Below are 60,948 nucleotides of genomic sequence, written 5' to 3'. Positions count from 1 at the left end.
TAAAAGTGCCCCAGTGACAGCTTTCACAACTTTTATCTGTAAGTGTACCTCTCATATGAAACGTGATGCAGGGCACATCATGGCACATCACAAACACAATTGCACATTAGGTCTTCCATATCAAGGACTTTAAAAACCAGACACCTTTACACAGTCATTATCTGATGCCACACTCGGACACTTCGAACCATGCGCATGAATGGGCGCACACATACACGCACACACACACAGACACACTCCCTTTTCCGAGTGTTATCACTGACGTGGTAAACCTTGGACAGGGGAATCCTAAATGATCTGCTGGGGGGATATAAATGTGTCTGACCGAACAGAGGATGGACTGAGCCACTCTGAACAACAGCAGAATTTGAGACAGATCACCTGGACATGTGTGTTTCACTGAGTGGTCTCCTTCAAGAAAAGTGCTTCTGTTCAGGCTGTAGTTTTTTCAGTTGAGGTCTGAAAGTAACAACCTAGAGAGGGAACACGGTTCAGACCATAGAGAAGTCACATATTGAACGCAAAGCACGCGTGGCAGAAGGTGTTCAGAAGTGTTTGGACAGCATTTGAGAAGCCATCACAGGCAACAAGACTATACCTCAGGTGGGTGTTTTATCTGTGAAAATGCCTTTAGAACATATTAAAAATGATGAAATATTCAATTAATTAGTTCAAATACAAAATATAATCTTAATATTGAACATTTAGATTTTAATTAATTAAATTATAATTTTTTCACTTTTATACCAGTAGTGTATAATTTATACATATAAAGCAAAATACATATTTAAAACAGTGAGGATTACAAGTGCAGTTAAATGCAATGTATAATATTTACATCACATAAATATAAATTTTAAACTAAGCATGAAAATAGTCTAGCAATTCAAATTATATTTATAATTATTACTAAATTATATCATACAGATCTCATTATTGATTATGTCAACAGACTTAAAAATATATCCTAAAATAACCTGTTGTGCAACAGCAACAGCATCATCATCATTCCATTCTTTCTAGGAAAATAACAAACGCTTCTCATTTTTCCAACCAAACAGTTTTACTGTTCTTTAAAAGCTTGTATAAGCTTCATTTGATTTTTGTATATATTGCGAAAAACTAAGATGAGCCACAATGTGAGTCGTATTCTGTTCATTGTCAGCGCTGAAGCTAGTGTGGAAAGAAGCCAGTGTGGAAATTATTTGGCACAGAACAGAAATCAATCCAAAAACATGTGAGTTAAATCAATTGAGGAAACTCTGATTATTGTGATGCTACAAAAGAACAAGTACCTACAAAAAACTAAAACTATTATAATTATATATAATATTATATATATGTACTGTATATATATGTATATGTATGTGTGTATATATATATATATATATATATTATATTGTAAACAACGCAACATTTAAAATAGAATTTTGAAATTATTGAATTATTGAAATACTTTACAGAGGTCTTAATGAATATTTATCTTTCGTATCATATCTTGGTCTTTTTTCCACGCCAATAAAGCAATTTCATAATAGTAATTAGTAGTATCACTTTATCTTTAAAGAACCTGAATGGAATATCGCTGACAGTTATGAAAATGGCTTTAGCATTACTATTACATTTGTACAGTAGAGAAGATGCCACAAACAATTACCATCTATTCAGTCCATAAAACTGAAAATGAATCAATAAAACAGAACCATAACTGATATCTATATTTCACAGGCAATGGCACCAAGAACAAAGCAAGAGGATGAACCTGAGGGGAAGCCAACAGAAACACTTGATGGTAGGTACAGTGAATATTTGAGTATAAATTGTATTTGTATAAATTGTGTATCAAAATCAAACCTGTTTTAGTGAAGTTTCCCTTCACGTCTTCTCTCAGTGGCCCCTGCTGTTTCCACAGCGGCTCTAATTGAGGATGATCCCTGGGACATGCCTGAATTGCAGGACACAGGAATTAAATGGGCAGGTATGCTGAATGATTGTTTGTAAGGCTGGCGGACTTTACCAAAACTATCTTTACTAAATACATATTTTGTTTTTAACCCTAAAAAGCCTACTGTATCATATTTGATACACAACATTTTAAGCCTATGATCAATTCTTTCTTTCTTTTTTTAAGGCTTTACAAGGTTAAATAAATAATTAACTATTACTTAATCATTTTCTCTCTTTCTGTCTGTTAATTGATTAGATCTGGACACTAAAGGGAAGATCTTGAGAGTTGTAACCACAGCAGCAAAGCTGATTCTGCTGCTTGGTTTGCTCTACATGTTTGTTTGCTCACTGGACCTCCTCAGCTCAGCTTTCCAGCTTGTTGGAGGTATACTTTGAAATAAACACTTCAATAAAACACTAAAGTACAGTTTTCAGTGACTGAAAGAATGCATTAGCTTCTTAGTGCATTTAAAGGATAGTCCACTCAAAGTCCACTCATCATTTACTCAGCCTCATGTCGTTACAGACCGTTACATGACTTCCACTGTATGGACAATATATATATAAAGTCATGCCCTTTTTGCTTTTAATTGAACGATTTTTAAAAGTGCAATCTCATTGTAATTCGTTATGCATAACAAATACTTTTTTTTTTTTCAGGTAAAGCAGCAGGGGACATTTTCCAGGAGAATACAGTGCTATCAAACCCTTTGGCAGGCCTGGTAATCGGGATGCTGGTAACGCTCCTAGTCCAGAGCTCCAGTACTTCCTCATCTATTGTGGTCAGCATGGTCTCCTCTGGATGTGAGTATCAAATCAAACTAACGCCGATTATCAGTTTTATGACCAGATATCAGACCTAGCGATGATTAGGAAAGTAAACATGAATTAATCAATGCATCAATCTAAAACTAAAAAGAGTGTTTTGGTCACATTATTTTATAAGGTCCAATTCTATCTATTAACAAACAATTAACTACGACTTTTGCCGCTTATTAATAGTTAGAAAGGTAGTTGTTACATTTAGGTATTGGGATTAGGGATGTAGAATATGGTTATGTAGAATATGTGCTTTGGAAGTACTAATAAACAGCCAATATGTTTATAATGGGCATGCTAAAAAAGCAACTAGTTAATAATGAGAATTGTTCCTTATGCTAAATTGTTATCAGTAGCCTATTTCATATCTGACTTCTGATTGTCAGTTTAAAAATCTAGCCCATTCACCACAGTGAAAATGGTCCTTTCTGTTACATTTGTGTCTGGAACCAATTTTGTAGCAAAATATTTGAATAGAACTGATTCAAACTGATTTGAATCAGGAATGCAGACTTGATGTCATTATTTGGTACAAAATCATAGTCAAATTAAATCGAATCATTGTCAGAGCAAATCTTGATGTAGTAAATTCCACCTTTAATAAATTTGAACTCCTCAACAGTGCTGGAGGTCGCAACTGCTGTTCCTATTATTATGGGGACTAACATCGGCACGTCAGTCACTAATACTGTTGTAGCCATGACACAAGTTGGTGACAGGAACAAGTTCCGCAGGTACAGTAAGGCTTCAATATTAACTTAATAATGTATCATGACTGAACAGAACATTACATGAACCAGGAACAGATTTTATGTTTCAGAGAGAAATTTACTTAAAGGGACACTTCATCCAATAAATGACCATTCTGTCATAATTTAGAGATTACACGAGTTATGAAGAGTTTTGAAGATATTAATGATATTTAATTGAGATATGACTCTTTTCTATGTCCAGGGCATTTGCGGGAGCCACCGTGCATGATTTCTTTAACTGGCTCTCTGTCCTGGTGCTTTTGCCACTGGAAATCGCCACAGGTTACCTGGTGAAGCTCACAGAGCTCATAATCAAATCATTTAATATCCAGAGTGGAGAAAATGCACCAGCCCTTCTGAATGTTATCACTGACCCCCTCACCCACTCTATCATTGAGGTATGTATGTGTGTGTGTGTGTGTGTGTGTGTCGGTAGGTGTGAGTTCTATCGGTATGTTGAAAGAAGCTAACATTAATAACAGGACAGAACGAGTGAATTGCTCCACGCAAACATTTATATTGCCCTCCTGTACAGTACAAAGTTACAAGGGTTGCAGATCACAAAGAGCGAGATAGATTAGTAATCTTAAACTATGTTAGAAGTATAAATATGAATAATTAATACTTTAAATGTTTTGTTTTTTTAAAGCTGGATGAATCTGTGATAAGCGGCATTGCAACTGGAGACCCTGAAGCCAAGAACAAATCTCTCATCAAGGTCTGGTGTCAGACAGCCTCAAACACGGTAAATGATTTCAGATGGAAGATGGAAAAATGCCATAATACTTTTGCACACATATGACAAACTACTGTGATTTTCTGATATTTCTGACAACTGACAATATGTATTTTTTTTCTTCTAGACTGTCCAGAATGTGACAGCATCAAACTGCAGCGACTTCCCTTGTTGGGAACTGAAAAATGTTACAGAAGTTTTTAACATCAAAAAATGTGAGTTTAAAACTACACCTATATGATATTGATAATCCAGTAATCATTATGCTAACACAGACTAAACAAGTAGACACTGTCACTTATCTGTGGTCTCTCTATTCTAGGCAGTCACATCTTTGTGAGCACAAATCTTTCTGACCTGGCGGTGGGTCTGATTCTACTGGCTTGTTCTCTGCTCATCCTGTGCACTTGCCTCATTTTAATCGTGAAACTGCTCAACTCGATGCTCAAGGGCCAGGTTGCTGTTGCCATCAACAAGATAATGAACACTGGTCAGCATCCTTGAGATATTTTACAACCAGAGTGCAGATTTAGAAGTTAACCTTTGGTAAAATAAGCAAAATGAGTAAAGCTGGTATTTAAATTTTACTACACTATATTTTGTGTTGGCTGGTATACATATAGTTTTATATATATATACATATATAAAACAGAAACAAATATATAAATATATCTTTGTTTGTTTGTTTTTTGTATGCACAGATTTTCCATTTCCATTTGCATGGCTGACTGGATACATTGCAATTTTGGTTGGCGCAGGAATGACTTTTATTGTCCAGAGCAGTTCTGTCTTTACCTCGGCTATAACTCCACTTGTTGGTCAGTACAACCATCTATGTTTTTGTCTTTTATTGTCAAAGTTTGTCATTATTTTCTCACCTTAATATTTTATACAAACCTATATGACTTGATTTCTTCTGTGGAACACAAAAACAGAATAGTTGGTAACACTTTATTTTAAGGCATCCTTGTTACAAGTTACATGTACTTACTGTTATAATAACAACAAATTATGCATAATTACATGCAAGTAACCCTAACCCTAACCATGTAGTAAGTACATGTAGTTAATTAATATTACACAGTACTTAAATGTATAATTACACTGGAAGGACACCTTAAAATAAAGTGAATCCGAAATGTTGAATTGGAGTCATATATATATATATTATATTATATTTTGTATTTATATAACTGCCTTTTTTCCTAAGAACATTTGGATGTATTTAACTATTCAACAATGCTCCTACAAACTAACAAAGCTAGTGTTCTTTTGTGTGTTCTTTTTGGTCTCAGGCATTGGTGTTATAAAACTTGAGAGGGCATATCCTCTTTCCCTGGGATCCAATATTGGAACAACTACTACTGCAATATTAGCCGCCATGGCTAGTCCAGGAGAAACGCTTGGAAATTCATTACAGGTTAGCATGACATGCAAATGTGTTCACAATCAAACTCACACACCCAGTCCATAACCTAATGGTGTAACTCTTCTCTCCATTAGATTGCCTTGGTTCATCTCTTCTTCAACCTCTCTGGGATTGTGCTGTGGTACCCAATCCCTTTCACACGTCTCCCCATCCGACTGGCAAAGGCTCTTGGTCAAATAACAGCTCAATACCGTTGGTTTTCAGGCTTTTACATCATCTTCTGCTTCTTCGTTTTCCCTCTACTGGTCTTTGGCCTGTCTTTGGCTGGTTGGCAGGTCCTTGTGGGAGTTCTTGTTCCCATAGTGGCCGTTCTGATCTTCGTTATCATTGTTAACATTCTACAGAAGCACAAACCTCAGTGGCTTCCTTCTGCTCTTCGTTCTTGGGACTTTCTTCCTCTATGGGCCCACTCCCTTGAACCATGGGATAGAGTAGTTACCATAATGGCCGCTCGCTGCTGCTGTTGCTGCAAGTGCTGCAAAGTTACGGAAGAAGACGAAGAGACAGGAACACATGAAAATAAAGATCAAGAAATTGAAATGTATGACAATCCGACAATGACTGAGACCAAGGAGGCCAAGAAAACATCAGGCAGTTGTGAAATCCTCAAGGCAACCTCTTTATAGAGACAAACAGAGCATTATAGGTTATTACTGTACATATCCAACTTTAGAGCAAGAATAAAGAGGAAACCAATATTTAATTTAAACATATATTTTGCTTCTTATATTGACATTTTTATACAAAGATGCTATTTTGTACAGGATATTGTCAATGTTATTGTTAAATACACAATCTTGTGTTACATATTATGAGATTTTCTGATAATCTTTTTATTTATATCAACATGAAAAGCATACATTTATTTTGAATACCTCTATGTGGAATTAAATGCAAGCGAACACACAAAGTCTAATATAAAATATGTTTTAAATCAGATTTCAGTTCATTATCCTCTGTTTTACTGTTTTCCTTTTATTTATGTAAACTTTATTTAACATGCTGTAAATATTGCGATGATTTTACAATATTAAACAGTAATTTCTTGCAGTAAATCAATGTATTCAGAATTTGAACAGCACTGTTTCATTGAGAAATTAAGATAGACTTTGAAGTCTGATAATAATGTTGTAGAAATGTTTTACTCTTGTATAAACAAGGAGGAATTAATATTGTTAATGTTGACACAGATAATCATTGTTATTCTGCAGGAAAATCGCTACATCTCTGTCATATCCTGCTTGGTATGAAATAGATAGACGCTATTTACACCAAGTGCAAATAGCATATTTTTTTAGTGACAGATGCTATTTACACTGTGCAAATAGCGATGGATTCTATTTACACTATGTTAAAATAGCAAGATTTCCTGCTATTTATACTACTTATTGCAAATAGTGACAATTATCTGCACCTCAGTACTGTAGTACATTATAAAACAGTACGCAATAATAACGTACTGAGTGTAAATTATAATTTTAATTCAAATTTATTAAATGGATGCCACCTTATTGGGACAATAAAGCCCTTCCTACACCTACCCTAACCCTACCCGATACTTTATTTTCAACTTTTTGATTTTTCCCTTAATTTTTATTGAAAATAAATGCCTTTCTGATGCGATATGAGATTTGAAAAGGGAGAAAAAAATGTTTGGCAAAAGTTGGGCTCGAACTCGGGTCGATCGCGTCAAAAAGCATACGCCTTACCATCTACGCCACTGAAACTGATGTTGAACTAACTTCTTTTTTTATTCTTGACTAACCCAATCACACGTTAGTGGGCGGAGTTAGTGTAAATAGCCTTTGCCAACAAGATGGGCTATTTGCACTTAGTGTAAATAGACACTTCATTACTTTTCCCCCATTTATTGACTGACAGTGCGCTGTGTGAGCATGCTGTTACTATAGATCTAAATGTGAATGTGCATGAATTCATCCCACTCGCAAAAAACAGATTTAGTATTCATCAAAATGAATTAAAACAGTGAAATGCAAACTCAGAATGTGACGCAAACTGCAATAATTAAATATGTTAAACAACACAAATGTATCTAATCCCATTTTATTAACCAATGTCTTTGCTGCTGACCTTTGATGATCCAGTTCAACCATACTAATAAGCAAAAATTACTTTAGATAAACTAACAATTGTACTTCATTGTTTTTTTATTGCCGAAGAGTGTTAAACCTTCTTATCCTGAGTTTTACTTTACAGACGTGAATTTACTTTTCCTTCACAAGATACAGGGCTTTTACATTTGTATTAATGTAATTTCTTGTATTAAAAACAATCAAGCCCTGCTCATATTTAAAAAGTAACGCAAAAGTAACGTAACGCACTACTTTCCATAAAAAGTAGCTAAGTAACGTAATTAGTTACTTTTTTAGGGAGTAACGCAATATTGTAATGTATTACTTTTAAAAGTGCCTTTCCCCAACACTGTATATTACACAATGTAATTATGATGAATTGACTAATGTAAAAATTACTGCGAAAGTATGACCCCTAGAAGCCATGGATCTACAACAAACTACACAAGGTTTTACAGTATACACAACATGGATATTTTCTCCTGCTCCTGTTGACTTTGAAGCCACAGTATATGTAATTGTCCTTTAATTGTGATCATATAGAAATACTACAGTACAATGACTGTGAAAGAACTGGTAGCCAGCAAAATACTGCAAATTCATACTAAAACTTACAAAAATATTCTTTAAACAAATAAAACTTTTAAATAGAAATCAGATTTTTGTTGCCATTTGTATTTTATGTGAATGCTATCATTAATGTAGTCCAAAACTAAACTCTATTCATCCCTCCTAGGATTTCAATTCGGATTGCTTTATGAAATTTAGTTCTTATCTTGTATAGATTACAAAAGGATGAATATGTGAAAGATTATGAATCAAATGAATTATGAATGAGAAACAGTCTTTCCTGAACACGTCTTTTTATCACAATAAAAAGTTATATATACACTTCAGACTTTTCTTCTCAGAATTGTGTGCTAAAAAGTCAGTTACTTTTGTTTTGTGGAGGAAGTAACCATAACTACTCTTAGTTAGTCAAAAACAAGGCTGATTCACAAACAAATTGGAGCCTTATGAATGCCTTTTATGAATCATTCAAAAAGACTTAAGTTCTCTGAATGAGCTCTGTCAGAGCATTTACTGATTCAAAGTTAACACAGTGAACTGCAAATCATCATTTTTTTTTAATTTCGTAAGTCACAGCATCCTTGTCACCCCTCTTTTACTGATTTGTGCAATGTACCATTCCCCTCAATTATCTCTCTTCCTCTATTATAGTTAATGATTCTTCTGCTTAGGGCATGATTATCGGTCACATTCCACATGTTCTTGCATGTTATCAGAAAAACTCATGATGTATTAGAAACTTTATGGCCAGTGGGTAGGTTTGAGGCAATTAACTCAAGCTTTGTCTCTATGTCTCTGTCTGTTTCATGCTCTATCAACCTGTTTATGACATGCCATTATTTTAAGGTCCTTCTTCAGAAAGGGATGAAATGGCAGAGGGTGAAGGAGGTTGTTAAAGTTATCAATTAATTGATAATAACTTGATTGAAGCAGACCCAGAGCAGGGTGAAGATGAGGGGGAACAGCTTTGCCCTTTTTGGCCATATCTTTATGGTTGAACATGTTATCCTGTGGTGTCTATCAGCAATATTTATTGAGATTACCAAGTACTAAATGAACCCTGCTGTGTCATTTGTGCTTTCCTGAATAATAAAAGATCACAAATGATTAAATATTAGTATAAATATAAGCTCTTGGAACTAGCTCAGCTCTTTGGCTGTTGTGCAACAATTTTAAAATCTTGCTTTAATGATTTGGTGCACTTTAGTATAGGGACCAATTCTCACTATTAATAAGTTGCTTATTAACATGCACATTACTATTGGCTGTTTATTAGTTATAAAGCACACATTAATGTCAAATGAACTGTGTTGAAAATGAAAGAAACAAGATTTAACCACCGAGTTGCCCTGTTTATCAAATTTCAGAGAGACATCAAACTGAACCCCAAGATTCTTAACTATCGATTTACAGAAGGAAGCCAAGTTATTAATTAGTGACATACAAGATTTCCATCTCAGCAATTCTTGTTGCTGCGGGTTGAACGCTGATGAGATCAAAATAAAAAGAGAGCTTTTACACAACCTGAGAGTTAAATGCCTACAATGCCGTTGAAGAGAGAGTTCACTGTCTAAAATGATGTTAAGTAAATAAAAATGGAGTAACTAAAATGTTCTCAAAGACTTCATGATCTCATGACCTTATTGCTGTTGATTTAATTGAGGGCAAAACACATAATCGTTACGTAAGTAGCATATTATCCTACTGTACTCTTCTTACAGGTCAACCTGGCATCAAGTGCCTTGTTCAACGGGATGATAATCACGACTTGCTCCTTGTGTAGATCAAATAGCAACCTTCATCATCTGATGAAGATGATGATCATGGATCATTTTAATAATAATAATAATAATAAAATAAATAAATAAATAAAATTCCTTCCAGGCAGATGTATCTCACCAAAAGCTGTGGGGACAAGGACCCTCATGAGGGTCAGCCAGCATAGGGCATCCCTAGCCCCCTTTCGAAGGAAAAAAATGTTTTAAATTGTTCTAATCTTAATTCAAGTGATGAGTACTGTATCTTATATCAGCCATACACTTAACCTTATGTTTTAGCTGCAAAGTGATTTTCAAAGATTATTGGAGAACGCTTTACAAGGAACACTATTAATTCAGTCTTTTTACTTAAAAACGTAACGTTTAATTCGATGTGTTGCTTACCGTTTCTTTGTAATTATTTGTGGATATCTAGCCATTTTGGAGCGAAATTTCGAAATAAATAGTATACCCCCCCTTCAGACAGTGTAATACAGCAGCATTTTCGCAGTGACATAATACTGCCATCTGGTGATGTGAATGCAGATTAGTTGTTATCGCAGATCTATGGCATGAATTAGACCACATATAATGTGCAGGTTTATCATTTCAAAATGACTGGAATGCATGCAATTGAAAGAGGTGAACACTTAAACTATTATACTCTTAACTTTTACAGACTTTTAATAACAACATCCTTTTTAACTGTTTATTATTTCCTGGTGTAGGTACCCTAGTTCCCGGGTTTCCCTCCTTCTAGAAATCTTTTTCTCACGGCCCGCGCTGAAAAGGTGCGGTCTCTCTTCCCATCGTGAGAACTTTCACACGCGTTTGGCTGGCAGCCGTCAGCACCGTACTCTCGCGATAATAAGGGACCCGCTCTCATCCGCTCCCATGATAAGCAACCGTGAATTCTCGCGTGACTTCAGAACTTTCCCACGCCTGTGTATTATTTCTCACACGGCCCCTCCCCCTCGTCTGTTGAAGCGGAGTGGGGGAAATCTCGCGATTGTTGGCGTTATTAGAGAGAGTTGGTGAAGATGGCGCCTGTTGTGACAGGGTAAGCAGCGAAATTATCAACCGACGGGGCATGGAAAAGTCACAGCTAAAATAAGTTTTGTCTGTTTAGTGAAGATAATTTGTTTTGGTTTATGTCTTTACACCCACGGCCGCGTGTCTCTGCGCTGCTGACCCGTTTCGGTGCACTTTTGGGTGGTTTTCAACGATGGGCTCTTTTATTCAGTTAGCCGCTTAGCTTTTAGTTAGCTGAGAGATTTTCAGCAGTTTTCCATAAACACTGTATACTGTGGAGAACAAATCTTTAACTGTAAGCACAGTACGGTTGTATTAACGCAGTGTTTTGAATCTTTAACATACTTTAATCTTTAAAAATACTTGTATAATATTTGAGCCAACTTGAGAGTTGGTGTACGAGAGAGAGAGAGAGAGAGAGAGAGAGGGGGCAGGTTAGCAGATGCTAGCCAGCCAAGTTAACGTTAGCTGGTCTAGTGGGTTCATAACAGAAACTGGGAGCTTTCTAGAGAACTCAAAACGGTCTCTTTGTTTCATGTCAGACTTCTCAGTTAAACTACTTTTAACTTAAAAATTGTGTTTTTGTAACGTCCCGTCATATTTATGTAAAATGCTCATATCTATTTCAAAGGCTTATTTTTACTTTGTACTCAAAACCCAGTGATCTGTCTAAATAGACAGATAGGGGCATCTCATGCAAGCTTGAACTTCTTTATCCTGCTCAAAAGTGCAGTGTTTCATGGTAGGCAGATAACTAGGCTGTGACAGTTTTGTTTTTATTATTTTGGAGTGTGGATCAAAGTGATGTTTGAATTTGGTCTTGACTTTGACTTATTTTGTTTTGTAGGAAATTTGGGGAGCTCCCTCAGCCAAAGCGTTTAACAAGGTAAATTCACTGTAAAGTTCATGTGTAATATTTGTTAAACATATATTAGGAAACAACAGCTTAAATAAACTTTGTATTTTGTGGTTTTGCAGGGAGGCAATGCGCAACTACTTGAAGGAGAGAGGAGATCAGACAGTACTCATACTGCATGCAAAAGTCGCACAGAAATCGTACGGCAATGAAAAAAGGTGAGTGATGAATTTTAGCTGTAAACACATGTATGATTAACTGTTTATGTGTATTGTATACAGTAAAGTTAATCAACACGAAATCACAAGTGAGCCTTTTAAGGTTATTATAGATTTTAGGTCTTATAGTGGATGCTTAGTCAGTAAGGAAAAATATTTAGTCCTAGTCTTTGCACATTGTCACAATCACTGTTTACACTTGTTTTTAACATCTGTCTTGAGTAATCAAGCATAAATGTTCAGCTGAGATGCATTGTTTACACCTGTGATTGGATTTCATCTGAAAGTTTCGACCTCTGAATTCATCCATATATGTTAGTTATTTATGTCCTTGCTGTTTTCCCGAAATGCATCGGGATGCATTTATTACATGCATTTCTGATTACTGCAAAATGTGGATCTTTCACATTTAAGTGACCCCAACAGAGATGTTAATGGTTTCATAAATATGACTCTTAGCGCATCAGTCAAGTCTCGCACTGCTATTTTGCTTGTGGAATATCCTGTTTTACTTGTATATTTGACACATTTTGGAAGTAAAATGGATTGTTTCATGTCCACTATGAATCAAGCTTTGGTAATGTCCAGTTGAGCACACTTAGTGTAAATGAAGGTAGGGAGAGCTATATAAAATCAGATTCCTTATACAAGCATCCAAGTGAATTTTTTTTTAATCAATTCAAATACTCTTTGACTCTGTTAGATTCTTCTGTCCTCCACCATGTGTGTATCTGATGGGTTGTGGCTGGAAGAAAAAGGAGCAGATGGAGAGAGAGGGCTGCTCGGAGCAGGAGTCTCAGCCTTGTGCCTTTATCGGCATTGGAAACAGTGAACAAGAAATGCAGCAGCTCAACTTGGAGGGCAAGGTGCTTTATGGATTTTATTTTGGCGAAGCATGTATTGTAACTGCCTTTCTAAAATAACTTCAAGAAGATCAGTGTTCTGGTATCACAACTTTTGTGCTTTGCTTCTGCAGAATTTTTGCACAGCAAAAACATTATACATTTCTGACTCGGACAAACGGAAGCACTTCATGCTGTCAGTGAAAATGTTCTACGGGAATAGCGCAGATATCGGTGTCTTCCTCAGCAAACGAATCAAGGTCATCTCCAAACCTTCCAAAAAGAAACAGTCGCTGAAGAATGCAGACCGTGAGTCAAAAGAATTTCTTGTTTGGGTCACTAAATGAGTATTAATTTGTCCAGAATGTTCACGCAGCTCATTTTAAATGTCTCTTATATAGTGTGCATAGCTTCTGGGACGAAGGTGGCTCTTTTTAACCGCTTACGGTCCCAGACTGTCAGTACGCGGTACCTTCATGTGGAAGGGGGAAACTTCCATGCTAGTTCACAACAGTGGGGAGCCTTCTATATTCATCTATGTGAGTTATTCACCACAAATATACTATATTAAAAGTAGTACCACACAGAGTTAATTACATCTATTGAAAGAATTGTGTAGAAATTACGTATCAGTGTTTTCATTTTTAAAATCTGCTGTTTTTCCTGTTAACTATGAATTGGTAATAATGTGTAATTCTGAATACCAGTGGATGATGATGAGTCAGAGGGTGAAGAGTTTACAGTCAGGGATGGTTACATCCATTACGGTCAGACGGTGAAGCTGGTGTGTTCTGTGACAGGCATGGCTCTACCCCGATTGGTAAGCTATTATCCACTTGATTGTAGATGATTAAAAGGGTTGGGCTAAGAAAATGTGTCCTGTTCAATCGAGGAGTGACATATAGTTTGTTTTTGTGTTTGTGTGTAGGTAATTCGTAAAGTGGACAAGCAGACAGCACTAATGGACGCCGATGATCCTGTGTCCCAACTACATAAATGTTCCTTCTACCTTAAAGATACAGAGAGGATGTACCTCTGCCTGTCACAAGAGAGGATAATTCAGTTCCAGGTCAGTCCACTGGAACTTCTAGAAATGTGCTTTTGCTGCATAGATTTGAAATAATGCCCTATAATTGATGAAAACATGATATATCTGTTAGAATTGCAATTCCTGTTCTCTAAATTAATCTGTGAATTCTCAGCATCTTAATGATTTTAAGGCTCTGTAGCCTTTTAAATGTTAAGTAATCGAAATATTTTCCTTCTCAGGCCACACCCTGTCCCAAAGAAACGAACAAAGAAATGATCAACGATGGGGCGTCATGGACAATCATCAGCACAGATAAAGCAGAGTACACTTTCTATGAGGGGATGGGCCCTGTACCCTCACCTGTCACACCTGTGCCTGTTGTTGAAAGTTTACAGGTAATGCATGACTAAATATTACATAAAACTGTTTTATAATAAAAGAGCATGGACAATCCGTCATAGTATTTGTAAGAAGGTAACCTTGAACCCTCTATGTTGTAGCTGAATGGAGGAGGAGATATTGCCATGCTGGAACTCACAGGACAGAACTTCACACCTAACCTAAGAGTCTGGTTTGGAGATGTAGAGGCAGACACAATGTACAGGTACAACCACCACACCAATTACAGTGCTGTACAGTTCAGCAAATAGAACAGCACCTGGCAGTAGTGAATCATGCACAATTTAATATAAGAGTCCTGGTGCATGTTGGGCTTGTTCATTAATAAAATTGGGGTGTTAATGAAAAGTTGTGCATTATTTTTCTTTTTAGTAAATCATTCATATTTCAAAATAAGCATCCTTGTACATGTTAGTGCATTATGCATAAATGTTTTTTTTTAAGGTTATTATTGGTATTTTGGTTGCACAATAAACTGCATCTGGCATTTAATTCAAACTCTTGTAGGTTGTCTTCATGCCCTATCACATGAAGGAAAGACTAAGAACATTATTTAACACATATATTGTATAGATTTTACTAGCATCTACACAATGTTTATTGGCTTTCTTTAAGCTTCATTGTACATTGCAACTGATACACATATACACACATCTATATTTCTATATCTAAATCTACATATCAATATCTATTTATCTAAAATAAAAAAATGAAACCTGTCAAGTCCATTAAATTTACAATTACCTTGTTTCTCTGATAAAGTCTTTATTGAATGTATACTGCAGCCTTTTTTAAATTAATTCAAAGAATCTAAAGGTGTTGTCAAAAGTACCGACTTTGGTACCAGTCGGTACTGTAATTTTAAAAACGTCCATTTCCCGCTAACATTTGAGTGCTGTTGAGCGGATTCTTAAACGGCACTGATTGGCCATAGTGTTCACGCGCTCAGCAGAAGTCGGTACTTTTTACACTACTTTGCAGATACCCTGTGATATATTAATCTCTATGTGAGCATAATTGTTACAAATGTATTGAGAATATTCATTACATGATTGTCAGCAATTCATAGTTACACGTTCTGTTTCTGGCAGGTGTGGTGAAAGTGTGCTCTGTGTGGTTCCCGACATCTCTGCGTTCCGTGAGGGATGGCGTTGGGTTCGGCAGCCAGTGCAGGTTCCTGTGACTTTGGTCCGTAATGATGGCATCATCTACTCCACAGCTTTGACTTTTACCTACACGCCGGAGCCGGGACCACGTCCTCACTGCAGCGCCGCAGGAGCCATACTGCGGGCCAACAGCAACTCCTCCACCTCACCATCTTCATCCTCCTCATCCTCCAGCCTACTGCTGCAGTCAGCCATCGACAGCCAGGCAGGATACGCAGCAACAGGGAGCGTGTCTTCATCTTCCTCTTCCTCGGCTATGTCTGTCTCCTAACCTGGGAATGTCAGTGTGTGTTTGCGTGTGTGAGTAAGTGAGCCTTTGTGCATAGACTCTCCTGCATAGATTCATGGGATACGGATCACAAAAACGGATAATGGTGCCACAGAGAGAGAAGAAAAGAGAGACAAGACTTCACACAAAGACTGGACAGAGCAAATGAAGATGTCTCTTTTCTACTCTCTCTCTGTCTCTCTTTGTTGCGATTCTTTTTCAGTCTGTTTCCTCACGTCAGGGGAAGTGGCAAAAGAAGTGTGCCGTGGATCAAGATGCCACAGGATCAATGCATTACCCTTACATTAAAAACAACAACAAAAAACACTTTTTCAAAACAAAGCCTTTTCTAAGTAAGTGCAAGCTGGAAGTGGCTTTGAGTGATGTTGTTTTCTACTAAAGGGCTTAATGCACTGTTTCGCAAGGCTTGGAAGAAAAGTTATCATAGTAATATAGTTTTTACGGACCAAGGAATATTATTATTATTTTTATTGATATATAATTTTATAAGCTTTAGCTAAGGTACATTTTTCACCTTTTTCAGTTTTATAACATATAGTAAACTTTTGTTACCAAATAGTTTTGTATATTTCTTGTGAGCGTTTGGGCTCAGAAAGAAAAGGTTCATGCATTTTAAAAGCCTGAACTTATAGCTGCCTTTACTCGTCTTGGCAAATGCCTTAAGTCATCTGGAGTTTCACCAGACCCTTTCTGTTTTGTAATATTTTATGTCATGTATATTGGTCTTTTTCCCATTCTTTTTTTTCTTTCTTTTTCCACTAAACCGAGATGTAATATTGATGCCATTTTTGTGTATTTGGGAGAAGGCGGCTCTTCTACTTTATTTTATTATTTTATTTTTTTTCCTCATATGAAGTCTTTAAAACAAAAGCTTTAACTGACTTTATGCGTTGGCTTCACATAAGCGTAGCCATTGATCTGGGCCTTTTTCATTGGCTATAGATGTTCAAGCTGCCAACATAATGGTAACCTATAAAAATCCCACACCAAATGGCTAACATTTTAGTTGAACATAAACGCACAAAATGCTGTGGTAGGGAAGGACAGCACAGGTCTCGTTTGCATATCATTCACGCTTTCAGTATCACGATTGCTGTTAGTATCAGACTAAAATCAGCATGTAGAAAAACTGCTGCTTTGTTGTCTTGTGGTTAAACCATATAGAGAAGGAATTGTGGGAATTCTGTAAGTACAGTCATGTTACAAGTAGCTTGAATGAATGAAAGTTTGGATTCTCTCTGTGTTTCTAGATAGGGATGTCCAAAATGACATCATCTTTTCAGAATCAACCAATTTAGGGCCAAATTTACAAACTCTCTTTTGGTGTTAAAAAAACTACTGTCACGATTTACTAAAGAGACAGTGAAAAATTGATAAAAAGGCATGGACACTGTTATTTTATGCATTTGTAAGCATTTCCCTTTAAGACACAAAATGAATGGGAAGAGAGTATTTTAGGTTTGTGGTAGTCGGTTAACCATTATTTAACACCCATAAAAGCACGTCTTAACCTGTTTTGCGCTTGATAGTTTTCTTGTGGTAGATCGCGTTGGTCATTGGAAATGATGTGGCTGTGTTTGTATATGTTAATTTGCACATTGTCAGTAGATCACCCACAAAATTTTCCACTCCTGTCAGCGCTTTTATGATATTGTGGTCTCATGCAAATTTAACATAGTAAATCTGGCCCTTAACGGGTTGCCTGACCAGGTTGTCGATTAATCAGTTTTCTAGTTAGCTCACAGTTTTTAACTAAACATGGCATCACTTGTACTGGGATACTCAAATAGATGTATGAATGTGTATGGTTGTACTAAAAAATCTAGATAATCTAGTCAACCTCACTAACTGACTAGCTTGTTTTTGGACCCATCCCTGCTTGTAGTCAACTAGCTTATCTCTGTCAAGCTGAATGGAAAGAACCAGAAAAAGCACTTGTTATCGCACATGCTGCGTGAAGATGTTTGGTTTGTGGATTACAGGAAATGGAATCTTATCCTGCCTTTCATATATTTTGACTTATGAAACTGCAGAAGTGGCACGGCCTTCGTGAGCATCACTGCTACATAAAAATGTGCCCTTTTAAATTGATGTCTTTTTTTTTTTTTTTTATCAAATGTTTAGTACCAAATGTTCACTTCTGTAATAGCTGTAGTCTAAAGCAAACTAAAAATGAGGCCTTAAACCACTACTGCTTAATAACAGGATCTGTTGGTGAAATATTACACTACAAATGATGTCCTCTTGTGAAAAGGGCATGATTATTTGTTTGTACCTTTTTTTCAGTATAATTCACAAAGCAAAATGTCATCTCATTTCTGCTCTTTTTGTGCATCTTAGTTTCTTTTGTACTTTTCCTGCCCCACACAACTCTGTGTGCATCGTCTGATCAGAGAGACACTTGTGAAATATCACGCTCTGGAATTCGCTTTTAATCAGTATGGACTGCATTTTGTTACTGTTTGGGATTTATATAGAAACGGCAGAAGTAGCTCCTCAGTGGTTTTGGTTCTTTTAATTTATCCATTTCTACCATGGCTAATATTGATATGAGTCTAAATGTTGTATTGTTTATTTTATATAACAATATTGTATTCCATTTAATGGTTATGTTAATATTTCTAAATATTTCTTCCATGATTGAGGGAAAGTTACTATGAAACTTGTTTTGTATATCATTATTTTTAAGTAGCCAGGCCATGTTTGGTCTGCATTAGAAACTGTTGCTTTGGAAGAAATAAAAGCCAAAACCCAGTAATTCTTGCAAAGCCATGAACTAGTATCTACTGTGAGCAATTCCTCAATCAGGGAAGAATATTAAAGCATACCTTGTGCAAGTGCCGAAATGGAAACTGACAAATCTAAAGGTCAAATTGTGAAGGTCACGCCTAACTTTTCCACTTTTGTTTTCAGTGTTATCTAGATGTCTTCCAGTGTGTTCGAATCAGATTACCAGCCTTTGCCAAATGGCTACCAGCTGTTCTGGTTTTGAGTGCATGCTCTCTAGCAGATTTGAACTGTATTGGTGCTGTCTAACTCCTAAAGGGCCAGTGTATCTGTTGCTTTTGGAATGGATCACTAAACACTGTAATAGATTCAAAAAGTTTCAGGTTGTTCATTTGTTTTTGCCTTTACGGTGCTACATTGCATAATACACACACCCATCAAGGACGTGCGGTATGGAGATTGCAGTACTGCCCGATGACTACCGTGCGTGTAAAGGGATAATTCTGTCATCATTTGCTCACCCTCGTGTCATTCCAAAACTGCATGACTTTTGTTTTTCTATGGAACACAACGGAATATATTTTAAGGAATGTTTTGGCTGTTTTTGCCAGTACAGTGAAAGTCAGTGGACTAAATAAATTAATTTAAATTGTATACATATAAAGTACACACACACAAAAATGTGGAAAAATTAGCATGTTAATGTTTTTGAAAGAAGTCTCATGCTCACCAAGCCTGCATTTTTTCTCAAATTAAATTGAATTTTAAATACAATAAAAATAGTAATCTTGTGAAATGTTACAAAATAACTTTTCTATATTTGCATCATTTCTGTGTGCAGCCATTACAGTAGTCTTCAGTGTCACATGATCCTTCAGAAATCATTCTGTTATTCTGATTTTTGTGGAAACCATGATTATTTTATTTTTTTCAGGATTCTTTGATGAGTAGAATGTTTAAAAGCATTTAATATAAATTGAAATATTTTGAAATATTGCAAATGTGTATTCTGTGACTTATATATATTTGATACATATTAAAAAGACTTCAGAAGGATCTGAAAACTGCAGTAATGGCTGCTAAAAATTCAGTTTTGCTTTAATTACAATACGTTTTAAAATATAACTTTTAAATTGCAAAAAAATGTCATATTACTATTTCTACTGTATTTTAGATAAATGCAACCTTGGTGAACATAAAAGACTACATTAAAAACATTTTCGATCTAGTTTTCTAGTTTACAAATAGTAAGTCAATCAGATGCTAAAAATAACAGTTACTTGTTGCTACATGCATACATTTTTTATATGATTCATAGTATAAGTGTTTCCAAGAGAACTGTTGGGGAATCCCCAGTTTAGTCATGCAGCACTGCAGAGTAGTGCAGGAAACATTACAGTAGTAGCAGTATGGTGATATACCATTCCGAACATACCCACTGGTTACCACGCTGACTGGTTGCGATACAAATTGAGTCTTCACAGTAGGGAAGTGGATTGACTTACATTGTGGTGTGCCAACAACAAATTGCACCTCAACACCACTAAGGCTCTTGAAAAGATAATTAATTTGAACAAGCAAATCTGTTCTCACTCTAATGGTTATGAGGGATTCTGTAGTTATGGTAAAATCCCATAAATTATTTTCCAAACATCTCCAACACTAACCAGAGGGAAAGAAACATCAAACAGGCAGCTTAAATCACACACACAACCAAGTCCATGTTCAACAAATCAACAAGAACACTGTGCTAAATGATATATCACGAGAAACAGAATGCATTTTTTGCCATTATAGATTGATGACCTCTATATGCTGGCCACCAGGGGCAGAAATGAGATGGTGTTTCTCATATTCACTTTGAAGTGAGTTTGCCCTGAATTACAATGACAGACACCTGTCACTTGTACATGCTCCAAGGGCCAAACGTTTCCCCCACTGCTCGGCATCCACTCGCTAAAGCCCCAGTTTTATTTTTGGACCATATGAGGTTGTTGAGGTGTAACTTGAAACTTTCTTTCTGTTGCTGTTTCTGAGTCTTCAACCATGTTAATCCGATAGGGCTCTAAATTTAATCCTAAAGCCAGGATTGTGTGTGTGTGTTTGTGCATTGAGTGTGTGTGTGTGTGTGTGTGTGTGTGTGTGTGTGTGTGTGTGTGTGTGTTTGTGCATTGAGTGTGTGTGTGTGTGTGTGTGTGAGAGAGAGAGTGGCACTTTACTGTGAAAGCCCTCAAAATTTAAGTTCTTGATTAACACATTAATAAAGATTGCCTAATTTAGTCTAACTGGCATTTCATAATTCTAGAGTTGGATGTAGATATGCTCCTAAAATAAAAAAATATATATTTTTTTGAATAATTTATATATATTATATATATATATATATAATATATTAAGCAGGCTACATTTAAGTAATTTTGTATGAATTGCATTTTTAATAGTTTTGAACAATATCCGTCGTTATTGAATATTTTATTACATGATTACTATTAATGTGTTAATACTGACGTTTCTTGGAGCGTCCAATCACATAAACTAATTAATATTCATATCCCAATTTAACGTCTACCTCTCAGCAAATCAGTTTACTTGGCATGCGCTACGTAATCTAATTAATATGCATGAGTCAAACGCAGTTTAAGGATTAGTGAAGTCGCTGTTGGCGTTAGAAGAGCAGACGCACGCGAAATGCGAGCACACAAAGTTTGGTGACATTTAATAACTAGAACACTTATTATCCAAACGTTCCTAAAGAGAAGTAGCTTCTTCTTAAGTAACTTCGTTCACAAGGAACCCTGCTTTCAGAAGGACTATTCTTTGTCATCGTATTTTTGTTTTGGAAAAGTGGAACACGTTCTTTCATGTTTATTATTCTGTTTACTATGTTTTTCCATTGCTTTGGGATATAACAAGGAAGCCGTTTTTGAAAAACTGCCTTTTTAAATGCTGTGCTCTATAGCCTACTTTGGCGGCTGCAAACAAACATTTCGAACAGTTTGTCGTTTTTTTGTTTGTGATTTATGTTTTTGTGAAATGCTTACACTGTTGCTTTTCTAACCGGTGCGCCAAAGCTTTTCTTGGAGCTGGGGCTGTTTATAGCATCACTATCACGTAACGTTGCATTTGGATGCACGTGTTTTTTAAATCACAGACAGTAAGCGGCACTTGAACCCTGCGATGCATAAGTTCTGCCTCACCATACTGCTCGTGCTGCGCGGACTCATCATCTGCGTCTGTTCCAGCGATGAACCGCAGCACCCTGGACTCTATAAGACCTCAACAGGCACATATGCACCACCAAACATATTCGCTAAACCTAAGAATGCTTACTGCGCATTTTGAAGATCCATGACATTTGTAGTGAAATGGTAACGTGTTGACATTGCAAATATTGGATTACTTAACTCTTCTGTCCATTTTTGATCACAGATCCATGCCTGCAGGTGAGCCCTCCATGTATGACAGAGGCTGACCGCTTCAGCCTGGAGGCTCTTCAGCACATCCACAGAGAGATGGATGATGATCAGGATGGAGGCATTGAGGTGGAGGAGAGTGTTGAGGTAATTAGCATTCACAGATGTTCACAAGAACACAAACACAAGTCCGAAGTTTCCTCACACCTTCATGTGAAACCTGCAGGGTTTCCACACGTCCTGGCCAATGAAGTTTTGTGAAATTTGTAGTCAATCTAGATGAGAAAAGATCAGTTGAAACAGCTGATTAAATATTATATCAACCTATCATAACTATATATTTTTTTAAGAATATTTTTTGAAAGTCTTTAAACAAGAGCTGCACATTTAAACTGTAAAATGGCTTAGTACAATTATCACAAAGGCTGCAATTTTAACTAAACTAAATGCAGGTGCATCTCAAAAAATTAGAATATTGTGAAAAAGTTCCTTTTTTCTTCAGGTGTTCAACTGGGATTAGGACTTGGCTTTCTGCAGACCAGTCAAGTTCTTCCACACTGACTGAATCAATCATGTCTTTTTGAACTGTGCCTTATACACAGAGGCACTGTCATGTTAGAATAGAAAAGGGTCCTGTCCAAACTGCTGCTATAAAATTAGAAGCACACAATTCCCTACAATATCATTATATGCTTTAACATTAACATTCGTACTCAAAGAAATTACTAAAGTAGTCAAACATGTTCATGAGAAGGGGGTGACCCAATACTTTTGGCAATATAGTGTATAAACAGTTCTTTCTGGTCATCAAATCTGATATGAGTGTGATATTAAGAGTCCAACAGAACTCCAACAGCCAATATTCCAATATAACCATGTGCTTAATTATCCTTTCGTCTTATTTTACATTTTGTTGCTGCTAATTGAACAAGTGGTGGGGTAACACAAATGCATTAGTCTGAGGATGTGAAACTTCTAAACTCACACTCAGACTAACAAGTTCAGCTTTACCATTGGTATGTTTGTGTGATGTTTGTGTAAGAGCTGAAGTGTTATGCCAGAGCACCCTTGAGTTTCTCTTCTGAGCCTGTTGGTCAATTTAGAAACACATGTTTCCACCCAGCACCTAAGACAAACTGTTCAGGCTTGGCACTGGGAGAACATAGCAGAGAGGGATGAGTTTCTAAGTAGTGTCCTGAAGTACGTCTAAGTCTCTGGTATTGGGTTACTTGTCCTCGTTGCTATAGATATGGCTTAGGTGGATCGAAGCAGCGAAGAAGCCTGGAATCATGTGGTGCATCTGATTACAGCAGAGACAGATACCAAAATACATTCACAGACACTCCAGCTCTTTTGATCTTGAATGTTTACTCAGCTGTTGTTTTAAGTATGTCACTGCATTTGTAGGATTTGTGTATGTTCATTTAAATAAATTACTCTTGCATTCATATCTCTTCTTTGATTCTTACTGTAGTTCATCATTGAAGATATGCAGCAGCAACAACAGGCAAACAAACACAGTAAACTCCATCACGAGGACCAGCATATCACTTTGGAGGAGCTTTGGAAGGGCTGGAAATCTTCTGAGGGTAAGATGGTCTCCATGATCGAGTCTTGCCATGTTTTAAATAGTAAAATAGTCACTTTCTTCCTCACTTTTGGCTTTTTCACTGCTTTCTTTCACTCTTAGTTCATAACTGGACTCAGGAGGATGTCTTGAGGTGGTTAAGAGAGTTTGTTGAGTTGCCTCAGTATGAAAAGGGCTTCAAAGAGCTGCGTGTCAATGGGAACACCTTGCCTAGGTGAGGCAAATCAAGACTGAACCAAATGAAAATTCAGCCTAGAATGTTTGGATATATATTGAAACATACACTATAGATGTTTCAACAGCATCTAAATTTTCAGCTTTAGAAAAGTAAAAAGTTTTACAAATCCTAATATACTATTTATAAATATAAATCACATATAAATAATTTTTAGCATTTTAATCCTGCCTCTATCCTAAATCAAACCAATTCACAATAGTTAAAAACTTTATAGGCACATCAATTTACAATGCTAATCACTTTAGTTACAATAAACTATTATATAGGCTAGATATTTTTAGCAGCATGATAAATCACAGAAAACAGAATGAAAGCGTTATAGTGCAAAATTAAATAAGTGCCTTAAATAAATGTGATATTACCTTCCAGAAAAAAAAAAAAAAAAGATGATTTAAAATAACTCTTTTCTATTTTAATATATATAGTATCTCACAGAAGTGAGTACACCCCTCACATTTTTGTAAATATTTTATTATATCTTTTCATGTGACAACACTGAAGAAATGACACTTTTCTACAATGTAAAGTAGTGAGTGTACAGCTTGTATAACAGTGTAAATTTTCTGTCCCCTCAAAATAAGTCAACACACAGCCATTAATGTCTAAACCGCTGGCCACAAAAGTGCGTACACCCCTAAGTGAAAATGTCCAAATTGGGCCCAAAGTGTCAATATTTTGTGTGGCCACCATTATTTTCCAGCACTGCCTTAACCCTCTTGGGCATGGAGTTCACCAGAGCTTCACAGGTTGCCACTGGAGTCCTCTTCCACTCCTCCAAGACGACATCACGGAGCTGGTGGATGTTAGAGACCTTGCACTCCTCCACCTTCCGTTTGAGGATGCCCCTCAGATGCTCAATAGGGTTTAGGTCTGGAGACATGCTTGGCCAGTCCATCACCTTTACCCTCAGCTTCTTTAGCAAGGCAGTGGTCGTCTTGGAGGTGTGTTTGGGGTCGTTATCATGCCGAGGGAATCATGCTCTGCTTCAGTATGTCACAGTACATGTTGGTATTCATGGTTCCCTCAATGAACTGTAGCTCTCCAGTGCCAGCAGCACTCATGCAGCCCCAGACCATGACACTCCCACCACCATGCTTGACTGTAGGCAAGACACACTTGTCTTTGTACTCCTCATCTGGTTGCCACCACACACACTTGACACCATATGAACCAAAAAAGTTTATCTTGGTCTCATCAGACCACAGGACATGGTTCCAGTAATCCATGTCCTTAGTCTGTATGTCTTCAGCAAACTGTTTGCAGGCTTTCTTGAGCATCATCTTTAGAAGAGGCTTCCTTCTGGGACGACAGCCATGCAGACCAATTTGATGCAGTATGCAGCGTATGGTCTGAGCACTGACAGGCTGACCCCCCACCCCTTCAACCTCTGCAGCAATGCTGGCAGCACATATGTCTATTTCCCAAACACAACCTCTGGATATGATGCTGAGCACGTGCACTCAACTTCTTTGGTCGACCATGGCGAGACCTGTTCTGAGTGGAACTTGTCCTGTTAAACCGTTGTATGGTCTTGGCCACCGTGCTGCAGCTCAGTTTCAGATTCTTGGCAGAATCTTCTTATAGAGTATGCCATCTTTATGTAGAGCAACAATTCTTTTTTTCAGATCCTCAGAGAGTTCTTTGCCATGAGGTGCCATGTTGAACTTCCAGTGACCAGTATGAGAGAGTGAGAGCGATAACACCAAATTTTACACACCTGCTCCCCATTCACACCTGAGACCTTGTAACACTAACGAGTCACATGACACCGGGGAGAGAAAATGGGTAATTGGGCCCAATTTGGACATTTTCATTCAGGGGTGTACTCACTTTTGTGGCCAGCGTTTTAGATATTAATGGCTGTGTGTTGAGTTATTGTGAGGGGACAGCAAATTATACAAATTATACAAGCTGTACACTCATTACTTTACATTGTAGCAAAGTGTCTTTTCTTCAGTGTTGTCACATGAAAAGATATAATAAAATATTTACAAAAATGTGAGGGGTGTACTCACTTCTGAGATACTGTAAATATATATATATATATATATATATATATATATATATATATATATATATATATATATATATATACTGTATATATATATATACTGTATATATTAAAATATAATTTATTCCTGTGATCCAAAAGCTTACTGTTCAGCGGCCATTACTCCAGTCTCCAGTGTCCCATGAGACTCAGAAATCTGAAAGTTGAAAACTGTCGTGCTGCTACATATTTTTGTGGAAACTGATAACATTTTTTTCAGGATTCTTTGATGAATAGGAAGTTCAAAAGAACAGTATTTATTTAAAATATAGAGCTTTTGTAACATTATAAATGTCTTTCCTTTGATCAATTTAATGCATAACTGCTGAATATAAGAAGTCATTTCTTTAAAATGAATTTTGCTAACATTTGAATGGAAATGTATTTACTTAGGTTTCTTCCTTTGTATTTATAGGATTGCTTCCAATGAACCATCATTTATGAGCACATATCTGAAGATCCAGGACCAGCAACACAAACAAAAATTCAAGCTCAAAGCCCTGGATGTAGTGCTGTTTGGCCCACCTACACGTATGTATACACCACATATATTGACATAGAATGCAATTATTTTGAAATAACCATGTTTCAAACTGTTATACATTCAAGATATGAACATTTCAGTGCCTGATCAACATTAGTTCTTGTTAAAATTAATTATTAAGTCAAATTGCTACACTAAAGAAGCCCCGTTAGCAGTGATTCAATTCCTTGATTGAATTGTATGCTTTAATTTAAAATCAGATCATTAATTGACTGAAGCCACAGTATAATGAAGTCTGATCAAACAGTTGTGGCTTTTTAAATGTCATTCTTAAATATAGCTCTGACTGATGTGTATCATTTAAGCACATGTGAAATCAAATATCCATGCATGCCTTTTGAGAACACAGCAGAATGACTTGCTGAAGGTGTAAAATATATTCAGCAGATATCCAGTCAGCATGCAAAATAAACAGATAGTCATCACGTAATGTTTCATTGGCAGTCTGACTAATATCCCCATGTGCTTGGCTCCAGGACCCCCACATAACTGGATGAAAGACCTGGTTCTGATAGTGTCAGTAGTAATGGGGATTGGTGGATGCTGGTTTGCACAGGTACAGAATAAAGCATCTAAGGTACATATTTCAAAGATGATGAAGGACCTGGAAAGCTTGCAAAGAGCTGAACAAAGCCTCAGAGACTTACAGGAGCAGTGAGTACATCTAGATTTCTGAACATTCACATTTATCAGGAATTTAAACAATTCACCAAAATAAATAAACTTGTTTGATTTGCGCTTGATTCAACAAGTCTCAGTTCATAAGTTTGCATAATTCAGTAATCCAGTAGTAGTTTTACTGGTGGTCTTATAAAAAAAAATATTACCAACCCCAAACTTTTGATCAGTAGTGTTAGCCTATTAGCTTTATTAGTCTATTAGCACTAATATAGACAAATATGGTCCTAAAATAATATCGTCTCTAAACCAAAAAAAAAAAAGATTATATATTTAAAATATAATTAGCTTTTAAACTAGTTCATTTAAATCATTAGGAATCAATTCACTAAAATGAGACTTTCCAACACGTCATACATGAGAGAGTGACATTGAAGAGGATTTTTTTCAGGATCTTACAGCATAAATGCTGCATTTTGAATTTTTAAAAGGTTGGAAAAGGCCCATGAAGAGAAGCGCACAGTGGCTGTAGAGAAGAAGAATCTAGAGGAAAAGATGAGGGATGAGATTCAGGGTGCTCAGGAAGAGGCCAACCGCCTGCACAGACTCCGAGATGGAGCAGTGAGTGAACTCACCCGTCTTTGGTATGCAGAGGAAGAGCTCGAACAGGTAAGGATCTGCATTTCTCAGTGTTATACATTTCCTAACAAGATCCACTACATCCCATGGTTCTCTGGACTCCTTGTACAGGTGCGTGATGCATTGAAGAGGGCCGAGAAAGACATGCATTGCCTTTGGTCAGTTCCTGAATCTTTGCAGCTGTGGCTACAGCTCACCCATGAGGTAGAGGTCCAGTACTACAACGTCAAGAAGCAAAGTGCAGAACAACAACTAGTCATGGCTAAAGATGAGGTATTTTAGAGATGAATGAGTCACAAATGTATTATCATGCATATAATCAAATACACAGTAATTCATATTTTCGGGTTTCAATTGTTTTGCCTTTTGAATTAAAGGAATTGTTCACCCAAAGATGAAAATTTGCTGAACATACTCACCCCACAGGCCATCCAAGATGTAGATAAGTTTGTTTCTTCATCGGAACTCATTCAGAGAAATGTAGCATTACATCACTTGCTCACCAGTGGATCCTTTGCAGTGAATGGGTGCCATCAGAATGAGAGCTCAAACAGATGATAAAAGAATCACAGTAATCCACATGACCCAAGTACATCAATTAACAAATCCATCATTAACACATTTTTAACTTAAAACCTTTGCTTCCTGCTCCTGGAGGCATGCCGTGGGTGGAGCTAAAGAGCACTTGCATGGCAATTGCTAACAAAACAGAAATTTGATGCAGCTTTACTTACCGCCTGCAGTTCCGAATCATGACCAGGATCTTTTATTGCTGGGAACGTTCTATCTTTCAGTATCAAATGATGTGGAAATCCAGTGTCGAACTGGGCCTTGTTTATAAAACACACTTATTTGGAGACATTCTTCTCGAGCAAGTGCTGTGCAGCAGTGCCAAATGAAGCATGCTGATGGGCATGCTCTTGCTCTTGCTCTGGTTGACGTGTCCACCCTGCATGACATAGCAGAGGGCCATGATTGGAGAGAAAAAACCCAAAAAAACTTCTGAATAAACTTGTACAATCATGAAGAGCCACGATCGAGAACCCATTCCACCCAAAAATCCATAATATGGACACTTTAATGATGGAATTGTTTCTTTCAAACACGTAGCTTTTTGCTTCGCAAGACGTTGTTAATTGACAGAATTGGGGTGATTATGTTTTTATCAGCTGTTTGAACTCTCATTCTGATGGCACCCATTCACTGCAGAGGATTCATTGGTGAGCAAGTGATATAATGCTAAACTTCTCCAAATCTGTTAAGATGAAAAAACAAACTCATCTACATATTGGATGACCTGAGGTTGATTAAATTTTTCAGTTTTGTTTGAATGTTTAGAATTGTATTATTCAATCACTTTGTATTTTTGCATAGGCTGAGAAGATCAAGAAAAAAAGGAGTTCTGTGTTTGGTACGCTGCATGTTGCACATAGCTCCTCATTGGATCAAGTGGATCAGAGAATTCTGGAGGCCAAGTAATTTGTTTATTCTTATTTTTAACTTAAGACACTCTGAAGAAATAATGCAAGGAAATATCTTTCACATTGTTTTTCAATATGGGTCCCAAACATTTTTGGGGCTAGTGTATCTATGCTATTTGTCAAATTTAAGGAAATATTTGAATCATGAGTACACTTAGTATGGGCTTACAATGACCTGCATACTGTATGTATTTTATTAAAGGAATGCACTGGCAGAGGTGACTGCTTGTCTAAGGGAGCGTTTGCACCGCTGGCAGCAGATTGAGAGCTTGTGTGGTTTTCCTGTGATGAAAAACATGGGACTACCCAGTCTCACCGCTACACTCTACCCAGACCCCAACTGGATGCTAATGTCCCGGTCTGCAATGCAGTCCTATCAAGTGCCTGTTTCGGTGGAGGACATGGAGGAAGAAATACCCCAGATTATACCACAGATTCCTGGTTGGTACTTGGGCTTTTTCTTTCTTAGTTGAATGTGTTTTCTTTCTTCTGTTTTTATATACATTAAACAAAGTGAGATTAATATGTCAGCCGATCGGATTTCAATTTAATATTAATCAGGACATTTTATGCACGGTATCGAAAAAATAGCTAATAACACATTACAGCACTTAGTTCACCCAAAAATGAAAATTCTGTCATTAATTACTCACCCTCATGTTTCAAACTCATAAAACCTTCATTAATCTTTCGGAACACAAATTAAGATATTTTTGATGAAATCCGAGAGCTTTCTGATTCCACGTCATGGTACTCTTGTGAATGGTTGCGGAGACTGGAATGGAAGAAATTGTTGAATAAAGTTGTTATTTATGTTTTCTTTGCGCACAAAAAGTATTCTCATAGCTTCATAAAATTAAGGTTGAACCACTGATGTCACATGGACTATTTTAACGATGTTCTTACTACCTTTCTGGGCCTTGAACGTGGTAGTTTCCTTGCTGTCTGTGAAGGGTCAGAAAGCTCTCAGATTTAATCAAAAATATCTTAATTTGTTTTCCGAAGATGAACCAAGGTCTTATGGGTTTGGAATGACATGAGAGTGAGTAATTAATGACAGAAATTACATTTTTGGGTGAATTATCCCTTTTAGTAATTTCAGTGTTAAATTACTCAATGTTTGATTATTGAAACAGGCATTAATTATTCATATATTTTACTTTTCAGTCACAGTTGCACCTCTAAAATGTTCTCCACGGTCTCTGGTTCGCTCTCGCCGATCGGGGCATATTGTGCCATCACCTGTCATCGTATCACCTGACCCAGACCTCTTGATTCCCATACGAACTCCACTACGCAGATATGGAGATGAAGAAGAAGAGCATATCAAATGTTCCCCTCTAGTGAAACAGTATGTCAGCCAGGCATTTTGTTCTTTGATTTTGCATTTCATAGAAAAGAGCAGCTCAGAGATTCTTAAAAATACTTTACTATAAAGTTCAATTCATTAATATTACTTAAAGGATTAGTTCACTTTTAAAAAAACTTTTGCTGATAATTTACTCACCCCCATGTCATCCAAGATGTCCATGTCTTTCTTTCTTCAGTCGAAAAGAAATTAAGGTTTTTGATGAAAACATTTCTCCATATAATGGACTTCAGTGGGACCCAAATGGTTCAAGATCCAAATGACAGTTTCAGTGCAGCTTCAAAGGGCTTTAAACGATACCAGACGATGAATAAGGGTCTTATCTAGCGAAACGATCGGTCATTTCAAAAATAAAAAAAAAAGTTTAAGTTTTATAAGCACAAATGCTCGCCTTGCTCTGTTCTGTGATGCGCGTTCGTGATGTCACGTAATACGCAATTACGTTGAAAAGGTCACGGTTGACGTGAAATCCAAAATTTTCTTTTAGCCTTTTTAATATTAAAACACCCAGGATACGCACACGAAATGGGCATTTTAAACGATAAACTGAAACAAAGACATTTGAATATGTGTATATGGTCCTCCTTTCGCACATTTGTAAACACTGACTCGGTACTTCCGCCTACATCAAGCGTGACCTTTTCAATGTAATTGCGTATTACGTGACGTCACGAACGCGCATCACAGAACAGAGCAAGGCGAGCATTTGTGCTTATAAAACTTAAACTTTTTTATTTATTTTTGAAATGACCGATCGTTTCGCTAGATAAGACCCTTATTCATCGTCTGGTATCGTTTAAAGCCCTTTGAAGCTGCACTGAAACTGTCATTTGGACCTTGAACCGTTTGGGTCCCACTGAAGTCCATTATATGGAGAAATGTTTTCATCAAAAACCTTAATTTCTTTTCGACTGAAGAAAGAAAGACATGGACATCTTGGATGACATGGGGGTGAGTAAATTATCAGCAAAAGTTTTTTTAAAAGTGAACTAATCCTTTAATGCATTAGGTATCATGAACTAATCATAACCAACTATTTTTTTTTACAGTATTTATTAACCCAGGTTAATTTTTTTTATGAATATAATTTTTTGGGAGAACATTTGCTGAGTGTCCGTTTCTCTTACAGGGAGTCTATGGAAACATCTTCAGATACAGATTCTATCGGGTCCTCCATCAGCAGAATGTACAGCACCCTAGATGTCCCATCTCGGAGAAAATATATTTTCTCTGATAAAATGCCCCGAAAGATCTCCCTGGATGAACAAGACGACAGTCCCTCACGAAAAATCTCGGAGGAGGAGATGGAAGAGTCTTTGTTAGTGAATAACACCTCAAGGAAAGCTTCACGAGACGAACTGGACATTAATACTCCATCAAGAAAGACATCTAGAGATGAACTAGAGGCCTCTGTGGACCCTCCTAAACAACTGAGTAGAGGAGAAACTGAGGCCAGTGTTGACTCAAGGAAATTACCCAGGGATCTACCTTTCGATTCCACAATGAGATACTACTCTACAGAAAAGATGTCTCCAGCAGCGATCAGCATGGATGGTCAGAGACAACGATCACTCAGAGACAGAAAAGATCATATGGACAGCATTTCTAGAGTGATACCAAAGGCAGAACTTGATATAGAGTCCACAAGTGGAACTAGATATTCAGATGCCTTGAACACTTCCATTAAACACAAAGAAAACTGGGATTTTCCATCCAATATCCAACGAGGGAAAGTGTTTAGGGAAAACGCCTTTGATGCCACCTTTGATAGTTCAGTGGAAAGCTCTAAAAGATTTATGTTAGGCAAAACAGATTCATCCAAAGACATCCCTTCACGAATGATGGCACAAGATGAATTTGATGTGCCCATGGATTTGGAAAGACTCAAAATAAGAGATATTTCCATGGATATTGCTTCAAGGAACATATTAAAAGATGAGTTTGAGAGAAGCAAGTCCTTTAAAGAGAACAGGGATATCCGCATGGAAATTCCCTCAAAAAAAATCTCTCGAGATGAACAAGAAGTCGCAATGGAGACACAACGAATACAACGCACGATAGACAGCTCTGTGGAAACTCCCATTGTTAAAATACAGAGAGAGATGGTGGGTATATCCGTGGAGGCTCCAAGGCGCAAGATATCGCAGGAGGAGTTTCTGGTTGCAAACTCAGGACAGTTTGGCCCACCTGACCTCACCGTTAGTTCCATGATGCTCTGGAAACCAGCCTCCGGCTCGCTCAGCACACTAGTGTATGACGGCATTCTAGAAAAGTCCTACGAGAACCCTCTCATGCCTAGTCCTGGGAATCTCAGTCATGCGGCTTCAGTGTCTTCCTCTTCCCAAAGCCTTCTTGGAAATGAAGGTCAATCAGTCAATTTGTCTTCTTCTGAATCTGGCAGTAAAAGCAAGGCGGTAAAAACCAAGCTCAAGAATATATTCAAAAAGAAAAAGTAAAAGTAAAAAGATAAAGACTCATAACGGTCAACAAGAAGTAGGAAATCAGACACTTTTTTCAAAGTCTCCTCTAAAACTGGTTTGGAAAGCTACCTTGTAAACTATAACATATGCAAAGCTAAACATGCTGAATCGAGTGCCCTTGGATTTTCTTGCAAAAGGGTTTTTTTTTTATATGCAGGACCCAAAACAAATGACCCTCAGCTAAGTGGGTGCAATGTTGTGAAACAAAGAAGCAGAACTGCACTTTTTCAAGTGGGATTTAGAGGCACCATATTGTGTAAGATGTTCTGTCCAGTGAAGCTGTTGAATGAGATATTCATTGCACATTTTTCTTTCTTTATTGCGGATGTGTTCATCATTTGAAAAAATTTGTGATGATGTACTGAGAGTTTTGCATATTAACAAATCATTGTAGCATTGAAGAGAAGATCACAAGCTTGACTTTATTTATTTTATTTACTTGTTTTCACAAAACGTCATTAAAAATAATTCAGGCAAAACAAAACCAAATAATTAAAGGTTAACTAATATACTGTGTTTACTACAGGACTAGTAATAATGTATAAAATAAAGCTTTTATTAATTGCTATTTAATACATTTATTTATAAATTAAAATTTTAAACATTATTTATACATTTAATTTAATAAATTTATTTACAATTTGAAGCACATGATCAAATAAGATGACATTTTTTCACAATTTTGCTAGTCCTCCTCATCATCCAAAGTTTAAAAACTACAGTTTACTGAAGGAGGATGATATTTGTTTTTAATTATATCTTATATCTGGCATCAAACACCAACAATTATTTTCCAAAATGTAGTTTACAGACTTAACTGACCTTTTGACCTTGACTTGCAAAGATTTTTATGACCTATATAAGTATTTTTGTGGTGTCTGTCTGATTTTATTGTACAACGTTTTTTTTTTTCAGTATGCAATATAATAGATTTGACTGGAGAAATATTCTTCCTGAAATTACATTTATCCTAATGCCATTGCATATATTTTGTGGGATCCCGCCCTTATCCATTCTATATGATCATGTGAAAATATAAAGTAAAAATCAAACTGAAGATTTATATGAAAGGAAATGTAAACCCAAAAATGAAATTTGCTGAATATGTACTCACTATTAAGCCATCTAAGATGTAGATGATAGAGAGAAATTTAGCATTACATCACTTGCTCACCAATGGATCATCTGCTGTGAATTATTTATGAGAAACAAATCAATCAATAAATTTAACTTGAACTGTCGCTTTTGGCTAAAATACTCCACAATCCAGAGTCCATAATCAATAATAATGCTCCTGTGAAAAAAACGTACACCCCCTGTTGTCCTCTCAGACCAAAACCTACCAATATATTTGTTTAGAACTGTTTTCACTTATAAACAGTGTTCGATCTGTACATATTTCTCTACTGATTCAGGCAAGATGACTTTTCCACTGGATTTCACTTGGAGAAATTTTATGGATAGACGACTAGTTAAGTTATAACATCTTCGTAATGGTTTTATTGCAAACTTGCAGCTTTTCTCTTCACAAGATGGTAATTGACATAATGGAGTTGTGAGTACTACTTGTGGATTATTGTGATATTTTTATCAGCTGTTTGAACTCTATCTGACGGCACCCATTCACTACAGAGGATCCATTGCTGGGCAAGTGAATCTCTTCAGAATAGACAAGCTTATCCACATCTTGGATGGCCTGAGGATGAGTACACTGTCAGCAAATTTTCTTTTATGGGAGAATTATTCCTTTACCTCCAGCAGTCAGGGGTTTACAGATCTTTATCACTTTGACAATAACCAGGCTGATTCAGTGAACACTTTTGAGGCAAAATTAGTGTCTGGATTTGCCAAACTTTGCATGATTAATGACAACAAATGTCTGTGAATATTTTAGATAATGAATAATATTGAAAATGTTTCAACCATATGACCTGAAGCAATAGCAAATAAACAAGACATTCGCAAACACACCCTAGATCTATTTTTGTTTCCAGAGATATGTAGTTAAAATGGTCTTGATAAATGGAAGTTGTGACACATCTAAGTTTGATGGCATTATTTTGAATGAGCAACCACCTTGTTGGCTGGTAGCATTAATTATTTAGTTTCATGAAACTCCCTAGTTTGAGTCTGCATTTTTGTTACCAATTTTAGAAATGTTTGATCTATCAGAAAGGGTGTTTTCCAGAATCTTTTGATGATTTGAAGCTGTTCACGGGTTCTTGTAAAGTAGTAATTCATGCTTTTATGTTTTTAACCACAAATGTTTCCAGTGGTTGCTAGTTTTTTTCTCTGTCTCTGTGTGTCAATATATAGCTTTAATGACTTCATTATTATTATAATAATCTATATATATTTATAATAATCAATTGCATATTTAAGGTTACATTATTAACCTGCTGATACTGTTTTTTTTTAAACTAACAGTTCAAAAGGGGAGTTTAAATCGATTGGAAATGTGGAAACAGGAAAACCACAACTTACAGACCTCACTGCAGCAGTGTGTTCATTTAGAGCTTGTTTAGTTTACATGACAAACCTGAATGGAAAAATATGTGGGTAGAGGTTGTGGTTGTACATTTTATTAGGCCACAGAGCAAAACACATCATAGTTAAATACATTCTCACAAAAACTCACATTTAGTGAATTCAGGCCAAAATAAACATTTTGACTTCCACTAAAGACAGAGGAGTCGATGAAGTTCACGGCTAAGTGACTTGTATAACAGGATGTGACAATAGGTTTCCTGTTATGGCCTGCTTGAAAGTTGTTACCTCTGAATTTCTTCTAAGGACTTTTATAACCACAGTTAAACCTCAACATGTTGCCGGTATTTCAGCATATTGATTCTGCTGCGATGTGCTGACAACAATATAACATTTGATACCTTTGATTTTAAATGAATAATTGTGAAGATTATCTTAGAATAAAAATGTATAAATTATTGTTTTGACAATTTTACTTTGAGAGTTTTTGAGAGAATTAAACTTTCTTTAACAACCAGATGATAAACATAATGTGTACTAATTCAAATACTATAATGAATTTGATAAAACCCTTAATCTTAGCAAAAGAAAAAATCCCCAACCACCACACATATCAAAGCCCTTTATCAGAAATCCCTCCCACCACAGTCAGCTGGGCCACATCTACATTGAAGACCCTTTTTTTTTTAAATCAGTCAGAGATGGAGCGAGCAATAGTTATTGTTGTCACGTTTGTATGTAAGTCCATTTTTGCCTTTTTTGTTGCATTCATTTGATTTGCTTGACAGCAGTCTTTCTTGTATTTGAACTCGTATTTGCTTTTGCAGGTGTGTTGTTCTGTGAACAGCAGAGAGTGTTTGGGACAGAAGTGGACATGAGAGTTAAAGCAGGAGACAGCATCACTCTGTACTGTGACTGTATTATACCGTTTGGATCACACATTGTTTGGTGGAGAAACTGCTCACACGAGCATCAACCATCTCTGTTAATAGAGGCTGGAAACCTGTTCACTGGGATGTTTCCACGTTTCAGTTTTGTGTTCAACAGCTCCAGTAACTCCTATGATCTACATATTACAAACGTCAGTGTCTTTGATGAGGGAATATACTATTGTGCAATGAAAGAAAGAAAAGTGCATGATGTGCATAGCATTATAAGCTCTGAGTACCAGAATGGAAACAGAAGTACTCATCTATATATCTTGGGTAAGAAAATATTTCTACTTTTATGTTGCTTCTTTTGGTGAACTTTAAAGGTGCCACAGAATGGAAAATTGTACTTACCTTGGTATAGTTGAATAATAAGAGCCCTGTACATGGAAATTACATACCGTGAGCCTCAAACACCCAAGTCCTCCTTCTTATGTAAATCTCGTGCATGCAAAAGACAACCAAAAAAAAAAAAAAAAAAAAGGCAAATCCAAGCATAACACTGACTGTGACTTTACAGTTGGGATCATTAATGTTTACGCCCCAACATTTGCATAACGTATACTAGCCCATGTTCTAGGCCAGCTGGACCTGCACAGCCCGAATTATCCATGCAGTGTTGCCAGATACTGCTGTTAAAACAAACAAAACCCAATAAATAAATAAAAATAAGCCGACATCTTTTGCAATTAAGATAAGATAAAGATATAGCTGACCCTAAACTGCAACCTCCTACTTTATTAACTTTCTAAAATGTCAAAAAAAAGTGGAAAGGACAAGTCCAAAATGCTTATAACAGCTGGATCTGGCAACACAGAGGCTGCGTCTGATCCTGCGCCCTCATGTTCATACCACGGATGCTAGACATTCTTGCAAAATCTCTCAAAATCTGTATCGTCAAACATATAGGGTTGGACAAAATGTTATGCTGATGAAAAAAATGGGGAAATTGTGATTTTCAAAAGGGTACTGAATCAATCATGTCTTTTTTTAACTGTGCTTTATGAAGTTAAGTGACATACTGCCAAGTATGGTGACCCATACTCGGAATTCGTGCTCTGCATTGAACCCACCCGGAGCAGTGGGCAGCCATTTATGCTGCAGCGCCCGGGGAGCAGATGGGGGTTTGGTGCCTTGCTCAAGGGCACCTCAGTCGTGGTATTGAGGGTGAAGAGAGTGCTGGACATCCACCCCCCCACCTACAATCCCCGCCGGCCCGAGAGTCAAACCCGCAACCTTTGGATTACGAGTCCGACTCTCTAACCATTAGGCCACGGCTTCCCACAGCTTATACACAGAGGCACTGTCATGTTAGAATAAAAAGGGTCCTGTCCAAACTGTTGCTATAAAATTAGAAGCACACAATTCCCTACAATATCATTATATGCTTTAACATTAGTACTCATAGAAATTATGAAAGTAGTCAAACATGTTCATTAGAAGGGGGTAACCCAATACTTTTGACAATATAGTGTGTATATATATCATATATATATATGATAATAAAAATGACTCCTAGCAAATGTGTACATATCCATATTTTAAGAGATAGATAAGACCCCCCCCCCCCCCCCCCCCCAAAAAAAAAGTAGATGTACAAGATAGATTCACTGAGGCGACACAGAACAAACATCTTTATAAATATATGATAAACAAAATAAATGTCTATACAAAAATGTGTAGTTACTTTCACTTATGTTTGTTTTGGAGCCAGTGTCTCCTCATGCCGGGAGGTTCAACACCTCCACACCCCCTGTATCAGACTGTCTGCTCTGCTGGACGCTGCTGCTCGGTGTGTGCCCGGTGTGTGTTCTCCTCTTCTCTCTCCTCTCCTCCATCTGTGTGTACTGCTTATGTCAGAGGAAAACTACAGGTAATCATTCACTCCTGAACTCTTTCTTTTCTTTACCAGAGATTTAATGTGCCAGACACCAGCTTAGATTATTCTGATGTTGCAAGATTTGTATTATCCTTGTCACAAAATGAACAGAATAAATTAAATGTATTGTAAAATGTCAAGTTATAATTTTTTTAATTATTTTAATTTCCTAGTTGCTGCAACAACACAGACTGAGAACAGACATAATGAGGTAGGCTACCGCATTACATTCGCATCCTTACATCCCAGAATAACAGTTCTTATTTCTTCACAAACATTTTGTATTTTGTATATTAATATTGATGATATTAAGTAGCCTACATAAATACTTTTCTTCTTTTTTTTCACAGAGTGAAGATGAAGTCTGTTACGCATCATTGAACACACTTTCCATGCCGAAGAGAAAGACATTGCAGAATTCAGATTTTTGTATTTACACTGAGGTCGGAACAAAAAGAACAGAGGATTCTGCAGCTTCACCCTCGGTTGGATAAACGCAATCCTGGGGTCTCAACTTATGTTTCACACGGTATCCCTAAACTCTGGGTTATGTTCTTATTTGCGGTGTAAAGTACAGTACGTGACCTGCTTACATAATCCCTCTATAGCACTGAGCATCCTCATACTTTATATTTATAAAAAAAAAAAAAAAACATATTCCAGACTTGCTGTTATTATTATTATTTTTCCCTGAATGGACTTTTCAGATTATAAATGTAAGAATGAAACGAGCTCTTCTTTGCTGCTTCATTGACACGTTTAATATTTTTTAGACGCCTCAGTCGCTAAAACCCGAGGGTTCAGCGCAATGTAAAAAGCCTTAATCCTTAAAGATGCAATACAACGTCTTACTACCTGTGATATCACTTAAGTATGTTTAACAATCTTGACTTTGTAAATGTAGCCATTGTGTATGCACATTAAGAATCACGGTTATGTAAAGTAATAATCAGAACCTGTGATTTTTTTTTTTCCTGAAAAAAGTCTGTAATCATTATTTTAAGAATAAATATTTATACTTATGTACTGTCGAAGGTGTAAGGAGGGATACTTTTTTACAGTGGAGCATCATTGCAATACAAACCGACACCGTCTCCTCCCTAACATGCAAAGGCTATTATAGAAAGACAGCTAGAAGTAATTTAGTATATAAAAATAGATCTAAAACGATATACTTATTTGAATATCTTTGTGTTTTGAGTGTGAATTATTTAAAAATAGAGTTCTTCTGAAAGGCCTCTGTGTTTAGACTCACTCCATGCATGTTGACATTGTCAGTTTTGACTAAATCAGAAAGGTTTTCCATTCTGTCAGGAAGGAAATCACACAGATTTCCACTTGAGCAGGCAACAGATTGGTGGTCACACAAATGTGAAAACTAGTTTGTCAAAAATAGAACAAAATGCGCCTATATGATACTGATGCGGCTTCTTATATCACAATTATTTATTAAGGATTATGCAATGCTGAAGACAGGAATAATGGCTGATGAAAATTCAGTTTTTCCATCAGAGGAATTCATTATATTTTAAAATATATCATTTCACCATATTACTGTTTTCACAGTATTTTTTTATCAAATAAATGCAGCCTCAGTGAGTATAAGAAATTTCTTTCATAAACGTCTCATCAAGCTCAAACTTTCGAATGACATTCTTCCACAAGACCTTTATATCCTCCATTGTTCGTTCTACATATCCTGGGGCAAAAGCAGATGAGTTTGCAGCACTGACTATAAAAGTAGATGATATTAGAAATACTAGCCATATTTATCTCCATTTTAGAAAAAAAACAAATAAACGGTCAGGAAAAGTGTCTGGAAATAAAGTAATGGAAAACTACAAACATCTGTCCAAATTCAAAACAGTCATGAATTAAACACCTTGTTTTCATGCCACTGATTAAAACAGTCACGCTTTGGTTGAAAGCACAATGCCACGTCACAAGTCACACACATGACTGGAGTTTTCAGTTGGCAGAGCTTGCACTTGCGCCTACCGACACTACTGTCTGGCACAATGTGCTTGGGCCTGTGGGATCCTTCGGGAAGTGATGATTCTGGAGGTGTGGGAGGAGCCGAGACAGGAGTGGAAAGAGAAGGTGAGAAGGGAGCCACAGGAAAAGCCAAGGAAACCGGTGCAGATTCAAATCTGTTCTCAGCATCCATTTCTGTAAGCTCTAAAACAAGCGTCTCAAGGAATGTCTTCCGTGTCAGAGCTTTTTGTTTTTTTCTCTCGGCCACCAGTTCATGCAAAATGAATGCATTCTCTACGGCGATGTCCAAAAGGTGATAAAAAACACACTGATACCACTTCTTCGGTTTATGTAGAACTCTGTAATGTCCAGTGATGAAATCGGATGGTTCCACTGTCCCCACATTCCTGGGTGAAAAGAAAAAGTCAATATTTTAAACCTAAAAGGTAAATAGTCCTGTGAATAATGCACATGCAAAACTAAATGACACAAGTGGCCTCTTAAAGCTTGTTGAACAGTTTCAAAGCAGGTTCAGACTTGACAAAATCCTACAAATTCAAGCTTGTTTAGATCAGATTATAAAACCTGCTCTGGAGGAGGTTAGCTGGGTAGCGCAAGTTAAATTATTGTGGTGATGAATACTGCTAAAAACCAATCCAGCCTCTTGAACCCGTTTGCTCAAACTAAACTCAAACTTAACCTGGAGCCAGCCACTTTATAAAATAGGTCAAAGGAAGACTGCTGAAATTCTACTAACCTGTTGTAGTCCAACACTACAGCTGGAATGGGAATCTCCACAAGGGTCTGGTGTGCATCACCTCTCACCTTCCTCTGCACAGTATCGCCTTCATAGGCTTTATGGAAAGTGGAGCACATCTGCACTTCCTGTGAGTCTTTCCACTCAACAAAGAGAAGATTGTCATCCCTAATCCAACGTATGGTGCCGCGTGGAGCATTCTTTGACAATCTATTCACCAAGATTTTTGGGAAACCTTTCCTGGTTGGCAAAACAGGACCACAAGCATAGATATTTTTAACCAGAAGGTCCCTGAAGAGTGTGGGGCTGGTGTAAAATTTGTCCACAAACAGTTTGTACCCAGAGCCCAACATATTTTCATCCACCAATGCCATAACGGACTCATAGCTCAGGCCCTTGTTCTGTGACGCACGTAACTTCCCCTCGTAAATAAAGAAGTCCCACGTATAACCACAGGTGCAGTCTGTCAGTGCAAAGAGTTTGTACCCTCTATCTGTAGATTTGTTTTCCATGGCATTGAGTCCAGTTCTGGGCTGTGGTGCCACTATTCTTTCATCAATGATGATGTTTTGAAATGGATGAAAATAGGTCTTGCAGGCCTCTCGAATTAGTTGATACGGAGGTAGAATTTTACCTAACCGCTCATAGGCTACTGTTCCCTTCTTTGAGTGATTTTGCTTATCCTCCTTGGCATTGCTGAAATGAAGAGTATTGGCGATTGTCACAAATGTTTCATAAGACATGACTTGTGCAGGAAAGGATGGACTGAAGTACTGGGAGTCCCTCCAGTATTCTGTCAGTTCAGAGCACTTCAAAAGACCTGTGTAAATTACAAGTCCTATATACGACTTCAAGTCTTTTAGAGAAATGTAGCGCCAACGCTCACCCACATCTTTGCACTTGGTCCCATAGACATTTGTGTGCACTACAATAGACTGCATCATTACTTTTGGAAACAACAGCTGGAAAAACTGCAGAGGACTGCTACACTTGTGTAGTAAAAGCTTTAGCCCCGGTACTTGGACAGGCGTAAAGTCTGGCTGAAGCAGTTCCACATCCGTTTCATCTGAGCTATGCCACCTTTCTGTTGATACGCCATCATTTTCACTTTCCCTGCCATCTCCTCCAGTAGAAGATGTGGAAGACAGACGACATCTCTTTCTCTGCTGTAGGTTGGCCTCTGAATCGCAGTCCTCCTCTGGTGTGTAAAGGTCAAATAAATGCCTATTGTATGGCACAACCAGAAGAACAGAGTTAGTAATGCACTCTGTTGATTAAAATGTCTGGTCACACCACAACAAATGTCTAGTCTGATTTTTGCATGCTATTTATCGGTTCAGACCAATGTGTAAAAATGTCAGATGGGCTGAATGAACATGAAAATTCATTGACCGTATGCTCCAAAAGCAGAAATTCAGTGGTAACCCCAGTTATTCCTGTAAACAGCACTGCTCAACTTTGTTACTAACCTGCTTGTAGCTGAGAACAAAGTAAATCAAACAGTATTTACATGTTTTTAAACAGCCATTCAGATTTTTGGTTTTCACTATGCTGTTCATAAAACACTGAATAAAAGAGTACAAAGAGAAGAGAGTCAGTTCTGAATTCTTCCTTTGCTAGTCTAGTCTGTTCATGAGTTTTATGCAAGTCATGGTTTTATGGAACATCAGTGGCTCTGGGCATGTGACCAAAAGCATGCACCCGATTAATTTGATAGAAAAGAGATGTCTTCTGTGTGAGAAGACACCTGTGTGTTGTTTTGCTATAAAGCTGACTCTGCGAAATGCACAAGAATTACAATGTACCTGTACTACAATGTACCTGAGCAAATGGCAATAAATTCTAATTGAATTCAATTCAAAAATTCTAATTCAAAACGGATGCATTAACAGTCGTTCATTCAAATTGTTTATTGCACCAAAGTTTGCCCTGACTCTTCGTCTTAGTGTAAACAGGCCATTAACACTCGGTTATGTTTAACAATTACTCTACAGTAGTTTCAAGAAAAATGGTACAAAAAGACTGCTTCATACACCTACAATTTTTTTTTTTTATTATTTATACTAGTCAACATTTTAAGTGGATCAAAACCTTTAATCAAAGTCTTAGGACAACTTTGATGAACTTTTATGATCCACTTCAAATGTCGACTTGTTAATGGGAGATATGTGGATACAGTAAAACACTCTGTAGATGTGTAGAATAAAAAAAAAAATTTTTTATCATATAAAAACACTTTGTCGCAAAAGGTCCTATGTGGTATATTTATAAGAAAGTGCAGTCTATGAAAGTTGCTATAATAATTATGGATTTTAATTTGGATTATTTTCTGTGAACTTTCAATGATTCCATCAAACCCCCGTACTAACTACAACTGCTTTTATGATGAATTGCTAATTGCAGGGGAAGTCAACACAATCCCATTTCTTTGCATCAAACATACTATATAACCCACATTATGAATGTGAACGCTACACAATGCTACAAACCTTCATGAAAATATACAGAAAAACTCACCGATCTAGAACAGGGTCAAGACCATTCAAAAACATTTCCTCTGCTGTGCTATCCACACTGCTGGCCACACTGTCCTGGTCACAAATATAAAGATCTTCATCACTACTGGCTGTACTGTGCTCCATGCCATAGGTACTTTCAACTGGATCCATCGGAGTACTAAATATCAATCGGTGCAAAATATGCTGCTGAATAGAAGACGAGGAGACAGTGAATTAGAGGCCAGTTCATGTTTTATGTAACAGACAAACCTAAGCCTTTGTAAACTCTATTTCATATCATATTTTTATTCCTATTTTGTATAAAAAGCCCTAACTTACCTCTTAGCACTCAAATCATATGCGATGTTTATGCAGTACATGAGTGGCATTGTTGACTACAGATAATAATACTAATGCCTCGGTCCATGTCTAATCTTACAAAACACCTAAAAAACACAATATACAGCTGTTTCGAAGATCGACTATGAAACCTGACTCATGGGATGTGATCAATAATGACTTAATTTGTTTCTCCGCGCGAGAGTCACAAGAAATGAACGTACACAATTCGTTAAGAGAAGCATTTCTGGCGAATCAGATCATTTAAAAGGACCAGGGGCATGGCAGAAACTTGCAGCACCCCGTTCCCGCGCCCCTACAGTCACTGCACTACAGACATCCGTCATCAATAGTAGATTTCTGTTTAAATGTCCATGCAGGATAGCAGAGATGCCATTTTAATTTTAAGAATCTTTTTCTGTATATAAATAAAAATTCTGTAGCAGATAAAATGTATGTGGCCAATTGGCATAGCAAAACCTCAAAATGCGTGTGGAACCACATTGACAGATTTGACCAAATTCTGTTTGGAGTTTCACTTAAATGTTTTCTGCACGTTTTCAAAATTGCCACTTGGAGACTGCAAATACACAGGTATAATCCAACAAACTACATAAATCATAGATCATTAACCATTCAGAACTATTTATTCCACTTTACAGTGTAACTAACAAAACACTTTTAATTTAATTATTCTGATATGTTTTGAATAAATGCACCATGAAGGAACAACAGAAAAACTACCCTTAACACTGTTACATTTATTGAAGCCATAAATCAAAAGCCTTGTCCATGCCAATCAGTAAAATGGTCCCTCTCCAGCTGAAAGCACATCACGGCACAAGTCTCACACGTAACTGGAGTTTTCTGGCTGCAAAGCCTGCACTTCTGCCTACCGGCGCTGCCCACTGTGAGGTGCTTTGGGTTTGTGGAATAACTGCGGAGGAGGATCCAGAGGAAGAGGGAGTTGAGTGAACTGGTGCTCAGTCCTGAGGACTTATTTCAGTAAGTTCTAAAATAAGCGCTTCCAAGTATCCCTTTCTGGTCAAAGGCTTCTTGTTCTTTGTCTTAGCCATTAGTTCCTGCATGATGAACGCGTTCTCTACGACAATGTCCAAAAAGTGGTAAAATACACGTTGATACCACTTTCTTGGTTTATGTAGAGCTCGGTAATGTCCAGTAATGTGATTTGATGAATCAACGGCTTCCATGTTCCTATGTGGAAATATAAAATGCATATTTCAAACTCTAAAAAGAAAAAGTAAATGCATTAAAGGCACGGAACACCACTAAATATATTCTACTAACCTGTTGTAGTCCAACACCACAGCTGGAATGGGAACCTCCACAAGGGTCCAATGTGAATCACCCTTTACCTTCCTCTGCACAGTATCGCCTTCATAGGCTTTATGGAAGGTGGAGCACATCTGCACTTCCTGTGAGTCTTTCCACTCAACAAAGAGAAGATTGTCGTCCCTAATCCAACGTATGGTGCCGCATGGAGCGTTCTGTGACAATCTGTTCACAGTTGTTTTTGGGAAACCTTTCCTGTTTGCCCAAACAGGGCCACAAGCCCAGATCTTTTTATACAAGAGGTCTCTGAAGAGTGTGGGACTGGTGTAGAATTTGTCCACAAACAGTTTGTACCCAGAGCCCAACAGATTTTCATCCACCAATGCCATAACTGACTCATAGCTTAGGCCCACGTTCTGCGACGCACACGACTTCCCCTCATAAATAAAGAAGTCCCATGTATAGCCGCAGGTGCAGTCTGTCAGTGCAAAGAGTTTGTACCCCATATTTGGAGATTCGTTTTTCATGCCTCGCTTGAGTCCAGTTCTGTCCTGTGATGAGACCATTCTTTCAACAATGGTGATGTTCTGAAAAGGATGAAAAATGGTTTTGCATGCCTCCCTAATTACTTGATACAGAGGTTGAATTTTACCCAGCCGTTCATAGGCTGCTGTTCCCTTCTTAAAACTGTTTCTCTTATCCTCATAGCTGTCACTTAGATGAAGGGCTTTGGAAATTGACAGAAATTTCTGGTAAGACATGATTTTTGCAGGAAAGGACAGACTGAAGTGCTCGGACACACTCCAGTAGTCTGTCAATGAAGAGCACTTGAACATATCCATGTAAATCACCAGTGCAATAAATGACTTCAAGTCTTTTTGACAAATGTACTCCCACACCATGCCCTTCCTCTCTTGGCATTTAGCGCCATAGTTATTAGTGTGGACTACAATGGTCTGCCACATTTTTTTTGGAAACAACAGTTGAAAAAACTGCAGAGGACTGGTGCACCTATTTGGTAAAATCTGTGGGCCAGGTTCTTGGACAGGTGTGAAGTCTAGATGGGGTGGCTCAACATCTGCGTCATCTGAGCTATGCCACTTTTCATTTGAACCATCATCTTCATTCTCCCTGCCATCTCCTCCAGCAGAAGAACTTGTGGAAAACAGACGGGCTCTCTTTCTCTGCTGTAGGTTGGCCTCTAAATCGCAGTCCTCCTCTGGTGTGTAAATGTCAAGTGAAGGCCTATTGCATGGCACAAGAAGTAAAAACAGCATTGTCAATTAATACTTAAATGCTTCACAACCTAAATGAACAGGCAGGCAGTAACATAGCCATTTAATTCAAAGCATGCTTGCATCTTGTTTTTAATAAGTACTAAATAAAAACACAGTGTAAAGAAAAAAAATAAATCACCGATCTAGAACAGGGTCCAGACCATCAATAAACATTTCCTCTGCTGTGCTGTCCACACTGCTGGCCACACTGTCCTGGTCACAAATATCAAGATCTTCGTCACTACCGACTGTAATGACTTTCGTAACGTTTGTAGTATTTTTCTTGGGACCCGCAGCAGAATGCAGAAGATCAGCTGTAGCAGATGTTAGCTGTTATATTTTAGACAAGTAAACAATGAGTTAGTGACATTTCTTTTCTAATAGCCAATTATCAACCAGTTAAACAATATAAACAACAGTTTTTTTCTTAAAGCACCCCATTAAGTCATTTAAAAGGTTTCTAATTTTGTTTTGGAGGTCTCCTACAATAGGTTTACATGTGCCCATGATTTCTTTAATTTTTTCATTACATCACCTTCCTCTTCCTCATTGTGTCACCTTCCTCTACAGGTCCATTTTCTACAGAACTGTTCTAAAACAAGAGATAAAAAATAAATAATTATGAATGAAATTGTAACAGGGATGCAAATGTTTTTAAATTAGAAAAGATGGCATTGCAGGGGGACAGACACCCCATAAATCATCCCTAAATTATATGCTTATAGCTCTACAAAAATGTGTATGCAAAGAATGATGAACAACTTTGCTGGAAAAATGGAGAAAGACCTCAGCATGCTCAAATACACTTAAACATTCCTAAACGAGTATATATTGAAGCATGTAAGCATTTCAAACAATATTGTATATGCATTTATGTGGATTTCATGATTTTCATTTCAAGTGTTTTCTAAATTTTAAGTGGAGATATGTTAACTATATCATATACATACTATACGAGTAGATATTATCCAGGCACATGTAAGCAGGTAAAACAATTAGAAAAACTGACAATAAGCCAGTGGCAAGAGAATAAATGTATTATACTGCAACTCATGTGTTTGAATTTGAATTGCCTTGACTTTTTGAATTGACCTCTAAAACTGAAAGTCTACATTTCTGTTAAGAAATATTTAGCATTTTTCTTGTAAATGGCTACCAGCAACTGTCTGGTAACCAACATTCTTCAAAATACATTATTTTGTGTTTAGCAGGAGAAAGAAACTCCTTGGACTCCAAGGAACAACTTGATGGTGAGTAAATGATGACAATTATCATTATTGTGTGAAATATCCCTTTAAAAAATAAATCTGTTTTTAAATTTATACCATGTTGACTGCTTTAAAAAGTTTTCAAATAAAGAGAATGTTAAAGTGCCCCTATTATGCTATTCGAAAAGTTCATAATTTGTTTTTGGTAGTCCCCAACAATAGGTTTACATACATGCAAGGCCAAAAACACTTTCATTTTACTATAATATGCATTTAATTTTACTTTAATTGTCAAAGACTCAAACGATTCATTTTAAGACTAGTCTTTTCAAACCTCTCCTTTGCATGAGGCTACTCTGCTCTGATTGATCAGATACATGGAGTATTGATAAAGCACTGCAGTTTGTAAACCAACATATTGCTCCAGCCTTCATCAGGACTCCAAGTAATAAGAATGACTGACATTATATATTAATTAACATAGCAGACAAGCAGTCATCAGTGAAATGACAGGAACAGAGCAAAAGGTCAGGATTATACTGCTGTGGTATCATTGTAAATATGAATTTTAACCACTGATTCTTCACAGCCTTATCCTTTGGAAACAAAAATAAACCAAATGTATTTTCACAGTGCAGACATTGCGTTATCCCCACGACCAAGCTACAGCATTTGAGGGGAGTTCAAGTTTTCTTGGGATGTCCATACAGAACGTAGGCGGGCATTATGCAAATGTTAACCCGTGAATTTCATGGAATGGTCAATTCAAAAAGTCGAGGCAATTCAAATTCAATGAGTGGCACTTGTTTTACCTGCTTAAATGTGCCTGCCCTGAATATGTACTCATATAATATGTATGGTATAGTTAACATATCTTTACTTAAAATTTACAAAACACTTGAAATGAAAGCGCTTCAGAGTTGACTTTCTTTTATAATATATATATATATATATATATATATATATATATATATATATATATATATATATATATATAATACAATAACTTTATTTATGATGCACGTTCAGCTTCACAACTTTGCAGACTGTTTACATTCACATAGCCTACATACAATCCATAATAGGGGCACTTTAAATGAATCATGTTGTAGTTAAAAAAAAAACCTTTGAGCGTGCAGTCATCAGACGGTCACAATGTAGGAAACTTAAAAAAAAAAAAGTCGCGCCACTATGATGCATTCGATCTGTGTATTCTTGAGCAAATTAACCGAGGAGTCAGACTACAGTTTATAGTGGTCATAACATTGCATCTTATTGCAATACAGATAATCCTTCATTACACTAAAGAAAGTCTCAGAGGTAAGAGACATTTGTAACATTGGAAACACTGATGCCTTCGAGTGCTATCACAAACTTTATAAGTCCCACTTTTGATTATGAGTTCGACAAATTCAAGCAGTCGACTTCACATTGCTTTCATAAGCACGTTTTAACTTCCACATTGATTTACAATCATTCAGGTAGCACGAGAAGGCAGCATCAGTGAGAACAGGCAGAGACAATGGTAGTTTTAGCAACATTAGCCTTACAGAGTGTCAAGAAGCTCTTTCAGAAAGGCAATTTGGAAAACAAAATATGACGCCTGATACTTACTTTATCTGGAGCAGAAGTTCGCAGACGAAGAGTTGGTATTGATCCCTCTTTCAGAATCAACCTTTGCGAAAATCCAGCATTGAACTGACCCTCGTTTGTGAGGCAGTCCGGCGTAAAATGATTGGCACAAACATGTTTGACTTTAGCGATTTTTTCCGGGACATTTCCTTTGAAAATGAAATTTAACCACCGTGTCCTCAGCGGCTCAGATGGAGGGAGTGTATGGAGACTCCTATGTTCGTTGGTGCAGCCCAAAACAGAACACTTGTAATGCCTCTTTGACGCTGACATTGTATATCTCCAACAGTAATGGCAGACTGCTGCTTCTCACTCAGGGCTGTGTCTATGCTAATAGGGCAGAGATCGTCACAAATGGGGAGGATTTCCCCCTACAATGACATCAACGTAAGAAGAAATCTGGAATCCTAAAAGAGTATATATTGAAGCGTGTAAGCATTTCAAAGAATATTGTATATGCAATTACATGGATTTATGCTTTTAATTTTAAGTTTTTTGTAAATCTTAAAGGTGCATGTCAATAGGTGCAGGTCTTAAAGGTGCATGTCAGGGAGGCACTGCGAGTTTCTAAGCGAAAGCAAAGCAGTTTATTTAGCCTTCTGAAAGTAAATGCAATTAGGAACAGCACAAACCAAATGTTCGAATTTGTGCAACACATTTTATGGACGGCAGTTTCGTGAATCTAGGAGAGTACAAGGCTGGCTGTGCACAATAGACTATTTAAAAAAAGAAACAACCTGATCTTCCTTCCTGATATTGTAATATTTTACTAACTTTACTATAAAGTTTTCTCACCAATGAATAATGTTGTCTCTGGTCGTCTGGCTTGTGTGTGTATGTGCGGACAGGGGCGTGGCTTTGGACAGCGATTTGCAGGGAGGGTGGGACTTTCGCTTTCAGTGCTATCAGGCTAAAGTTAGCCTTTTCCAAGATGTCCTACTGCACCTTTAAGAGAAGATATGTTAACTACACTGGGACCTGGAAGACCGTTTAAGATTTATTGGGATTATATAAAAGAGATTTTTACCATTATAGGCTGGTTGTTTTCACACACTGCGGCCATAAACACTTTATAAAAGTGATTTTTGCATAATTTGAGGTAATAATGGGTCCACAGCTGATGTGGGGTTTACACAGTAACGGCACACAACACAAACGCAGTTTGGACACTCAGTAGAACATATCTACATAAATAAATAATATACTTACAAGCTGTGATTCAGAAGCGCAAGATGGTCCGAATAAAGTGGGTACTGCCCCGTCCTTAATAAATAAGCGTTTTGCAAATCCCGCGTTGACCTCACCAAGATTTAAAAAGCAGTCGTCAGTAAAATGACGGGAACACAAGCTAAATTTGGGGTTATGCTGCTGTGGTGTTACTGTGAAAATAAATTTTAACCACTGCCTCTTCACTTGTTCATGCTTTGGTAGTAAATGCAAAGACGACTTGCTTTCGCAGCGCAGAAAACAGCGTCTTCTAGACATGTCAACAACACAAACTAAACTCTTCTTCTTCCTTGACCTTAATGGCGGCTGGCAAGCCAGCCTCGGTGCGTATTCCGCCACCTACTGGGTGGAGTGTGAAGCGTTCGATTTCAGGAGGGGAAAGGTACTTGTAGAGTTTGCTAGTGGCCAAATATTAAAAATACATGGATTTAAACGTTAAATCATGCTGTAAAGTAAAACATCACCAATTGTACAATCCCATTTATAGACTGACGGTTAGTTTTAAGGGGTGAATGTTTATTTTTACTCTAAACATTGTAAGTCTTTATACAAATTCACGCAAAGTCATCACCTCGTAAAATAGTTACATTTTATTACAGGTTGGAAATCAGATCTAGTTCATATGAAATTAGACCATCTTGACTGCAAAAATGAATTTGCAGTGTTATAGATATGACAAAGAACAGCTGTGGATTGGGGTCAAGCTACTTTTGTGAAAATCTTCTAATCAGGACACAAAACCACATTTAGGCATATAGGCTAATGGAAACATTTGTGCTTGTGACCAGTGATGAAACTTGTGATTCAGCTCAGATAATGAGTTCATGTGCTATCAGAGTACTCTGAAAGGTTGTGGGTTTCCTGTTTTGTCATGTTTAGATTTTCTTAATAAGACCTGCAACTATTAATCAAAGAATCTCATGAATTTGAGTCTGGCCCAGTGATCCTCAATCTGTTGGTTTGTTTGTGTCTTTATACCTGATTCTACTCATTCCATTGCCTGGATTTTACCTGAAACTTTGATTTGCAAGGTCCGTTCATATTGCTCACCATAAATGGTCTTCTTACTACAATCACATTTAAGGAAACTGGTGACTGGTTGACACAGTTCTCATTTTTCATATATATCTAATTCCAAACACCCCTTTGTTTCAGTCTTTCAGTCTTTCCATTGACGTAAACCAATCAGATGAGAGTTGATGTCTGCATTAAGACCCTCACCAGTGTCAGTTGTTCACAATCACTCACTGAAATGGAGAGGCCACGACTTGCTCTCATTGTGTTTTTTTTGTGTAAGAAAGAACTGATATATATATATATATATATATATATATATATATATATATATATATATATATATATATATATACTGCTATTTATTAAAGCATGTCAAAGCCAGTACTTTTGTATGGTATTTTAAATCCTTTATAAATTTATTTTGCACATTTACAGGTGTTTTGCTGTTCAGTAAAACTGGTGGAGAAGAAGTGGAGATGAAAGTCAGACCAGGAGACAACATCACTCTCTACTGTGATCGCTCTTTAACTTACGGTTCCCTCATTGTATGGATAAGAAACTGCTCTCATGAGAATCAACCCTCTCTCATATTAGGTTTTAAGCAATGGAACTTAGAGCCATTTCAGCGATTCAGCTTTATCCACAACCTCTATAATAATTCTTACGATCTACATATTACTAACATCAGTGTCTCTGATCTGGGACTGTACTACTGTGTAGAAGAACAGAATCAGTTATATGAAGATGAAAAAGGCATCCTCTACTCATCCAAGGTGTACTATTGTGGAAACAGAACAATTCATCTCTCTCTAGCAGGTAAGAAAACACTTTTGCTAACTGTTGCTTTATTATAATTATTGAAGCCAAAGTCAAGCCAAGTTTATTTGCATAGCGTTCTTTATAATACACATTGTTTCAAAGCAGCTTGACACAAAATCATGATGTCAATGTTTATAATACCATATTATCTTCCTGCCTTATAGTCATATTTAGCAGATTAGTGGTAGGCGATAATATGGTTTAGATTTTGTGACGATACAAGCACTCGAGCAGTTGCTATATATAGTAGTATATATTCCTTTATCCAACTATATTGTTATTATTATGTTCTGAAGACTTTTATTTTTGCTTTTATTTTTGAAGAAACAGCGTGACATTCAATCAAATGTGTGTGCTGATTTAGAATCTACTTCTGCATCTCCTGACTGTGTGCTCTGCTGGACGCTGCTGTTCAGTGTGTGTCCGGTGTGTGTTCTCCTCTCCTCACTCCTGTCCTCCATCTGTGTGTTCTGCTTCTGTCGGGCTCAAACTACACGTATCCCATTTGTTGTTCATACCTTGACACCTTTATTATGATTTTTCCAATATAAATCCTAAATACTTAGGTTAAAACGGCAAAAAAATGCTAAAACTGTCACCTGTAAATAGTATGATTGTTTGCATAATAATAATTAAAAAAAAACCTGTAAAAAAAAAAAGCAAAAATAAAAATAAATAAATTGCAGATGTCAGTGTTCTGTCAGAAAATAATATGCCCAGTCTTACTTTTTAGAATTCACATTCATGTGAATTTGAATGAAAGTTGATACGCTTCTTCAGTTTAATGATTGTTATTGTGTACAGTAGCTGCCATAATGTGAGCTTTCTAAAAAAAAAATATGTTTCATATATAATCAAAAATGACTGCCTTTATAGAAAGCTGTGTATGAATTATATTATATTTACGTGTTTAGATAGTACTTTAATTTTTAGTTAAGTGCACAAAGAGCACATGTGTACTGTGTTCAGACCTGCATTATTTTATTACTCTACTGGCATATATTCATCTTTAGGCTCTGATTTGAGTGCTGAGATACTCATAGCAGATGTTATTAAGGTATGTATATTATTTTTTTTTCAGGAAATTTTCAAGCTTTGCCATGTCAAAAACAATAGTTTAGTTTGTATCATGTTGATCTCCTATTAATTTCAGGGGGGTCCTATGGAGAAACATCAGTGTGCGATGAGTAAGCCTGGAAAGATCTGCCTCCACACTGAAGTCTCTTATAGACTACTGACATCTGCACATCCCTATGCCAAGATATGATTCTACCTGCTCAACTTATACAACTTACAGCAAACTTGTTGCGTACTATCGTTCATTCTTTTTTTTTACATTGAATGAATTTTTTGAATGTTGAAATAAAATAGTAAATAGAAAAGTGTTTCAATATTTGCAGTATTTTATCAAATATTATTTGCCCATGTAAAAACATTAATTTGGTTTCATTTATTGGATTAAACAAAATATCTATAACAAGCTATAACTTGGATCTTAGCCTTAGTTTGTATTTTATAAGTAGGTACTGCTTCAATTAAATGCACATTAAATTTATTCACAGGAGTTTAATGCAGATTTCAATGTGTCTTTGTAGCCCTAAATCACAATTACTTTATTTTTCGTAGAAGTGAAACTCTACAGCCTAGGTCCTCACACCTAACAAACTTTAACAAGGTTTAAGCCATTAACAAGGGTAAAATGGGCATCTTTGGGGCAACAAAATGAGAATCTACAGAATGTTTAAATGGTTTCCTGTGTTTTTCCTTTCTTTCTTTCTTTCTTTCTTTCTTTCTTTCTTTCTTTCTTTCTTTCTTTCTTTCTTTCTTTCTTTCTTTCTTTCTTTCTTTCTTTCCCTCTCTCTTCTTGTGGTCAGCTATACACTCTTAAAAATAAAGGTGCTTCACGATACCATAGCGATGCCTTTTTTGTCTAAATGGTTTCATAAAGAACCTATAACATCTGAAGAACCTTTCTGTTTCACAAAAGATTCTTTGTGGCAAAAGAAAGTCTTCAGATTATAAAAAGGTAAGAAAGAGATTGTTTAAAGAACCTTTGACTGAATGGTTCTTTGTGGAACCAAAAATGGTTCTTCTACTATGGCATCGTTGTGAAGAACCTTTTAAGCACTTTTATTTTGAAGAGTATAAGTATCAACCACAAATTTTTCCACTGGACCTTAAATCAAATGCATTAGTGTATTGTCTGTTAGAAATGTGTGTAACACTTAATGCACCTATGCTAATTAACAAAAAGAAAACAGAGCAATAACAGGAAATAATGATAAAATAAAGCAAAACTCATGGTTTCATGCATGGATAACGTTCTTGTTTTTATATTCTAATATTCAGAACTGTTCTTTCAGATGCACTCAGTAATTTCTCTTTATGAAAATGATTTAAATTCACCTACAAAGTGCAAAATATGTTTATAAATGAGAGAAAAGTCATATATAACCTAAACCCTGTTTTATTTCGCATGTAACAGGTCACCACATGGGGGCAGGGATGTTGAGATTAGCAGTCCGTCCCAATGTTCACACTTGTGGTGCTTGAACTTGTTCACTTGTCTTACATGATGTATTTCCTGCTCTTGGCCCAAATCTTGAAGTGGGTAGGAAGACACTAAGTGTGTTTTGAATACCCAATGGAACAAACTAACAGAATAGTGTAGTAAAAATGCAAGCAATATTTTAACAGAGCTTCAGTCCCTTACACAGTCCCTGTGTAACAGACGAAAATATTTAATTGTGGTGCTTCCAATTAAGTGATAGAAAGCAGTTGCAAGCATTTGACAAAATACATATACTCATTTCTGATAGGCCCTAGAAATGTGTTTGTGAGCTGCCTCCAGATGTGCCTTGCTGCTATAGACTTTGTCATATCTTTTGTTGTTAGTTATATCAGTTACACTCATTCATGGTTTTTCTGTTTCATGTACCTGTTGGCACAAGCTGCACTTAAATCCTCAACACCTTTTCCTGACATTAAAGAGGTAATGACAGAATGCTGAAATTGTAAATGTATATTTTAGGTTAGTCTGTGTCGGTGCTAATGTCTGTGTTTCAAACTCTTGTTCTTTTGTTTCAATATAATATGACAATCGATCATTAATCTTTTTTTTTTGGTAGCGTATAGCACTCATTGATGTGAGTATTTGTCTGAGAGTTTTGAGTTTGTGAGCTGCAAAGTTTCAGTCACTTTTTATTTGTTTGTGAAACTGATTAAAGAAAACATGATGGGTAATTAGATAGATAACAGACTGAGCATATGAATGAAGATATTATGTGAAGCTAGTAAACATTAGAAAGTACCACAGTGGCCTTTAGGTGTCACAGGATGTTAGAAGTGGTTCGTTGGTTATCTGTGAATTCAGTCTTGTTGGCTGCACAGGTTACATTTCCGCTAAAGAGAGTCCGGCCTTCTGTAGAAGTCAAAATAAAAACCACAAATGTTTCCAGTGGTCTTTGTGACTGTCCTCTTTTGTATCTTATTTTATCTGCCCAACTTTGAAGAACAAATAATTTTGCTTCCACTGCTAGTAGTAGTAGTAGTAATAATAATAAACTACAATAATAATAATTACTATTATTCAAATTTATAAAAATATAATGTTCCTATTGATAAATTAACATGTTACTATTTAGCAGCTCTAATTATTGTTATTTATCCATCATTTTCCAAATCTTATGTCCTATGTAGGGCCACAGGGATGTTGTAAAGTAAGGTAAATTGTCCTCTCAACACTGAGAGCTGGTAAGAAAGACAGGAAACCACAACCTTGTGAATACGTATGTGCATTATTATGTGCAGTTTGTAAGCTGCTTGCATAGAGCGCATGACTGAAATGGACCACACGCATGTATATTCCGGGACTATACACACACACATTGGAAACTTTTTAAAATATTGCAGAGAAAATATAATAATGCATAAATATAATAAATAAATAAAAAATTTTCAATATGAACTGTTTCTTAGTAAATGAAACAATGACCAATCTAAACAAAAGAAAACGATTCCAGCCCTTACATGTATCAAAGCCCTTTAGCAGAAACACCTCCCACCACAGTCAGTCAAAAAAGAGCTGACATTCAGAATGAAGATTCTCACATTTAACAGTAACTGAGATGGAGGGAACAAGAGTTACCGTCATCACACTTCTGTGTAAGTGCATATTTGTATTTTTAAATGTTATATTTCATGCCATGGTATTGATTTGATTGACAGTCATCTTTCTTGTATTTGAACATGTATTTGCTTTTGCAGGTGTGTTGTTCTGTAAACAGCAGAGAGTGTTTGGGACAGAAGTGGACATGAGAGTTAAAGCAGGAGACAGCATCACTCTGTACTGTGACTGTGTTATACCGTTTGGATCACACATTATTTGGTGGAGAAACTGCTCACACGAGCATCAACCATCTCTGTTAATAGATCTTTCAAACATATTCAAGAAGACGTTTTCACGTTTCAGTTTTGTGCTCAACAGCTCCAGTAACTCCTATGATCTACATATTACAAACGTCAGTGTCTCTGATGAGGGAATATACTATTGTGGCAAACGAGAAATAAAAATATATACAGATGCAGATGGCATCATAAATTCAAAAACTGATTATGAGTATGGAAACAAGACAACTCGTCTATCTGTTTTAGGTGAGAAAACGTTTCTACTGTTGTTCATGCTTTCATGCAGGTTGATATATTCTGAAGAAACTTTGTTTGATGTCTTTTCTGAGTAGAAAAAAAAACCTATATAATTTTTTCAAATGGCATTTGCGAAAGATGTGACCATTCATGTTGTGATGGCATTGAAAATATTAGTTTACAGTAATTTCCCACCCCAGTCTGTTTGAAATACTGTACTTTTCCATTGACAAAATTAAAAGAATATTATTAATCCTATATTATATGTGTACAATCACATCACAAGGGTCATAAAAAAGTCATACAACTCCAGTAGGCAAGTTTTAATCTGAACCTTGCTTCAACAACAAAGAGCTGATTATAATATGCTGTATAAAATGTCATAGCCTATTTGCCAATAATAATAATAATAATCTGCATTTGAATTATTATTTGTTAAATTTAGAGGCAGTGTTTCTGCATGGATCCACTACCATCGCTACATCTCCTGTATCAGACTGTGTGCTCTGCTGGACGCTGCTGTTCAGTGTGTGTCCAGTGTGTGTTCTCCTCTCCTCACTCCTGTCCTCCATCTGTGTTTACTGCTTCTGTCGGGCTCAAACTACAGGTATCTCATGGTTTATGGGTAGGCTACTAAAAAATTATGGAATTTTATTTCACAAATCTCTCGTGGGGGATTGTGTGTAGTATATCACAGTTTTACTCATCCCCGCAGCTTTCAAGTTTATAATGAGGGAAATTCCTGCAAACATTTATTCAATATAGCAAGTATGGCAGGGCTCTAGACTGCGACCATGTTTTGAGAATGTGCGAGTTAAAATTTGACGTGGTCGCATGCGAGTGCATGGTCTGCGCTGCTCCAAAGCGTCTGCTTCATACAGCGCGCGCAGCCAGCAGCAGCTCATTGTAGCAGGAGTCAGATTTCACTGATCACATGAAGAGAGGTGCTTTCAGCGCGAGCGCTTCAGGTGTAGAGCCTGCGAGGGTGCGCGCAGCGGACTGAGCGCAATGGAGAATTTGGTTTTCAAACTAAAGTAAAAGACCGCTTCTTAAACCAGAGAAGGTTAACATGTTGATATTCTTGTAGGAAAGAAAACCATGCAAGTCCTGTCAGCGACAGCCAGTTTAGTTTTACTTTTCTTTTTGTTTCGTTTTGAAAAGCTTGTTATCTTTGCTGTTTACCTCACATTATGCTATAGAGGCTTTCCTTATTTTTTTGTATTATTATTTATTTGATTCCTCAGTGTTTGCTAAACATTCTGTAATTTAGGCTATTAGTCAGTATATAATACAGCATGTGATGTGTCCTCGTCTTATTCCTTTTTGTTAATAAATGTTATGTAAGCTAGTTTGTCATTGTAACCTACTGTTTTATTGTTGTTGTGCTTTTTAATTAAGAATAACAATGAATCCATCTTTGTTTTAGTCTTAAAAAGTGAAAGGTGTATACAAGAAAAACAGACAATTATCTTTTCTTGTAAAACGTGACACCAAAATCGCGAATTTGAAAGTGAAGGCGCAGAAAAAAGGAATTCCTGATCACAAAATTTAAATCACAAATAATATAGGCTCCTGATGAAAAAGAACGGGTTGAATGTTGAACACTTTCGTTACCATATAACTATAATATAAACTAGGATAAAAGTTCGTCAGCATTGATTAATCAAATGTCGTAGCAAAGAATAAAATAAAATAAAATAAAATAAAATAAAATAAAGTCATTTGAAAACAGCTTGAGTGATTCAGCTGGAACGCGTCTTCTTGCTTTACCTCTCTCTCTCTCTCGCTCTCTCTCTCTCTCTCTCACTCTCTCTCTCTCTCAAAGCAGCTTCACATCAGCGCATCTGTCTGCAATACGATCTGCTGCACGCTGTCGCTGATCCAAGGCTTGCTCTTGCATTTCAGGACAGATGTCAAAATGGTCACTTGCTTAATCGGGTCATTGTTGCATCTTCACAAAAATGTGTAATTTGCACGTCTTTTTAAGCCAATCAGTACTGGTGCGCTCCAGAGGCTGTTTCAAGGCTGAGCGCTCACAGTCACATCCAAAGCCGCCTAGCCAGTATCATATTGAGTTATTTTCCGTAGTTTGTTGTTGAGTTTAAGTGGCCAAATACACACAAAATTACGCAAAAATGTCTGTCCTGGCCAGTATCCAGGTTTTTTCTTAAATAAATGTGCTGAGAAAGAAAACGCATGTGTATAGACTATGGGTCCGTGCATTAGTCTATGTCCTGTGAGAGCAGAGCAGTTCACATGTCGCGTCTTTTGCGTGCTCAGGTTCTTTATGTGCCGCAAGCGCGGTCATTATAGAGGATTTTTCATGTTATGCACATTATAGGTCAGCACAAACGTCTTTCATTGGCGCGTGAAGAGGGGGATCCGACAAAATGAGGTGCCGGATCGGATTTAATAGGTGCCGGATCCGGATCCGTCTTGTTCCGGCACAAATTAAGCCCTGCCCTTAGGCCATCCAAGATGTAGCTGAGTTTGTTTCTTTATCAGGACAGATTTGGAGAAATTTATAGCATTACATCACTGGCTTAGTGAATTCTCTAGAGTGAATGGGTGCCCTCAGAATGAAAGTACAAACAGTTGATAAAAATATCACAATAATCCACAAGTAATCCACATGACCCCAGTCCATCAATTAAAGTCTTGTGAAGTAAAAAGCTGTGTTTATAAGAAACAACCAAACCATTACATCTGGTCAAAATACAAGTCCTCTGTCCATTATATTGCACACTTTGGGTGAACTATTCCTTTAGCATTTCTTTTGTAGAAAATGTATGCATTAAAACATCTAAAACAATCTGAAATATTAAAACAAGGAGTAATATATACTAGAAAGCTTATTGAACTAATTATTTGTTAATAAGTTGTGAAAGTGGTATGTTTAAAAGCACATTTTCAACCACCAGGATTGTACTTTTTCAGACTTTCATTGCATGTTCTTTAGGTTCTGAGCTGAGTGCTGAGATACTGAATGCAAATGTTTTTAAGGTAACTATTTTATACTATTATTTTATGTCAGTGAGCTTTAATGTTTCAAAGATGCACTGTAGGTTGATGTGGTGTTTTACCAGTTTATGCTGTCCTCTCAGTCATTTCAGCCAAATTCTATGGAGAAACATCAGTGTGAGATGAAAACTGGAAAGATCTGCCTCCACAGCGAAGTCTCTTACAGACTACTGACATCTGCTCATCCCTATGCCAAGATATGATTCATGCTCATTTTAAATACTTATACTGTTGCTAGTCTGTTTTTTGTGCTCTGTTACCTCAGCTATGATTTTAGTGTTCTGTCTTCTCAAACATACATTCATGTATAAATAAATGCTTTTTTTTGCAATAAATGAAATAAAATATAATTATATAATTTGATCCAATTATACTTTAAGGTTTTAATTTTTTTATTTGATAATATTAATATAAATAATTAATTATAGTAGAATAACTGCATGTGCTATAACGTAACAGACAATATAGTGCAGTACAGTCGTAGATATATCAATGGTAAATAGATATTTGCTCACAGATTCACCATTTTTGATTTTAATGAAAAAGATTTACTATGCTATGCATATTATTTTAACTCATATTATAATTTTAAAATGAATAATAATGTAATAATTGATTGAATGTATTTGATATAAATGTCAGCATTTAAAGTCAGCAATGTATTTTATTTTTTCTATGTGATTCTGATGCTGCTGATGCATGTTGTAGTGGTCGTGAAAAGGAATGTGAGAGAACAACAAACCACAAATGTTTCCACTTGAGCATGCTACAGATTGAATGTAATGAAAGTGTTTGTGTTCGACCTCGTGAGGATGCTGGACATGCACATGAACGTTAATGTGCAAACTGTGGTTAGACAAAAACA

At 36.7% G+C, this 60,948-nt stretch overlaps 6 protein-coding genes across 10 annotated transcripts; 4 read left to right on the top strand and 2 right to left on the bottom strand.

The window, feature by feature from the left end:
• Positions 1–205: 205 nt before the first annotated feature.
• LOC306872353 (sodium-dependent phosphate transport protein 2B-like) lies at positions 206–6,735 on the top strand. The gene is made up of 13 exons (XM_079420867.1): positions 206–603; positions 1,729–1,792; positions 1,892–1,978; positions 2,204–2,332; positions 2,608–2,751; positions 3,389–3,500; positions 3,721–3,916; positions 4,168–4,263; positions 4,382–4,469; positions 4,577–4,744; positions 4,956–5,072; positions 5,550–5,674; positions 5,758–6,735. Exons 2-13 carry the CDS (start codon positions 1,732–1,734, stop codon positions 6,307–6,309), a joined length of 1,875 nt encoding a protein of 624 aa, XP_079276993.1. The 5' UTR covers positions 206–603; positions 1,729–1,731; the 3' UTR covers positions 6,310–6,735.
• A 4,394-nt stretch (positions 6,736–11,129) lies between these two features.
• Positions 11,130–19,040, top strand: LOC306873111 (recombining binding protein suppressor of hairless-like). The gene is made up of 11 exons (XM_079422152.1): positions 11,130–11,163; positions 11,983–12,021; positions 12,114–12,209; positions 12,913–13,075; positions 13,186–13,360; positions 13,453–13,590; positions 13,759–13,871; positions 13,980–14,120; positions 14,321–14,476; positions 14,582–14,685; positions 15,572–19,040. The coding sequence occupies exons 1-11, from the start codon at positions 11,144–11,146 to the stop codon at positions 15,915–15,917; spliced, it is 1,491 nt and encodes a 496-aa protein (XP_079278278.1). The 5' UTR covers positions 11,130–11,143; the 3' UTR covers positions 15,918–19,040.
• Positions 19,041–22,090: 3,050 nt separating this feature from the next.
• LOC306872334 (stromal interaction molecule 2-like) lies at positions 22,091–33,058 on the top strand (the record flags this gene model as incomplete). The annotated part of the gene is made up of 11 exons (XM_079420840.1): positions 22,091–22,222; positions 23,550–23,664; positions 23,766–23,877; positions 26,367–26,482; positions 26,972–27,149; positions 27,605–27,782; positions 27,864–28,025; positions 29,127–29,227; positions 29,436–29,674; positions 30,401–30,584; positions 31,732–33,058. Exons 1-11 carry the CDS (start codon positions 22,121–22,123, stop codon positions 33,056–33,058), a joined length of 2,814 nt encoding a protein of 937 aa, XP_079276966.1. The 5' UTR covers positions 22,091–22,120.
• Positions 33,059–36,262: 3,204 nt separating this feature from the next.
• LOC306872538 (uncharacterized protein) lies at positions 36,263–39,415 on the top strand. Of its 2 annotated transcripts, none has more exons than XR_013784418.1 (5): positions 36,263–36,307; positions 36,397–36,774; positions 38,209–38,371; positions 38,551–38,588; positions 38,728–39,415. XR_013784418.1 is itself a non-coding variant. In XM_079421145.1 (5 exons), exons 1-5 carry the CDS (start codon positions 36,271–36,273, stop codon positions 38,869–38,871), a joined length of 756 nt encoding a protein of 251 aa, XP_079277271.1. In that variant the 5' UTR covers positions 36,269–36,270; the 3' UTR covers positions 38,872–39,409. The 2 variants fall into 2 exon arrangements, 1 of the variants encoding a protein (XP_079277271.1); XM_079421145.1 differs by having other exon boundaries at positions 36,269–36,307; positions 38,213–38,371; positions 38,728–39,409.
• Positions 39,416–39,800: 385 nt separating this feature from the next.
• Positions 39,801–44,813, bottom strand: LOC306872537 (piggyBac transposable element-derived protein 4-like). Of its 2 annotated transcripts, XM_079421143.1 has the most exons (4): positions 44,690–44,813; positions 43,626–43,813; positions 41,109–42,332; positions 39,801–40,758 (listed from the first exon to the last, which is right to left on the bottom strand). In XM_079421143.1, the coding sequence occupies exons 1-4, from the start codon at positions 44,717–44,719 to the stop codon at positions 40,245–40,247; spliced, it is 1,956 nt and encodes a 651-aa protein (XP_079277269.1). In that variant the 5' UTR covers positions 44,720–44,813; the 3' UTR covers positions 39,801–40,244. The 2 variants fall into 2 exon arrangements, with proteins under 2 accessions (XP_079277269.1, XP_079277270.1); XM_079421144.1 differs by lacking the exon at positions 44,690–44,813 and having other exon boundaries at positions 43,626–43,908.
• LOC306872089 (piggyBac transposable element-derived protein 4-like) lies at positions 43,844–50,884 on the bottom strand. Of its 3 annotated transcripts, XM_079420465.1 has the most exons (7): positions 50,565–50,884; positions 50,151–50,300; positions 49,338–49,762; positions 47,051–47,107; positions 46,655–46,845; positions 45,254–46,483; positions 43,844–45,160 (listed from the first exon to the last, which is right to left on the bottom strand). In XM_079420465.1, exons 3-7 carry the CDS (start codon positions 49,626–49,628, stop codon positions 44,929–44,931), a joined length of 2,001 nt encoding a protein of 666 aa, XP_079276591.1. In that variant the 5' UTR covers positions 49,629–49,762; positions 50,151–50,300; positions 50,565–50,884; the 3' UTR covers positions 43,844–44,928. The 3 variants fall into 3 exon arrangements, with proteins under 3 accessions (XP_079276591.1, XP_079276592.1, XP_079276593.1); XM_079420466.1 differs by lacking the exon at positions 50,151–50,300 and having other exon boundaries at positions 44,576–45,160; positions 50,565–50,880; XM_079420467.1 differs by lacking the exons at positions 47,051–47,107; positions 50,151–50,300 and having other exon boundaries at positions 44,576–45,160; positions 50,565–50,856.
• Between the last annotated feature and the right edge of the window lie 10,064 nt (positions 50,885–60,948).

The sequence above is a fragment of the Barbus barbus genome (assembly GCF_936440315.1).
Source record: "Barbus barbus genome assembly, chromosome: 7".
NCBI lineage: Eukaryota > Metazoa > Chordata > Actinopteri > Cypriniformes > Cyprinidae > Barbus > Barbus barbus.
Note: the sequence above shows the minus strand (reverse complement) of the source record. Positions and strands in the feature narration are given on the sequence as shown.

What these genes read in the sequence shown, in the direction of transcription:
- LOC306872353 (XM_079420867.1), top strand. Translation starts at nt 1,732, where the DNA reads ATGGCACCAAGAACAAAGCAAGAGGATGAACCTGAGGGGAAGCCAACA. An exon ending in AGCTTTCCAGCTTGTTGGAG is followed by an intron (nt 2,333 to 2,607) that starts GTATACTTTGAA and finishes TTTTTTTTTCAG; the next exon opens with GTAAAGCAGCAGGGGACATT. An exon ending in AGTTTTTAACATCAAAAAAT is followed by an intron (nt 4,470 to 4,576) that starts GTGAGTTTAAAA and finishes TCTCTATTCTAG; the next exon opens with GCAGTCACATCTTTGTGAGC.
- LOC306873111 (XM_079422152.1), top strand. Translation starts at nt 11,144, where the DNA reads ATGGCGCCTGTTGTGACAGG. An exon ending in GTCGCTGAAGAATGCAGACC is followed by an intron (nt 13,361 to 13,452) that starts GTGAGTCAAAAG and finishes TCTCTTATATAG; the next exon opens with TGTGCATAGCTTCTGGGACG. An exon ending in GAGGCAGACACAATGTACAG is followed by an intron (nt 14,686 to 15,571) that starts GTACAACCACCA and finishes TGTTTCTGGCAG; the next exon opens with GTGTGGTGAAAGTGTGCTCT.
- LOC306872538 (XM_079421145.1), top strand. Translation starts at nt 36,271, where the DNA reads ATGGAGCGAGCAATAGTTATTGTTGTCACGTTTGTAT. An exon ending in TATTGTTGTCACGTTTGTAT is followed by an intron (nt 36,308 to 36,396) that starts GTAAGTCCATTT and finishes TTGCTTTTGCAG; the next exon opens with GTGTGTTGTTCTGTGAACAG. An exon ending in ATGTCAGAGGAAAACTACAG is followed by an intron (nt 38,372 to 38,550) that starts GTAATCATTCAC and finishes TTAATTTCCTAG; the next exon opens with TTGCTGCAACAACACAGACT.
- LOC306872537 (XM_079421143.1), bottom strand. Translation starts at nt 44,719, where the DNA reads ATGGCTTCAATAAATGTAACAGTGTTAAGG. An exon ending in TAAATGTAACAGTGTTAAGG is followed by an intron (nt 43,814 to 44,689) that starts GTAGTTTTTCTG and finishes TCTTCTATTCAG; the next exon opens with CAGCATATTTTGCACCGATT. An exon ending in CTTGACCCTGTTCTAGATCG is followed by an intron (nt 42,333 to 43,625) that starts GTGAGTTTTTCT and finishes GCCATACAATAG; the next exon opens with GCATTTATTTGACCTTTACA.
- LOC306872089 (XM_079420465.1), bottom strand. Translation starts at nt 49,628, where the DNA reads ATGTCAGCGTCAAAGAGGCATTACAAGTGTTCTGTTTTGGGCTGCACC. An exon ending in ACACAATGAGGAAGAGGAAG is followed by an intron (nt 46,846 to 47,050) that starts GTGATGTAATGA and finishes AAAATATAACAG; the next exon opens with CTAACATCTGCTACAGCTGA. An exon ending in CTGGACCCTGTTCTAGATCG is followed by an intron (nt 46,484 to 46,654) that starts GTGATTTATTTT and finishes GCCATGCAATAG; the next exon opens with GCCTTCACTTGACATTTACA.